Source organism: Siniperca chuatsi, linkage group LG16 (genome assembly GCF_020085105.1).
Source record: "Siniperca chuatsi isolate FFG_IHB_CAS linkage group LG16, ASM2008510v1, whole genome shotgun sequence".
NCBI lineage: Eukaryota > Metazoa > Chordata > Actinopteri > Centrarchiformes > Sinipercidae > Siniperca > Siniperca chuatsi.
Genome location: NC_058057.1, coordinates 351268 through 423356, shown reverse-complemented (window position 1 = coordinate 423356; position 72089 = coordinate 351268). Strand labels below are relative to the sequence as shown.

The window sequence follows — 72089 nt, the reverse complement described above, 5'->3', positions numbered from 1 at the left end:
CTGCTTCCAGACATGCGATACTTTTCTTCAGCTTTGAGACGGTAAGGTGACAAGATCCACACTCAGCCATCATGTAGTCCGTGAGATGCTTCAAAGCTTAAAGTCCACAGTAAAGTCCAGAAAAGTGCTACAAGCTTAAAATCGTTGTTAAAAGCAACCGGTTAGCCTAATCGGCGGGCTAAAAACAGACCTAGCGAAGCTAGCAGCAGTGGAGGTACTCTGGTAAACCACATCGAGTTGCAGCCAGCTTAAAATCACTTAAGATCCACACGTCCGATGACTGAAAACTTTTACCAAGTTAAAACATATAGGTAAAACAATGGCCAGCAAAACAGTGTAGCGTAGAAAACTTGGCTTAAAAACTGCCGTAATGACATCTGGAACACTCCGCATTCGGTATTGAAATATTCCAAGACGAATTTGTCTGAGTGTTCATCTCCTGATGACCACCTGATGGCTCAAACGGTAGAACCATCTGCCGGAAACAGAGATTTTCGTTTCCCAATGCTGCAGGTTACAATTTTTTCGGGGCAAGCATGGGTGGAAATTCCTGTTTAACCTGCACAAGCATTTGCGTTTGGATCTGAGTCAAATACAACACGTGTTTCTTGGGTGCGCCCCCCAGTGTTGTGTTTTGATAGCTCGTCACAGGCGTCTGGCTGATCATCTTCAACTGATTCATCATGTTGTTTCAGACCAGAAATATTCTACTTTTAATTATTTTTCACGCACCTCCTAACCTATTTTTCCATTAAGACGGTGTAGTCCCTCATTCGTCCAGGAGTGTTCTATCGTAGAAAAGGTTTCAGTCGTAGTCATCTGGACACTGTTTTCAGAATCAAGACGTTTCGGCTCCCATCCGGAAGTCATTCTCAATTGTGAAAAAATTGGACGGGAACTAGAAATTTAAGCTGTCACTGCTTCTGAGGTTGGGATGCAAGTGAACAAAGACACTACATCATAAGAAACCATAACGTCATCTGGGTCCAACTGGAGATGTTTCACTTTGTCCACAAATTTCTGTGTGTTTTCCACATGATGTACTGTGTTCCCCACCAACGGAGCCAAGATTGTAGTCAAATGTTTGGCTATGTTGTATGTGATGGAATCTGTGCTGCAAACGATGGGTCTGAGTGGAACATTCTCTTTGTGAATTTTGGGAAGGCCATAGATGCAGGGAATGGCTTCCCCTATTTTTCCATTGGCTAACCCTAACCCCGCCTGCTGTGCTCCCATTGGTTCACGCAAGCTCTGCCTACCCTCCAACATTATTCCAATTCATTCACACCTCACTCTGCACCAGACAGACAACAGAGAAGGACGTGTCTTTTTCTCCTGAAAGATTAGATTTTACAGATGGTTTGTAAATAATTTTTTATACATTTGATACTATTGATTTCACTTAAATAATTGAATTATTTAATCTATTATTTCATTTACTGTTTTTCTTTCATTCCCACACCTACTTTGTAGACAATTGGCGGACTTTTTGGGGAAGACCTGGTCTGATTAGGAGAGACGGCATTCATCCCTCTTTGGATGGAGTAGCTCTCATATCCAGAAATCTGGCCGAGTTTATTAGTGGACCTAAACCATGACAACACAGAGTTGAGACCAGGAGGCAGAGTTGTAGTCCTACACGCTTCTCTGCACTTCCAGTGCAGTTACCCACCCAAAACTCCTTACTGACGGTGTCTGCCCCCGACCACTTAAATTAATAAAACCAAAAGTTACAGAAGAGGAGTTATACATACAAACCTAAACAAAAACGTTGAAATAGCACAACAAAATAGGAGAATTAATGTCTGTTATCTAAAGCTGTAAACGATTTAATATCAGTATATCATATTGACTTATTTTGTCTTACTGAAACCTGGATGGGACATGAAGAATATGTTAGCCTAAATGATTAATACATAATACATAAATCATATTAATACTCACATTCCTTGAGGCACTGGCCGAGGAGGTGGAGATGCAGCCATCTTTTGGCTCAAGCCTATTAATCAACCCTAAACCTAAATTATAACTCATTCGAAAGCCTTGTTAGTCTTTCACACCCGACCTGGAAAACACAACAGCCAATTCTATTTGTTATAGTGAACCACGCTCCTGGTCCTTATTCTGAATTTTTATCTGAATTTTCAGAGTTTTTATCAAGTTTAGTCCTTAAAACAGATAAAGTAATTATTGTAGGTGATTTCAATATTCATGTGGATGTTGAAAATGATTAGTACTGCGTTTATCTCATTATTAGATTCGATTGGCTTTTGTCAGAGTGTACATGAAGCCACTCACTTTTTTAACCACACCCTCGATCTTGTTCTGGTATACAGCATTGAAATTGAACATTTAACAGTCTTTCCACAGAATCCTTCATTATCGGACCATTATTTAATAACTTTTGAATTACTGGACTACACGCCATTAGGCAAAAACTCCTACTTTAGATGTCTTTCTGATAGTGCTGTGGCTAAATTCAAGTAAGCGATCCCATCTGCATTTAATTCAATTATATGTCTCAATATAATAGAGGACTCCTGTGCTAATATCAGCCCCTTCCAAATTGCCCGTCTTGTTGACAGTGCTGCAGGCTCACTGCGAACTACACTTGATTTTATTGCCCCTCTAAGAAAGAAGCTAATAAAACAAAGAAGGTTAGCTCCATGGTATAACCCCCAAAACCGCAAATTAAAGCAAACATCACGGAAACAACGACCTAGAAGAATCTTGTTTAGTTTGGCAAGATAGTCTTAAAACATATAGGAAAGCCCTCCATAATGCCAGAGCAGCCTACTACTCATCATTAATGGAGGAAAATAAAAACAACCCCAGGTTTCTTATCAGCACTATAGCCAGGCTGACAGAGAATCACAGCTCTATTGAGCCATGTATTTCTATAGCCCTCAGTAGTAATGACTTCATGAGTTTCTTTAATAATAAAGCCAATAATGCCATCAGTTGGTACTGATTCATCTTCAAACACAGGAACCTTAGAAACAACTGTAAAACCTGATATATATTTTGACTGCTTTGCTCCTATCAACCTTCTTCAACTAACTTTGACGATTAATTCATCAAAGCCATCAACCTGTCTCTTAGACCCCATTCTAACTAGGCTGCTTAAAAATGTTTTACCCTTAGTTAGCACTTCTTTACTGGATATGATCTATCAAGTCTTTAGTAACAGGCTATGTGCCACAATCCTTTAAAGTAGCTGTAATTAAACTGCTTAAAAAGCCCACTCTTGATCCAGGGGTTTTAGCCAACTATAGACCTATATCTAACCTTCCCTTTCTTTTTAAGATCCTTGAGAAAGCAGTCGCCAATCAATTGTGTAACTTTCTAAATAACAATAGTTTATTTGAGGATTTTCAGTCAGGATTTCATCGTAGCACAGAGACAGCACTAGTGAAAATTACAAATGACCTTTTAATTGCATCAGACAATGGACTTGTCTCTGTACTTGTCTTGTTAGATCTTAGTGCTGTGTTCAACATCATTGATCATCACATCCTATTACAGAGACTGGAACATATAATTGGCATTAAAGGAGCCGCACTAAGCTGGTTTAAATCCTATCTTTCAGATCGATCTCAGTTTATACATGTTAACGGTGAGTGCTCCGTGCACGCCAAAGTTAGTCACGGAATTCCACAAGGTTCTGTGCTTGCACCGATTCTGTTCACCTTATATATGCTTCCTTTAGGCAATATTATTAGGAAACACTCCATAAACTTTCATTGCTATGCAGATGATACCCAGTTATATCTATCGATCAAGCCAGATGAAACTAACCAGTGTAGTGGCAATTCCATAAATGTTAATTGTTATGCAGATGATACCCAATTATATCTGGATGACCTGCAATTTTCTGATGTTAAACTCTGACAAAACTTAAGTTGTTGTACTTGGCCCCAAACACATCCGAGACACATTATCTAAAGATATAGTTGCTCTAGATGACTGCCTTCTTTCACCTACGTAACATTGCAAAAATCAGGCACATCCTGTCTCAATATGATTCCGAAAAACTAATGCATGCATTTGTTACTTCTAGGTTGGACTACTACAATTCCTTATCATCAGGCTGCCCGAATAAGTCCTTTAAGACTCTCCAGTTGATCCAGAATGCTGAGGTATGTGTATTGACAAGAACTAGAAAAAGAGATCATATTTCTCCAATATTAGCTTCTCTGCACTGGCTCCCTGTAAAATCCAGAATAGAATTTAAAATCCTTCTCCTGACCTACAAAGCTCTTAACGGTCATGCACCATCGTATCTTAAAGAGCTCATAACACCATATTACCCGACTAGAACACTGCCCTCCCAGAATGCAGGGTTACTTGTGGTTCCTAGAGTCTCCAAAAGTACATTGGGAGCCAGAGCCTTCAGTTATCAAGCCCCTTTCCTTTGGAATCAGATCCCAATTTGGGTTTGTGAGGCAGACACCATCTCCACATTTAAGAGTAAGCTTAAGACTTTCCTCTTTGATAAAGCTTATAGTTAGGTCTGACTGGGGTGAGTCCTGAACCATCCCTTAGTTATGCTGTTATAGGCCTAGACTGCTGGGAGACTCCCCATGATGCACCTCTTTCCTCTCTCCTCCTCTCCATCTGTAAGCATTTTTATCCCATTACTGCATGTTACTAACTCGACATCTTGTCTCTTCCGTAGTTTTGTGCTTTCTCATTTCTCTCTTGTCACTTTCAGCAGGTATTTCTGCCTCCGGAGCTGCAGAGACTGGATCTGTAGTTGTGGGCCACTTGCTTGCCCCATGTTCCTGCTCGATAACTGCTACTACAGTTGTTGTTATTAGCTGTTACTAATACTGTAATACTGTTGTAATACTAATAATATTCCTATAGCTATCATTCCAATTATTATTAATATAATGTTACCGCTACCATTACATTATTACTTTAAAAAAAATTAAAGGTGGTATTTGCATTGTCCTTCCCTCTATTCCCCCCAAAACCTCTCTCTCTCTCACTAAACTTCTTTCAATTTCTCCATGTCTCTCTCTCTCTCTCAAAACCTAACACGGCAGCAGCGGACGGCCCCCCACCATTGGGTCTGGTTCTGTCCAAGGTTTCTGCCTGTTAAAAGGAAGTTTTTTCTTGCCACTTTCGCCAAATGCTTGCTCATGGTGGTATTTGTTGGGTCTCTGTAAATACTATTATAAAGAGTACAGTCTAGACCTGCTCTATAGGAAAAGTGCAATAAGATAACTTCTGTTATGAATTGGCGCTATATAAATAAATTGAATTACTTCGCTCCCATTCGCTCCTGCTCACCATGCCTGCTTCACTCCCATTGGCTCCTGCTAACCATGCCTAGTCATTGGTCCACACATAGCGCCACCCACTTCTGGAGGGAGGGTCAAGAGGTCAAGGGGGTGGGGTCGCCACACGTCGATTAAAAAGTGACAGAAAGTGTTGCATATCACTTTCTACCATGCAGAGCCTCACGCTGCCTCTCGCACTTGTCTGCATCATCTCATTGAGGCTCATGAATTGTGTGGAGAGGCTTTCATAACAAACAGAGATACACTTGGACACGTGTTAAAGATAAATTACTTTCTGTGGCCAGGCTTGATCGTTTTTATCATTTTAACAAGTTGTTTGATCAGCCCTGTTGGCTTTTCTGATCACTTGCTTGTGACAGCTTCTGTCTTTATACAATGTGTAAAATTAAGTAGTGCCTATTGGTATTTCAACACGGCTTTACTGGAGGATAAAAACTTCAAAGAAGCTTTTATCTGCGTGGTGGAAAAACCGCCAAAGTATGAAATCTGATTTTGTGTCATTGCAACAGTGGTGAGATTTTGGAAAAATTCAAATAAAACAACTTTGTCAACAGTACACTCGGAATGTCACAAAAACCTTAACGAGCAGTAAAAGCTCTGGAGTCTGAAGTGGAGGAACTCCAGGACTTAGCTGAGATCACAGGAGACCAACGCTCAGGGGGCTCTGGTTAGGTCCCGCTTTCAAAATATAGCCCAGATGGATGTCCCATCACACTTTTTCTTTGACAGAAATGGACAGAAAAGGTTCTTTCACAGGTTAAAGTCTGACACTGGCAGGTGCTGACCAACCATACTGCAATTCGTAAGCATGCTGTGGGTTTTTACTGTAACCTGTTTAAATGTGAGCACAGAGAGGAACAGGCAGTGTCTCAGAGTTTCTATGAGGTCTCCCTCAGGTCGTACAGCAGAGTAATGTAACGCTGGAAGCAGCTCTCTCCTCTGATGAACTCCTTGCTGCACTGCAGAGCATGCAGAGTAGGAAAGCTCCTGGAATAGACGGCCTACCTGTAGACTTTTACAGGTTGGTGGTTGGGGGGGATCTGCTCACAGTACTGAGTGACAGTCTTGCTGGAGGGTGTCTGCCGCTGAGCTGCAGGAGGGCAGTCCTTACCTTACTGCCTAAGAAAGGTGACCCGCAGTTCATTAAAAACTTGAGACCTGTGTCACTGCTCTGCACCGAATAGAAGCTCCTCCTCAAAGTGTTGGCAACCAGACTGAGTAAAGTGATGGAACAAGTGATTAATTGTGATCAGACCTACTGTGGACGTGACAGGTTGATCTTTGATAACATTATTTTGATTTGAGAATTTTTGGAAATCTGCAAGCTGTTTGACATCAAAGCTGGTATAATTTCAGTTGATCAGGAAAAAGGTTTTGATTGTGTTGAGCATAAATATTTATGGCAAACGTTGAGTGCCTTTGGTTTTGGTCCAGGTTTTATTAACGAAGTTAAGGCTTTGTATTGTGACATTCAGAATGTGCTGAAGATTAACGGTGGTTTGAGCGCTTCTTTTCAGATCCAAAGGGGAATTAGACAAGGCTATGCCCTCTCTGGCATGTTGTATTCTTTAGCATTTGGGCCTTTGTTGCACAAACTTAGATCTGATCTTCAGGGTCTGACTATTCCAGGCTGTAATGCACCGTTAAAACTGTCAGCTTATCCAGATGATTATTAATTCGATAACAATGCCACTGATTCATGGAGGCATATTTGGTTATCAAGATACAAGTCTAAGCCATTTCTTTACATTGGTCTAAAAATGTGTTAGAAAAGATTCTTACTATATTTTTGGTTAAACAGATCTTTGATATTTGGTACTGGGTGTTGCGGCTGAGGAGCTGTCAGCAAATGTAACAACAGACAACAACTATTCATTTCATAAAACTGTATTACATATTTTTGCACTTTTTCAGGCCTGAGTCCATTAGTGTGGATTTTCATATAACCAACATTCAATTTCAATTCAATTTTATTTATATAGCTCCAATTCACAACAGAAGTAGAAGGAGACCCAACAAATCCCACCATGAGCAAGCGCTTGGCAACAGTGGCAAGAAAAAACTTCCTTTAAGAGGCAGAAACCTTGGACAGAACCAGACTCAATGGTGGGCGGCCATCCGCCACTGCCGATTAGAATCTAAATACAAGCACTCCACTTGTCTTTCACAATGTTCTGCTCACATCACAGTTGCTGTCAATCATCCTTACATTTATAACGATACCACTATTAAGCTTCTTTCCAAACTTCTAACTTCAGCTGCTTTTTAATTTTTGAGGTCCTTCATCTACCTGCCCTTGTGCCCTCGGGGCTGCTGCCTCTTGAAAGTATTTCTGCTTCTGGTTTTCCCCTAATGTGGACCACCTGCCCTTTATATCGTTCATTGTGCCTGAGAAAAAAATGGATGCTCAGAAAACTTTACTGACTAACACTTTAGAGTCTGCACTCATTTTTAAGTACATTCATACAGAGACAATCTGTCCAACACACTGGTTTGCACTTGGGTTGTGAAACCCATTTCTCTGTAACAACTCAACAAGTAAATGACCTGATTCTTTTCAACAGACACGGCAGTCTTACAATTATGAATGCAACTTTGGTGTGTACTTGCCAAATACTATCCTGAAAATCAGTTTCGCGACTCTTGTAAACCACTGATGCAAACAGGGCCACTATGTACAACAACAACAACAACAGACCTTTAGTATAACAATTAAAAGCATCTATTAAATATTGTCTCTCACCTTTGTGTCTGAGAATGTTCCCACAAAAAAAGATTGTGTGGCTACAGCTCTCATGTGTGAAGTTTCAGCTTTGAGAGCTGAGGGCTCAGAAGAAGCTTTAAAGCACCTTCTGTAGTTTCCAATCCAGTTCTGACAACAACAAAAATAATGAAATGGTATTACACCAATTAAACGGAATTTTAACAAAAAACTTTCCACGTTCCATTTTGTAATTTGTACCAGCAGTACAGCAGAATGATGTATTTATTTGACATGTTGATTGTTAGTGCAGCACTAAAGTAAACCTTAAATCTATGACGCAGGTTTCCAAACCAGTAGCTGATGCAGACAGACTGACAGACCTGCACCATTGGGTTTTATTTTTCAAGTTCATGGTTGAGGACAGCAATGAATGTTCATGCGTCAATGCTCACTTACAAAAATTCAACAGATACACCACAGCCCTGATATGAGGAATAAGTTATTGCTCATAATTCAGCAGTGTTCATCTTTTGCATTAATATAAATGTCATTGTGAGCTTCTAACTTACACTCACAGGTGACAGGTGTGCTAGTAGAGGAGCAGCCCAATTCTAACTTCTAACTTAACTTACCCTATGGTTCTTGATGCGCGAGCAAATGCAGCCAGGCTTTGTTCAAACCAACAGAACTGTATTTTACATTCTAGTCAAGATCCCAAGGTTTCCAAAGATACCAAACATGTCAGGCTGAATGTCACAACACTTTTTGTAATACCATCAACCTAACATCACTGAAAACCTGAAAGCAAACACGTTTTTCCAGTAACTTTACTTCAAGCTAGCACCGCAAAAGATCGGTAAAGAATGTAATATCTAGCAAATGCAATTGCAAAACGGTTATCTCATGTCAACACTCATGTTTTCTTAAAACTAGTTTTCTGTATTGTTTTCACATATTGACTAATCGTCTTACCTGAGGAAATGCACTGCAATATGGAAGACGCTTTGCACAAATAATTTGGTCGTGTTAACATGCTATATTTTTGCACGTTAACACAACAAAAAATTGATGCGTTAACAGGTCACGTATATTTTCTACGCCTTAAGACATCATGGTTTGCGTCTTAACACTCATATACCTGTCACAGCCAACGGGTTATTCCATTCTTGTCTAATGGGAGTGTTAGGAGGGAAGTCTGAGGCACAGCGATTTTTGTTTCCAGCTGAATAGTTCGTGGCGCACACAAACCAAAATATTAGGCTAAGCTATGGCTCACATTGTGTGTCTGCAGTTAACTTTTATCCCATTCAATTTCAACTTGAGTATCAATGAGTTACAAGCATTTCTAAATCTGTCTGCTTGTAATGTTGAGTCCTACCACTAGGCGTCACTATGCACATTCACATGTTTGTGCCATCAATGAATAAAGATGAGTTACCAGCAAGTATGAGCAACCATGTATAATGCTGAATGCCTTATCTTTAACATGGAATTCCGCTTTATATTGATGATCCTGTAATGTTTTGGTATGTACTTATCAGTGGGCTACACATGCATCACAATATTTCTTCAGAGGAAAAGAAAATTAGATGTTTTTAGAGATTCTACCATCCCATATTTCCTGGGGCTCATAGATGTTACAGATTAAATAAATGATCAGAATCATAATCAGCTTTTCTGATTCACTGTTCTGAAAACAGTGTCCAGATGACTACGACTGAAACCTTTTCTGCGATGGAACACTCCTGGACGAATGAGGGGCTACACTGTCTTGATATTTAAGAATATTATATATATATATATATATATATATATACACACAGCATGAGTATACTGTACACTGTACATGACAGACAGAGCACTGCTGCAGTCAACAATGTTATGCAGAGATTTTGTCTGAAATACTCTCAGCTCAATGTATACAGAACAAATGAGTTAGTAGTGGGCTATAGATGGCAATCCTTAGTCTTGAGGAGTGGACATGGAGATTGTTAAGGTGGCTCACTTCCTTCACTCACTTTCTCAGGGATACGCACACGTTTCAGTCCAGAGACTGATATGGAGGGGTGAAATTTGTCAGTGGCTAGTAGAGGGTATGATCACATATTGAAAGACATTTATGGCACATTGGAATATGAACATTAGAAATAGAAGTAATGACTCTGACCCAATATTTGAGTTCTTACTTTATCAGGGATTCTCAGTTATGCAGGAGCTGTGAAACTGAACATTTAATTCCCAATTCTTCTTCAGGTGAAATGGCCATTGTGATGTATTGGGATCTTTCAGCTTCTATGACTTCACGTCGCACGCGCACGCACACACACACAGTAGCTATGTTTACAATCGAATATTATAATAATAATAATAATTAATATATATTCACATTTTTAAAAAAGGTTAGTTAGCACGTGTTCAGAAGACATTTTGATCTTTAGGTCCAGAAAAACTGCTGTATGACCACTGCATGTATACTGTTAATACCACAAGATATTTGAGAACTTATAATACTTACTTTATAATTTACTTTATAAAACTTTACAATAATAATAAATGACGACGATGAAACAGCAGCTGTCCTTAAGCAAGGTTTGATTTACATATATCAGACTTTTGAAAAGTTCAACCATAGTGATTTTGAAAATTGAGTATTTATAATTTACAAAAATAAATAAATAGGAAACTCAAATACAAAATATTACACATGAATAAATACAATAAACATTATATAATGTCTCTAAGAGCCAAATACGTTGTTGAAATAACCAGAATGTAATTATTTCCTTTGTGTACATTGGGTGTCGCTGTGTTACTATCAAGGGCTCAGGTTTGAAGGTAGGAAGTCACTGTCATCGTCAGGTGTTTGACCTTGGAAAGGCAAAGGGTTTTTGGACGCTGTGACGCTAAAACCTTTGTTTGTCATGCTGTGAGCAGAGTGTTTGGTTTTTGATGAAACTGGAAAATGAACTTTGTTCACATTTAAGCACGGCGGAGGAAATAAAGAGTTTGCTATTCTGCAAGTATGTCGTGGCTGCTGCCGCAGTATGGGAGTCTCTGGGAGCCGTGTCAGACTGGAGCGGTGATCAATAGCTGAGCGTAAATCTAGGATAGAGACAGACGAGGTTACAATCAAGGTAAGAACTACAACACTTCAATAGTTCGCTTACGTGGTGAGGCCGTTTCGTGTGGAGCGTACGTGGGTATGAGGACGATCTGGCGCTGGTAGTGTGGATGAGCCTGGTAGATAAACGGTGGTGGTTGATGATGATGAAAATCAGGTGTGCCGGTAGTCAACCGCAGCCGAGTGATTTGGAAGCCAGCCCAGAACACAGACACACACACACACACACACTTACACAAACAACAAACGGACAGGAGACAGCCAGAAAACACAAGGGAAGGCAGATACACAAGAGCACAAAAGGATCAGGGGGCATAGTGGCTAACTATGACAGGACCCCCCCTCTAATTGGCGCCTTCTGGCGACCCTCCCGGTCCTTTCAGGGTGAGCCTGGTGGAACTCCCGAATAAGTCGTGGATCCAGGATGCAGGACTGACAGCTACAGGTTTGACTTGTGAAACATGGAAAGTGGGGTGGACCTTCATCGATTGAGGTAACTGGAGTCTTACAGCTGAGGGGTTAATCACACACTCGATGATGAAAGGTCCAATGTAGCGGGGGGATAATTTCTTGGACTCAGTGCGTAATGGAATGTTTCTGGAAGATATCCAAACTCTCTGACCTGGCTCTTATGCGGGTGCCGGGGTCCTACATCGATCTGTGATCTGCCGGTTCCATTCCTCCGACCGACACAGTGCTGCTCGGGTCTCTCTCCATATCTTGTGGCAGCGGCGAAGATGATGTTGGATCGATGGGACCGACAACTCCTTCTCCTGAGACAGGAACATGGGGGGCTGGTAACCTAGAGACGCCTCGAAAGGAGCGAGACCAGAGGCAGAGCTGGTTAGTGAGTTGTGGGCGTATTCTATCCAGGCGAGATGGGAGCTCCAGGTTGATGGGTTTGTGGCAGCCATGCAGCGCAAGGCGGCCTCAAGGTTCTGGTTGGCCCTCTCAGTCTGACCATTAGATTGGGGATGGAACCCCGAGAAGAGACTAGCGGTTGCCCCCAGTGCCAGGCAGAAGGCCTTCCACACTTGAGACACAAACTGGGGCCCCCGGTCGGAAACTATGTTTAGTGGTATAACATGGAGATGGAAGACATGGTGTACCAGGAGGTCGGCCGTCTCCTGGGCTGAGGGAAGTTTGGCGAGAGCTATAAAGTGGACTGCTTTAGAGAAACGGTCCACAATGGCGAGGATGATGGTATTGCCATGGGAATGGGGAAGACCGGTGACGAAATCCAGGGCGATGTGTGACCATGGACGACTGGGGATGGGAAGGGGGCGGGGCAAGCCTGCTGGTGGTTTGTGAGATGTCTTACCTCGGGCGCAGATACAACAGGCAGCGACGAAGGCCTGGGTGTCCGCCTCCATAGTGGTCCACCGGAAGTATCTTTTTAACAGGGAGAGAGTGCAAGCCATTCCGGGATGGCAGGCAAGCGCGAGTTGTGTCCCCACTGAAGTACCTGGGAACGGGCTGAGTCCGGGACAAACAATCGATTAGGGGGCCCGTTCCCGGGGTCAGGCTGGTCACGCTGGGCTGCTCTAACAATGGACTCTATCTCCCATGTGATGGCTGCCACAACGCAGGAGGACGGGAGAATGGTATCCGCACTTGGCGGGAGTTTAACCTTTTAGCGGTCTATGTATTCCAGATTATGATCCGTCCAAACAATGAATGGCTGCTCCGCCCCCTCCAACCACTGCCACCACTCCTCCAGGGCTAGCTTGACGCCGAGGAGCTCTCTATTCCCGACGTCATAATTCCGTTCGGCCGGGGATAGTTGTCAGGAAAAGAAAGCGCAAGGGTGTAGTTTCTGGTCTGAGGAGGAGCGTTGTGAGAGGACCGCTCCAACGCCAATGTCCGAGGCGTCCACCTCCACAGTGAATTGTCGAGAGGGGTCAGGTTGGATGAGGATTGGAGCTGATGTGAAGAGGGTCTTTAATTTGGTCCAGGCTGCATCTGCCTCCGGCGTCCAGGCTAAAGGGATCTTGGGAGAGGTCAGTTTGGTCAAAGGTGCCGCCACCCGGCTATAATCCCGGATGAACCGCCGGTAGAAGTTATCAAATCCCAAAAAGTGCTGTAACTGTTTCCGGGTGGCGGGTGTAGGCCACTCTGCCACAGCTTGTGTCTTGGCCTAGGGTCGGTCCTCATCTGCCTGCTCTCTAGGATGTATCTAGGAAGCTTACTGACTGGACGTGAAATTCACATTTCTCCGCCTTGACGAATAGCCGATTCTCCAATAGCCGTTGTAAGACTTGCCGGACGTGGAGGACGTGGCTAGGTTGATCCGGGGAGAAAATGAGTATACCATTCAGGTAAACGAAGACGAAATGATTGAGGAATTCCCGCAGCACATCGTTAACCAGAGCCTGGAAGACCGCCTGGGCGTTCGTGAGTCCGAAGGGCATCACTAAATACTCAAAGTGGCCCAGGGGGCTGTTGAATGCTGTCTTCCACTTGTCCCCCTCCCTGATGCGCACCAGGTGATAAGCGTACCTGAGGTCCAGTTTAGAGAACACCTTGGCTCCCTGAAGTGGCTCGAAAGCGGAGTTGATTAATGGCAGCGGATACTTATTCTGGATGGTGATTTGGTTTAGACCTCTGTAATCGATGCAGGGCCGTAACGTTCCGTCTTTCTTTGCCACGAAGAAGAACCCCGCCCCTGCTGGTGAGGAGGACGCCTGAATAAGACCAGCGCAAAGTGAATCCCTGATGTACTTCTCCATAGCCTCCCTCTCCGGTCGTGACAGGTTATACAGTCGGTTCGCTGGCAGTGGAGCCCCAGGGAGGAGGTTGATGGCGCAGTCATATGGGCGATGCGGTGGTAGAGACATCATTAGCCGAGGTCGTGGTACTTGGGGGGAACTCAAGACAGGTCCGGAGGATCCACTCTGGGCGAGGTGGAGCTCTGGCGGTGATCGGGCAGATTGCAAGCAAGTTGCAAGACAAAAAGGGCTCCAACCCCCTTGGCCCAGTCAATGTGGGGATTATGAAGATGCAGCCAGGGGAAGCCCAGGACCGGTGGTGTGTTAGGGGACGAAATGAGCTGGAATTTAATTCTCTCCCTGTGGTTCCCAGAGAGCACCAGGGATATCAGAGCTGTATGGTGGGTAACGCGAGCCAGAATCTTGCCATCCAGAGCCTCCGCGTTACGTGGGCTCTCCAGTGCTTCTGACCAGCCTGTCTGGCCAGCTCCGCGTCCAGGAAGTTACCCTCGGCACCGGAGTCTATTAGCGCCAGCAGGGGAAGGGACCCATCTTGGAATTAGAGAGTGGCGGGGACCTGTACTCTGGGTGGACCTGGGTTACGGGGGTTGTTGCGGCTCACCAGAACCCCCACTGCGACCGGTGAGCCTACTCTTTTGGCTTCCGGGGACATCTATCCAGGAGAACGGAACGGAATCAGAGGCGTGGGATTCCTGGAGGGGTGGGGTCGCCGGAGGGTCTGCAGGTGTGGATGGTGACGCTTACGGAGCCGTCGAGGAGAGTTGGGCGGTGAGTCGGAACACCTGCTGTGTAAGCTGGGTTAACATGGCCTGATTGCTGTCGGCGATAGCCTGTATTATCTGCTCATGCTGCCCCAGAAGAATCCCTTGGCTTGTTATTCCCTGGTGGAATGGGACTCCTTCCGAGTTAGTGCCTGCTGGGTCCATGTTGGCCAGATCGTGGCTAACTATGACATTTACATCGAGTTTTTCAGTTCATATTTCCAGATTCTTTTACACATGTACAAATCTAATATATACATTTAGAGATTTGTGTACACATTCACAAATCTCGGTAAACTTGCAAATCTCAATTCACATTTGCAGATTCCTGTAATGGTCACATACAGATTGAGATACACTTTCACAACTCTTCACATACATTTGCAAAAAATATTGCTAGAATAATACCCCCATAGATTTTCTGCTAGAAGTGATTTCCCCCTTATTTTTGGCTGGTTTTGACAGTAAAATAAATACAACTCTATGTGGGAGAAATTTGTTTTTGAACTGCTGTCTGTGCTAAAGCTGTTTCCCTTTCCTCTGTGGGGGGTATTCACACCTCTGTCACTTCTCTCTGTGTCTGTATCAATGGCCTCTGTAGCTCGGTTGGTACAGATGTTGCCTCTTATGCAAATGACTGGTGGTTTAATTTTAGCCTGGGAGAGGTTTGTTGTCTATTGGTGTCATCTAGTTTTTCAATCATAATATTTATGTAGGCATATATTTTTCTTCTAATATGATGATATGCTTTTCTTACTTGTTATCATATAACACTGTTTAATATTTAATGACTTAAATTCCATGGTCTCATGCTGCCATCTTGTGCCCTATATACTAATGTCAGGGCATGAAAAGCAGTGTTGGAAAAGGCCAAATGTCAGCTAAAAGAGATTATTTCACTGACTTTGTTCTGTTGGGCTTTCCTCACCCCATACTTGTCTTTGTCTCACTGTCTTCATGGAGTGTAGTGTCTTTAGTAGGCAAATGGATAATGGCTGTAACTACTTGCCAGACACAGTACGAGTTCAGAACTTGTAATGGCATAATGGTAGCTTCTGCTTTCTTACTACATAGCCTGTTTGCAGCATAACAAATGTTAAATGATGAATGTTAAAATAATCTTGAAGAAAATAATTTCCACCACTTTTAGATATAGTATAAATATTAGTATTTGTCAAATATTGATGTAATAACAAGCCATGGGTTACTAAATCCCTGAAAAATGTTATTCTGTCCTCGCCTGATGAGTCACTGCCAAACTAGACAGATAGCTGACTTAGTTGATCCAATAAAGACTTGAGGCTTGAATAAGTTTAAGTTCTTTAATTAGTTTCCTTGTTTTTCCAGCTTTCTTTATGTCTTATTGAATCCTTTCTTTGTAAAACTGAAACTAAATATATAGACAAAATATGTCTGATTACAATTAGTTGTCCATGTGGCTATTCGCTTCCTTTGTTGTTTGTTGTCCCGGTGGCCAAAAGCGGAACCCCTAAGGAGCTAAATGACTTCAAACCAGTGGCATTGACATCACTGGTCATGAAGTCCTTTGAAAGGCTGGTTAAAGGGGAACTGTTGGAAGTTGTGGGGGAGGCTCTGGACCCCATGCAGTTTGCATATAGGGCTGGGATTCGAGTAGAGGATGCCTCAGTCACATTACTCAACTTCCTGTGTAAAGACTTAGAAGGTCCTGCTACAAATGCCAGGCTTTTAGTTTTGGGTTTCTCATCTACATTTAATACTATCCAGCCACATGTTTTAGCTAGGAAATTGCTTATTTATTTATCTTGATGTAAATTTTGTGGGCGGGATTGCAGATTTTTTTACATGTAGGTCTCAGAGGGTGAGAGTGAATGGCTTTCTGTCATGATGGCTCTCCTCAGGGATGTGTCCTGTCCCCTTTGTTGTACATTCTTTACACAAATGACTGTAGAAGCCAACATAGGGATAGGCACATCCTGAAATTTGCTGATGATTCAGTTATCATCAGCCTGCTCCTTAAAGATGATTCTGAGCATTAAATTCCACAAAGACCAAGGATATGGTCATTGATTTTTAGCAGGAAATCATCCCACCCACCATCTTAGACCTTCATCAAAGGAACTGGCATTTGATTTGTAGAACATTCTAAATATCTTGGAACAGTCATTCATAATGGTCTAAACTTTGATGCAAATTCTTCTCAGGTCTCCAGGTCCACTTTGGGGCTATGAAAAAAAATATTACTCCTTTATAATAGGATGGTGAAGGATGCAAGAACATGCTGTTTCTCAGCACAACCCCAGATTCCTATTTAAGACTGTGGATCAGTTAGTTAACCCAGCCTCTCCTTGTGCCTCTGCTGATTGTGATGCTGATTGTGAAAAGTTTTTATTGCACTTTGCTGGAAAGGTGGAGTTAATAAAATCTGGTTTTTAGATGTGGATCACCCACTCAGGGATTCTTTGAGCAATTTTTCTGCTGTTACGCTGCCTGAACTCACAGACATCATGTCTCTTATGAGAGTATCCTCCAGCCCTCTGGACAAAATCCCAACTAGGTTTTTATTGGAAGTTATGGATTCTATTACGCCGCTTTTGCTATCTATCTTGAACAGCTCCCTGTCTACTGGTTGTGTCCCAGTTTACTTTTAAACTTCTTGTGTCCAACAGGTCCTAAAAAAACCTTGATCTTACCTTCCTGGACAACTATTGTTTGAGCTCTAAACTGCCTTTTATTTCCAAGGTTCTCGAAAAAAATTGTATCTAAGCAGCTTCTTACTGCTGTGGAAAATAATTGTACCTTTGAAAAGTTTCAGTCTGGTTTCCATCAGCACCACAGCACTGAGACAGCCCTTCTCAAAGTCACTAATGACTTTTTAATGAATGCAGACGCAGGCATGTGTTCAATTCTTGTGCTGCTGGACTTAAAGTGCTGCCTTTGACACGTTTGATCATGGCATTCTTTTCAGATCAGAATCAGAATCAGAAATACTTCATTGATCCCCAAGGGGAAGCTCTTTTGTTACAGCTGCTCACTATCATGTCAGTCCACACAGGAATAGATGTGCTAAGCAAATCAAAATATAATACACTATAATACAGGCAAGATAAATTAAGTACAAAGTGGATATACGTATAAAATTAACATAAGTGCAATGTGGATTTACCGGTTGATAAAAAGTATGTACGGTATAATAATACAATGTAATAATATAAGTAATAAGTAATAGTGCATGTACTGTCAGGTTAAGTGTAGCTTATTAAGATGATTATGAGTGGATATTGCACAGCAGTAATAGAAGTATGGATAAATATCAATAAATAGGACATTTTTAACTGAAAAGAGTATACTGCACAGCAGTATTAATCAGTCATGGAGTGGGTGGGAGACAGTGTCCAAGATGGTGTGTAGTTTGGCCAGCATCCTCCTCTCTGACACCACCGACAGAGAGTCCAGCTCCACCCCCACAATGTCAGTGGCCTTACTGATCAGTTTGTTGAGTCTACCCTCAACCTTCTGCCCCAGCATGCTACAGCATACAGGATAGCACTGGCTAACACAGACTCATAAAACATCCTCAGCATTGTCAGGCAGATGTTGAAGGACCTCAGCCTCCTCAGGAAATAGAGGCGGCTCTGACCTTCCTGTAAACAGCTTGAGTGTTCTTAGCCCAGTCCCATTGTCCATGTGTACTCCCAGGTACTTGTAATCCTCTACAATGTCCACACTGACCCCCTGGATGGAAACCGGGGTCACTGGTGCCTTGGCCCTTCGTAGGTCTACAACCAGCTCCTTAGACTTTGTTGCATTGAGCTGCAGATGGTTCTGCTCACACCATGAGACAAAGTTCCCTACCACAGCCCTGTACTCAGTCTCATCATCACCGCTGATACATCCCACCACAGCAGAGTCATCAGAAAACTTCTGAAGGTGGCAGGACTCTGTGTGGTAGCTGAAGTCTGTGGTGTAGATGGTGAAGAGGAAGGGAGAGAGGACAGTCCCCTGAGGGGCCCCAGTGTTGATGACCACGCTGTCCGACACACAGTGCTGCAGATGCTGCAGACGCACGTGCTGTGGTCTGTCTGGTAGTCAACAATCCAGGACACAAGGGGGGCATCCACTTGCATCACTGCCAGCTTCTCACCCAGCAGGGCTGGCCGGATGGTGTTGAAAGTACTGGAGAAGTCAAAAAACATGATCCTTACCGTGCCTGCCGGCTTGAGTAGTCAGAAAGTGAAAGTAGTCAGACTAGAAAGGCGTCTGTCTTGTTCTCTCCAGCCATTCCCCTTCACTCTGCACTCCCTCACCTGAGCACTAATGCAAAGCACCTGTCACCTCGTACACACCTGCAATCAATTAGCACTCCACTCACCTATAATACCCAGCTCCTCACCACAGTCTGTGTCCGGTCTCGTTCATGACTAAGGATAGGACGTTAGTTCCCCTAAAGTCATTAAACGTCTTGGACTCCCGTTTCCTGAACTGCTAGTCTCCAGTATCCAGTACCTCGTCTCCGGCTCCTTCGTGTTCCTGTTCTCCGTGTGTGTGTTACTCCAGCTCCAGTCCCCGTGTGTCTCCAGTCCTCCGTGAGTCTACCAGCCACCGGTACCCAGTGCCTCTTCTCTGGCTCCTTCGTGCCCCTGTACTCCGTGTGTGACACTTCAGCTCCAGTCCCCGAGTGTCTCAACGTTCACTTTCATCGTACTTGTGCTGCAATAAAATATATCATACACTTCCTTGTGTCTCCGGCCAGTTCTGTCCGTAACAGAAGACCGGACCCCACACTACTACTATGACCGATACCACTCCGGATTCTTTTCTCCACCTGTGCGCTCTGGCGAAGCGCTATCTCAGCAGCCTCCCAGCTCAGGAGTCCGGAGTCCGGCCCAAGCTCCTGGTCGTCCGCCCGAGGTCGCGTCTGTCTCCAGCCCGGCCCAAGCTCCTGGTCAGCCGCCCGGCGTGACCGGCTCAACCCTCCTCCAGTCTCCCGCCGTCTCCAAGCTCCTGGTCGTCCGCCCGAGGTCGCCTCTGTCTCCAGCCCGGCCCAAGCGCCTCGTCGTCCGCCCGAGTTGGCGACGGCCTCCCGCCGTCTCCAGGCTCCAGGTCGGCCACCCGACACACCGGACTCCGATCAGCTCCCCGGATTGGCTTGGCCCCTAGGGACAGGCCGCAGTGTCGGGGGAAGGGGGGGGTCTTTCGGCCCTCAGCTCCTGGTCGTCCGCCCGAGTCCGCGACGGCCTCCCGCCGTCTCCAAGCTCCTGGTCGTCCGCCCAAGGTCGCGTCTGTCTCCAGCCTGGCCCAAGCTTCTGGTCGTCCGCCCGAGTCCGCGACGGCCTCCCGCCGTCTCCATGCTCCTGGTCGTCCGCCCGAGGTCGCGTCTGTCTCCAGCCCGGCCCAAGCTCCTGGTCGTCCTCCCGAGGTCGCGTCTGTCTCCAGCCCGGCCCAAGCTCCTGGTCGGGGGGGGGTCTTTGGCCCTCGGGAGCTGGCCGTGGAGGGGGGGGTACTGTCACAGTCTGTCTTGTTCTCTCCAGCCATTCCCCTTCACTCTGCACTCCCTCACCTGAGCACTAATGCAAAGCACCTGTCACCTCATACACACCTGCAATCAATTAGCACTCCACTCACCTATAATACCCAGCTCCTCACCACTAGTCTGTGTCCGGTCTCATTCATGACTAAGGATAGGACGTTAGTTCCCCTAAAGTCATTAAACGTCTTGGACTCCCGTTTCCTGAACTAACTGCTAGTCTACAGTACCCAGTACCTCGTCTCCGGCTCCTTCGTGTTCCTGTTCTCCGTGTGTGTGTCACTCCAGCTCCAGTCCCCGTGTGTCTCCAGTCCTCCGTGAGTCTACCAGCCACCGGTACCCAGTGCCTCTTCTCTGGCTCCTTCGTGCCCCTGTACTCCGTGTGTGACACTTCAGCTCCAGTCCCCGAGTGTCTCAACGTTCACTTTCATCGTACTTGTGCTGCAATAAAATATATCATACACTTCCTTGTGTCTCCGGCCAGTTCTGTCCGTAACAGGTGCTATATAAGTACAGTTTATTTACCATTTACTGGGACGCAGCATCTTTGGCACAGGAATGAGGCAAGATGTCTTCCACAGAATATGGACCCTTTGAAGACGCAGGCTTAGGTTGAAGACATGTTGAAGGACTCCACATAGCTGGGGGGCACAGGCTTTTAGCACACCCTTTTACTGAAGCACTGGGTGGGCCAGATAGAATTTCCTATTGGACAAATAAGATGAGAACCATCATCTTATTATTATTGGGCCCCAACATATCACTAAACAAATACTGCCATCTTCTGGCTACCTGTCACAACATATCAAGCTTGTTGCAAGAAATCTTGTGTCTGTTGCTGTTTGATAACAAATTACTGTATGTTTTAAACAACATATAACTAAGCTTGTCCAATCATGTTTTTATCACCTCAGAATTATAAGATCTATTTTAAATCTTAGTGATGCAGAAACTGTTGTACATGCTTTTATCTCCTCATGCCTTGATTATTGTAACAGCCTGTTCATTTGTCTTAATCAAAAAACTCTGAAACAACTGCAGACTGCACAGAACTCAGCTGCTCGGCTTTTAACCAGGACCAAGAGGTACACGATCACATCACACCTATTTTAGCCTCTGGGACAAGCTTAGTGATAGCTGAGATTTGATGTTGCTCAAAACATAAATTTCTATCAAACAGGACACCAAGATTTCTTGCAACAGGCTTGATATGTTGTGACAGGTTACCAGTAGATGGCAGTATTTGTTTAGTGATGTGTTGGGGCCCAATAACAAGGATTTGTGATTATTGTCCTGCAGAGAACTCAGCGTACTAAGGTCAGTGGGCTTGACTGGTATTGGTCCCAGAATTGACCCTTGAGACACACCATAGTTGATATGGGAAATGAGGACCTTGTGCGGACGGCCCGGAGAACCAGATCAGGGCCCGGCAACAGGACAGGGAGCTGGCGATGGGATAACAGGACAGGAAGCCAGCAATGGAGAGACTGGTAGAGGAGCTGGCAGAACCAGTGATGTCCGGGAACCCGGAGCCTGCCACTCCGGCAGAGAAGGAGGGTACTGCTGCGATCCAGCAGATTATTCAGTGGCGTGCTGTGACCCATCAGACGGTTCTGCGGTGTACTGCGGTCCAACAGCGGAGCGTTTCCTGGAAGGGGCCAAGAAAGCAACTGAAGTGCCCCCTGGCTTGCAGGCTGAGATGCTGACTGGAGACTAGCATGTAGGAGGTAAGTATGTAGGGATATGAATTGGGGGCCAGCAGGCTGGGGTGCAGGCAGATGGCTGGCAGGCCGGGGTGCAGTCCGATGGCTACGAGGACCACCGAGAGCCAGGCGGGTGCCTAGGTATGGGTTCGGGACTGGGACCGGTTGAGGAGTTGCAGACTGGGGTGTCTGGGTGTGAACCCAGGGATGGCCTCCCTCAGCCCAGGCGATGTCAAGAATCTGGTTTCGACCTGACCTTTGATTGCCTCTCTGCGGGACTCGTCACGTATTTCCCCCCAGATGTCCCTTAGGCACACCAGATCTCTGACCATCTGGTCCGCTTCCTCGGACAACTCTGCTGGGTCGATGATTGGTTGGGTCATTCTGTCGTATGATGCGTAGTGGTATGTGGACCCAAATGCAGATGACCAGGAAGCGGTATGAGGTGAAGTAGCCAGATGGCTACAGTGTTTATTGGGGTTGATGGTTTACAGGCAGGCACAGGCAGACAGACTGTTAGGCAGACAGTGCAACAGACAGGCAAAAGGCAGGTTAGCGGCTGGTAGTGGTAGAAGCAGGGAAGTGAGCCCAAGGTGGCAAAACAGTTCAAATAGGGAGCAGGCAAGTTACAAAATCCAGGATCCAGCCAAGGTCCAAGGGAGACAAAGAATCCAAAAACAGAACTCACGGTAAAACTGCCGGGGAACTGGGCACTGGAACCAGGTACAACAAAAAGTGCACCAAACGGCGACACACACAAAGGTCAGGAACATTCACAAGGCAGGACTCACTCAAGGCAGGACTCACTCAAGGCAGGAATAACACCATGTGTAACAACAATGACCCAACACTGAACAAAGACAGAGACCCGGACTAAATACCCTAGGGGAGGTGAAACAACGAGACACAGTTGCAATCAATTAAGGAAGGGCCAACAATCAAAACTGGAGGAAAAACAAAGCCAGGAAGTATAACCACAAGACACACAAGGGAAGGAGAATACTACAAAATAAAACAGGAAATGAAAAACCTTAAACTACCACAGGAAAAGGATGACATGAAGTTATTAATGCTGACACAGAATTTCCGATCAGATAAGATCAGAACCAGTTTAGTGCAGTGCCAGATATGCCCACCCAGTGCCTCAGTCTATCTAGAAAAATGCAATGATCAATTGTGTCAAAGGCAGCACTTAAATCCAGCAGCACAAGAACTGAACACATGCCTGTGTCTTCATTCATTAAAAGATCATTAGTATCTTTGAGAAGGGCTGTCTCAGTGCTGTGGTGCTGACGAAAGCTAGATTGGAACTTTTCAAAGGTATTATTGTTTTCCACAGCAGCAAGAAGCTGCTTAGATACAAGTTTTTCAAGAATCTTGGAAATAAAAGGCAGTTTGGAGATTGGACGATAGTTATCCAGGAGGGTAGGATCAAGCCCAGGTTTTTTTAGGACTGGCTGGACACAAGCAGTTTTTGTAATTTGGGACGCAGCCAGTAGACAGCGAGCTGTTCAAAATAGTTAGCAAAAGGGACGTAATACAATCCATAACTTTCAATAAAAACCTAGTTGGGATTTTGTCCAGAGGGCTGGAGGATACTCTCATAAGAGACATGATGTCTGCGTGTTCAGGCAGAGTAACAGCAGAGAAATTGTTCAAAGAATCCCTGAGTGGGTGGTCCACATCTAAAAAGGCAGGATTGGGGATGATACCAGAGCTTATTAACTCCACCTTTCCAGCAGAGTGCAAAAGAAGCTTTTCACAATCAGCATCACAATCAGCAGGGGCTCAAGGAGAGGCTGGGTTAACTAACTGATCCACAGTCTTAAATAAGAATCTGGGGTTACATATATATGTCTGATAGACAACAAAATAATGACTATAGGATTCATTTTTGTGCAAATAATAGCTTATTGTCACTAGTGTAACTAAAAACCACATCCAAATTTCTCAATTGAAAGCCAGTATAAGAATTTGCCCCACAACAGACACAAACCCCAACCTTCTGAGGGAGGGTCCTGGGTGAAACCCACTCATCCACCATGACTTCCTGTCAACATAGACATCTTTTCGCCTTTTATACTACATCACTAGACTTCCTAAGGCCGTTCTGCCAAAGTACTTGCGTATGTGCGTCACACCAGAAAGCGCAATTTCAGGGTTTCATGACCTATACTGCAGCCAGACACCAGGGGGCGGCCAAGATGTTTTGGCTTCACTCTTTATATACAGTTCATGGTTGGTAGCCTATGTGCCTGTGCATACAATTTGGGGTTCAGTGTCTTGCCCAAGGACACTATGACATGTGGCCAGGAGGAGGTGGTGATCAAACTATCAACACTGTGATCGGTGGACAACCTGCTCTACCTCCTGAGCCACAGCCGCCCAATTATTTATGTGGATGTTGTGTCTGTGTTATTTTTTTAATTATTGTAGTAGTACATGGTGGTGATTGTTGGCATTATCATATTCATTATTATATTGTAACATTTCCATATTATTATCACTGATATTACTAATGATAAACAATAGTAGTGATAACTATGATAATAATAATAATAATAATAATTGTTATTATTATGTGACACATGGTGCCTACAACCAACCAACCTATTAGTGTATCAATGATGATGACAATATTATTGTTATATATTTTTAGATGTTTTATTTTTGTTATTGTTATTATTACTGTTGTTATTTTTTACAATATTAACAGTGTTATTATTATTATTATTATTATTGTTTTATTATAGGAGTACTTCAAGTACTTCCTCCATGGACTGGTGACATAACTGGGCATTACATAGCTTCACATAGCTTAACAGTGTACTTGGCTAAGCACATGACTGTTTAACTAATGTAACGCTACATGTATTGATTTATTTTCCTCTGAGTTTTACTGTTGTGATGTGCTTCCCCCTGTTTGGATTTGGTAGCCACATGCTAAGTTGATGTTAATTAATGTTATGCTTCACACAAACAGATTCTTTGCATGTTGACTAACTCTCTTTTAACCTGGCACTGTTTATCCTACACAGTTCACACATCCACATTTGACTTTTAACATAGTCACACTAGAGAGAGATAAACAATACTTTCTGTCACTTTTTGATTGATGGATGATGGATGGTGACCTTTGACCTTTGATTAACCCCCCGGGAACTCCCTCAGATTGTCCTTTGTAATACTATTGCCCTAAAGACAGTTTGAAATCGGCTATACATCCTGTGTCCCTAAAAGATCAATGTTTCAAGCTCTTTCTGAGGGCCCATTGTATGAAGACAGATCAAGAAATGTCTCTTTTATGGTCTTAAGGCATATTTAAAAAAGATTATACTTTAAAGTTTCACAATATCATAATAGGAAATTACAATAAGTGTCTTTAACACTGTGCCTGATGTCAAATGTCAAAGTACATTCGTATGTATCTGTGTGAAGCCTCGTGTTGGAGCTCTGGATAATAAACATCTCAAATGACAAGAAAGTAAATTAATTGTTAAACCTCAGAGGCTAATCTCTGCATCAAACACACACACACACACACACACACACACACACACACACACACACACAGGAATCAGAGAAGATCAAGAGGTTATGTGTTGACAGGCCGGAGTCGGCTCCCTTTAGCTGTCACCCCGCACCTGCAGTTAATTAGGGGTAATTTAGATAGAAATGGGAATGTTTGCATATGAGTGTTGGCAGACCGGAACCGGCATCCTGTCGATATAGACTGTTTGGTCATTGCATTGTTTTCACACACACAGGAACTTATAAAGATAAGGGTTACCTAGTGACTGTGGATAATAAAAACTTGGAGAATGGATCGCAGCGTCCTTGTGAAGATCAAGAAGATTGGAGGAAGTGTGAAATTTATGCATTTACATAGTATTGTGTACCTGGAGGAGCACTAGGTATATAACCAGTTGCATCCGATCTAGCAGGGATAATGTGTGTGTGTGTTTGGAGAGGTCTCTGTGTTGTGCCTCCATATCTATCTGAGAGAATAGAACTTCTGAACCTGACAGCGGAGAATGGCTCAAGCATCCGGTAAATTATCTATATCTTTAAAGCTAAATTTTATGCGTTTAAACCTTTAGGCAGAAACATAGGGAATTTTTCATTCTTTGCAGTGACTCTAAACGGAGGGGTGAACCTTCAAGCAGAGGAGTCTGGTAAGTACAGGTCTACATTATGTATTTGTAATACTAAAATATCTAAAACACTTTTATTTCCTACCGTGATTATAAATTATACCTTTCAGATTCAGCAACTGATACCTCAACATCCGAAACCTCGTCTGATACTGACTCCTCATCTGTGCTTTCAGAGGCAGTACCAGGTGAGTTGCTACATTTTTTACCAGTTTTTTAAAACCTAAAACTTACGCAGAATATTTATCAAAAACTTTTTCTCATGCTAGATCTGTGGGGCGAATTGGACCAATATTTCCAAGAAGGGTTATCGCCATCATCGCAGCCACAGGATGACGCAACGGGGCATACCTCAGACGGTCAAAACATTATACATTCTTTAGAGGCTGCCCAGTTAACCGGAAGAGATCCGGCTGATGTGATACCGCATCAGAATTTTGAAGATCAACCGCCATTTCACCGGGAGTCCGTCTCACCCGCTAATCAACCGCTGATGACCGCGGAGAGGCCTCAACCAGCGGACAGGGATCCAGGATTCTCATCGGGTCGCAACCGCAGGAGAACCAGTTCTGAGATTCCATACCCGAGATCCCGCGGGGCTTCCAGCGAAGGATTTCCATCGGCACGTTGTAAGTCTATTTGCTTTTTAAATTGTTTTACAGTACATTGTGAGACGATTCAATCATGCCGTATAAATGTAATAATTACCCAGAAGGGAGCAATGTACGTTCCTTTTCTCTCATTTTACATCATAAGCATACACGGAAGGTTTTGTATGTGTGAAATTAAATAGGCCATGCTTAAAAACGAACTTTCTACAAAAGCAGTGTTTCATAAGGTATATTTGACTGTGTGTCGTTACAAGCTATTAACTGTGACGGTTGAGTTATAGTGTTATCTTGGTGTTTTTTTAATTTACGAATAAGATGCTATAAATTCTGGGGTTTTTGCTTTTGTTATTCTCATCAGTCTCTCTTAAACAGCTGTTTTTGGTCCTTACTCTTGGCTTCACAGCATGTTGTGACTCTCTCGCTCACACACACACACACACACACACACACACACACACACACACACACACATGGTCTGGCTGTTTGTTTACATACCTTAAGGGGTTGCTGTGTTTATGAAGTTAATGTTTTCTTTTTTGTTTCTCTTTTTCTTTTTTGTCTCCAGCAAACAGACCCAGGTCCAGACCATCCAGGTGTCATCGCTGCTGCGGAGCTACACACCAGCAATTGGAGCTGATGTCTAGAGCCTTTTGGCTCCTCTGTCCGAAGTTAGGTGTACAAAGTGACAATTTGTAAACTGTTTCAGACTGTGATTTTTATCATCTGTATAATTGCAATGATGCTGATTTAAGGTTTTTAAAAGCGTTTGATTTGTATGAGGTCATGGATCAACACGCATTATTAGCTTTGTTAGAGAGTTTAACAGACACAGTAGCACAAAATCTCCAGAATGCGTCGGGTTTTCAAAACGATTTAACTGAACGTGATTTGAATGAAAACGACGCAGCCGCTACATCTAACAGCTCCGAACAGCCTGTAGATCCTCTCCTTGCTTTAAATCAAGCTCTCGCTAACCTTGAACAGTTAGAGAATGAATCATCACCAAATGAAACAATCAGAATAAATAATGTCCAACTCGAACAAAGTCCCACTTTATCAGACCCTCAGACGCCTCCAAACTACATCGATCTCAGCATACCCAGTCCTCCCGTGCAGCAGGGAGGTGCTCATATTTCCCCACAACCACGCGTTGTGCGGCGAAGCCGATTTGCAAATTATCAAATCAGACAGTTGTTAAACTTTCCACCCCCTCTTAACGCTGATGGAATAGTGGATTACAGCATTTTTTACAATACAGCTCTACAGCATGCCGATGCATTACTACAAAATGCATTAGCATACGTGACTCCTCGGGACGCGGTACAGTTAGAGCTGCGCGGGGAAAATCTCCCTAGTAACGTCTCGGTCGTCTTGTCTAATGACGAGCTCCCCAGCCTAGCCGACTTTGAAAGGCTCTTACTCCGTGTTGTGCAGTCTAACTGGGCCGTTATGGCCGATGGTCAGCTAGAACTTGTTGTAGAAGTGATCCAGAACCCTAGGGGTGGGGGGAAACGAGTTCTTGGGAAAATGCTAGACAGTGAAATCATTAAAAAAAAAAAACGTTTTCTGTACGTTGTCCACAACAGAGAGAATCAACTATGTTTTGCCATCTGTCTGGCTCATCTGTTAGATCCTGATATCAGCGATAGAGAAGCCCTCGAACGCGGTAGACAGATTCAAATTGATGTAGGATTAGACGAGCAGACAGCTGTATCCTTTAGCGACATCCCTAAATTTGAAACCGCGTTGGACTGTACAATTGTAGTGTTTTACAGAACCGAGGAAGACAGAGCTCTCCGCAAATTCTTGACAAATAGCCCAAGACGGAGTAAAACCCTGATTTTGTTTCTCTTCCAAAATCACTACTATGCGGTTAAAAATCTCAAAGCCTTTCTAGGTTCGCCTTATGTTTGTGAGCACTGCTTTACAGGTTTCAACACCGTGTTAGGCCATACTTGTGAAGCTCGTTGCACCGTATGCTTTGACCCCGGTTGCACACAGAGGCCGTGTGAACCTGTTGTGTGTGACCAATGCAACAGAACGTGTCGCTCGCCTTTCTGTTTGGCCAAACACAAAGAACCTACAGAGAGATCGAGAAGTCAAACATATGCCAGCGCTTGTGCTTTGTACAAAAAATGTACCAAATGTGCAATGCTGTACTACTGTGCTATAAACGGTAACGGTAAACAACACAAATGTCAGACTGCGAAATGTAAAATTTGCGACGAGAAATTGACCTCTGACTCTGAGACTGAGGTTCATCAGTGCTACATCCAACCGATACCCCCTGAAACAAAACACAATGAAAAAGTGGTGTTTTATGATTTTGAAACATACGTTGACAAGAACGGCGTTCACGTTCCGTTTTTAGTGTGTACACGAACCTTAGATGGTAAAACATGGAGCTCTCAGGGTGCAGATTGTGCCAAAGAGTTTCTACTGCATTTCAGACGTCCTTTGTACAAAAACGCTGTGTTTATTGCGCATAACGCCAAAGGGTTTGACAGTTACCTCGTTATCAAAGCCATGGTCGAACAGGGATTAAAGCCCTCTTTGATTAAGCAAGGATCAAAAGTAATTTGCATCACCGATAACGATTACAAACAAAGATACATCGACTCTCTATCCTTTTTAACCATGCGTTTAGCTAATTTCCCGAAAGCGCTCGGTTTCAATGATAAAGTAAAGGGTACTTTCCTCATGGTTTCAGCTCAGAGGCCCATTTGAGTTATACAGGCGAGTACCCTCCCCTCAGGCTTACGGTATTGAAACCATGACAACGGAGCAACTAACAGACTTTTACAGCTGGTATGCGACGGTGCGGCACGGCACATTCAACTTCATGAAAGAGGCTCGCCTCTATTGTCAAAATGATGTAGACATTCTCGCTGAGGGTTGCATGCTTTTCAGAAAACAGTACATTTCTGAAACCGCCGTTGACCCCTTCAGCCGTCATGCGACCATTGCGTCGGCATGCATGAAGGTGTTTCTGACAAACTTTCTACCACCTAAAACATTAGCGATCCCCTCTCCGGACGACTACAGGCGTCAGTTCAAGACATTTTCAAACGCCGGTATCCAGTGGTTAGAGTGGTTGTCACACACCCGCGGCATCCCTATCCAGCATGCTTTAAATAAGGGGGAAAAACAGCTGGGGCGCTTCTTTGTAGACGGGTATGCTGAGATCGCTGGGGTGAAATATGCCTATGAGTTTCTAGGATGTTTCTATCACGGCTGTTCAATTTGTTATCAAGCGCACGACACCTGTCCTCTGACGGGTCGCCCCTTCGGAGAGCTGCACACGCGCTGCGAGGAGAAATTACGTGAGTTAGAAGCCACGCACAAGGTAAAACTCATCATCATGCGTGAGCACACGTGGACGATGCTGAAAAAATCTCATCACGGGCTGAAGGAGTTTCTCAAACAATATAAGGCTCCACAACCGTTGTCACCCCGCGAAGCTTTGTACGGAGGGCGTACCTCTGCTATAAAGTTGAGACACACCGCTGCGTCGAACGAGACAATCTCTTATGTAGATGTGACATCTCTCTATCCGTACTGTAACACCAACTTCCCCTATCCTCTCGGGCACCCTGAAATAATCTATAAAGATTTCCAAGAACCTCAAAGCTACTTTGGGCTAATCAGGGCTAGGGTCTACCCGCCGAAAGAGTTGTACTTTCCAGTCCTGCCCTATAGAACGACGGGGGGTAAGCTTGTGTTTACCCTTTGCCGAGCATGCGCAGAGCTCAATCTGCAGGAGGGTCCGTGTCGGCATAGCGATGATGACAGGGCGTTGACAGGTGTCTGGGTCACTCCTGAATTTAACAAGGCTTTGGAGATGGGCTATCGGATAGCTGAAATAACTGAGGTATGGCACTTTGATAGACGCAGTGATTCTATTTTTGTTGACTATATGCACACTTTTCTGAAAGGTAAACAGGAAGCTTCGGGTTACCCTTCCGACGCTGCTGATCAGGAAAGCAGAGAAAAGTACATCAGCGATTATCGTGCAAACCAGGGGATTTTGCTGGAGGCGGATAAAATCAGACCAAACCCTGCTAAAAGACAAGTGTCTAAATTATGTCTGAACTCCTTTTGGGGTAAGTTTATGCAGAGAAGCAACCAAACACAAACCAAACTAGTCACAGACCCGGAAGAATTCTTTAACCTCATGTTTTCTGAAAAATATAAAGTCAACTACTTCTCCTTCGTCAGTGACAAAGTGGCTTTGGTTCAGTGGTCTTACGGAGACCGCTGTATCCCGCTACCAAACAAGGTAGATAATGTTTTTATAGCCGCTTTCACCACAGCCTACGGACGTCTGACTTTGTACAGATATTTGGAACAGTTGCAAGATAGAGTCCTTTACTGCGACACAGACAGCCTCATCTACGTCACAAAAGAGGAGAGACGCAGCTCAAGCTGGGTAATTACCTGGGAGATTTGACGGATGAGTTAGGGGGAGATAGCATTAAAGAATTTGTGGCGGCGGGTCCAAAAAGTTATGCTTACCAAACTCGAAACAACAAGGTTGTTTTACGCATAAAAGGCATTACGCAGACGCGCACCAATGCTGTGAAATTGTCAACTTTGATAGCGTTAAAGACCTGGTTCAGGATTATGTGCAAAACTCTGATGAGAGGGGAGTCCTTGAAATCCCTCAACACAATATTGTGCGAGATAAGAAAGGCTTCCTTCTAAAAAACACGTCATTCCAAAAAAAGTTCAGAGTTGTGTATGATAAAAGACTGCTGCTGAGTCTAGGACATACACTGCCTTTTGGTTATTGAGGAGAAAATGTTTTCACCCGAAGAAATTGATTTTGACCCCAGATTGAAAGTGCCTTTTTCTTGTCTGGTCACAGGACCGAGTGGCTGTGGCAAGACTTATTTTGTAAAGTCTGTTTTGGAAAACTGTAATCATGTGATGGATATACTGCCTGATAACATTGTATGGATTTTTACATCGTTTCAACCGTTGTATGCTGAACTGCAAAAGAAGAATAAAAAGATTAAATTTGTTGAAGGCCTGCCTCCTTCTTTTGATGATGAAAAACTGTTTCCCTCTGACCAAAATCATTTGATTATTTGACGATGTCATTTTTCAGGCCTCGGACCATCCCGATGTAGTCAAAATTTTTACACAATACAGGCATCACAAGAACATGTCCGTCATGATGCTGACTCAAAATCTTTTCCATCAAGGTAAGCACAGCCGCACCATCAGTTTAAACAGTAATTATCTGGTACTGTTTAAAAACCCTCGAGACAGATTACAGTTGAATATATTGGCTCAACAAATGTTTCCCGGACGAAAAGCCTTTTTATTAGAAAGTTTTGAAGATGCTACCAAAGATCCTCACGGGTATTTAATCATCGATCTCACACCCGGCTGCCCAGAACATTACAGACTAAGGACGGGAATACTCCCCCATCAGTGGCCCGTCGTCTATCTACCTAAATCCAAGTCCTGATCCAGTATGTCGGCGCGCTTAAAAAGAAATGCGCCTTTACTACGCGCTTTATGTCACGCCACGCCTCGGAAACGTAAAGATATTCTCAACCATTGTTCATCTGACTTTCTGCAGTCTCTGTGCGAGCTCTCCTTAAACCTCTTAAAAGGAAACATTCCCCTGACATCGGCTCAATATAAAAAACTCAGAAAACAAAAGAAAATTATCAAGTTGCTAGCCAATAAAAAAACCAGTCTAAAAACCAAACACCAGGCTCTGAGAAAACAGTCTGGAGGTTTTCTCTTACCTTTACTGTCAGCGGTGGTGCCGATATTTGGAGAGTTGCTGGGAGGGCTTATTAGAAGAAGATAAATCATGAGTCAAAAGATGTTTTTGATTTCGCCGCAACAGCTAAACCGTCTGAGTCAGTCGGTAGCTTCTGCTCCCAGCGCCGGGGAAACGATGAGACGTACGGCAGAAAATGATTTGGATGTAAAAATGAGGGATGTGTTAAATGAAAAGGGTTTGAATGCTCATGACAAAATAAAAAAATACAACGCTCTGCTGCAAAGATACCTAACATTACTCAAACAAGATGAGAAAGATGACCGTCGTATCACTTTGACTCTAGCCCAAGAATCGGGGGAACAAGAAAATCAGCGAGAAGACAAGCAAGTAACGCTGGATGAAACTGCTAGCGAGGTGCTGCAAAACCTGCCTGTTCGCTACCGTAACAATGCAGAGTACATTATGAAGAAATTAACCAAGAGCGGATGGGCTCCTTCAGGAGAGTTTGTCCATAAAGGAGAGATTGTGAAAGGCTCACACCTGCTAGACCTGATTAAAAATCTCTCCTTCACGCATAAAAAATCCAGAGAACCCAAGGGATGGATGGGGTTTCTAAATACTTTACGGGAGCTCAACATCCCTTCATCCTTGATGAGTAACCCCCATGCTCGCGAGCAATATCATAAACTTCAGAAGGGAGGACCGCTTTGGGACGACGACGATGAGGGGTCACCCCAAGTGTTGAAGAAGGGAATGAAAAAAAAACAGACGCCCTTGGCACCACGCTGGGACTATGAGATGGAAACATCACCTCCGCTGTTAAGATCAGGAAAACGAAAGAAACATATACCTTTATCACCTAGCTGGCTTTATTTGAATAAAAAATGATTCAAACGAATTTAACAGTCTCCAGATCCATCTTTATTTATATAAAGTTGTAACAATCTTTAAACATTTGTAAAGAACAGACGGTGTGGTGAAAAGATCCGGCTCTTTGCAACCTCATACAACTTTGATATTTTTTCACAAACTTTGATACCATAACATCATTCTTCATCACATCATCTTGATACAAAGACAGCACATTTTCAAAAGATAAACCGCAGGCTCTGTGGCATAAATAATAAACACAATGCTGACCGCACACCGTAGACAGAACGTGTTGAAGCTGACTGTTGTGGTATAAAATAGATTCGCAACGGTTTTCTAAAAATTGCAAGATGCTTTTAGGATAATGTGAAAAATCCGGGGAGAATCCGAAAGAATCAAAAAAGCTGCCTTTTTTGCCTTCCTCAAGAGTGAGGGCCAGCCAGTGCTCTCCTGGTTCGTGTGCAGGGTGTGTGTTGACTATAAAAAAGGCTGGAAATCTAAAGGACTGACGCAGTAAAGGTAACTGATCAGCGGCCCACACTCCGCAAAAAGCATCTCCTAGTAAATGACGTAGTAATCCGTCCAATTGGTGATTGTTCATATTGTCTCAGTAATAGTCCACAAGCACCTGTCGTTTGGAATTAATCTCCAAAATAGACTCGTAACAAGCATAAACGATGAGAGTGGTAGTATGGGGCAGCGGCTCTCTGAATCTCATTTCCAGTCTTAAACTTCCGTTGGAAACGCACGACAATGCATCAGCATCTTCGCAGGCGTTGAGATTAAAAACAAACAAAGAGTAGCCCTGCTGAAATTCCTCCCTGTCGATGCTTAGAGGTAAATCTTTCAAGTGTCTCCCCGTAGCGGTAAACATATTATAAAACTCTCTGACAGATAACCCCTGATTAAATTGAGGTTGGAAAGCTTTGGCGGGCACCTGTCTCCCGTCCTGACACAGAGCCATGTATTCAACGTTGTTGTGAATAAAATTGAAGGGTGACAGATCTCTTTTTCCTGTGAAGGCTTCATGGTTCACCATGGCTATCACTAGATATTTAGCATCGTCCCCAGGAAGAGGTTTTCCTGGTTACATATTCTGGAATTCTCTGGGATGGATTAGGTTTTTACGTTCACGCGTGATAATGGGTAAAGAGCGTTGCCCCTCATTAAAGCTGACGCGTGGCCTAAACGCACTGCGGGGGAAACGGTGACTTTCTTGACAAACAACGAGGCCCCCAGTATTTTTAAACGGAAAGTGCTGGCGGCGTTGCCCATGAGACAGAAGGCGTCATTAGCTCTGGTCAGCTTAATTCTCAAATCCACAGAGTTCAAGAGAAGCCTCTCGCAGAAAAATATGTCTGCGTGAAGAGGACCTAGTAGGTGAAGTTCTTTAGATTCTGAGGTAAACCGGGCTCTCTGATTTAATCCCCTGTTCGGCCCGTTATTTGGTACTATAGAGTCCATAGCACCGGCCGTGTCTTTGTAAAATAGCCCTGCAGTGAACTGACTTTTTAGCGTATCGTCTGAATAGTTGAGGAGGGTCTCTATCATCGCTCTGTAAGGGTGAGTTGCGCTGGATTGTGAAATTAACCTATCCCCCAGAATAACGTCGCATTGGTTAAAAATTGTGTTCAGAGGATAATTGATGAGGCCTACTACGCGGCGCCGGCGGCTAGGTTTGAGCCGTCAGCGTTGGTAATTTTCACACGAAGATGAATCAAAGTATCATTCAGATCCATGTATTTTTCCCCATCTCCGGGATAAAAATTCAATAGGACCTCCGTCGGTAATGGATGCCAAAGGCAGGACTTCTGTGTAGAGCTTTTCATCGATAGACAGTTGCGTCATAGGTGCTGAAAATAAATCCAGCTCACCCATAGTGCATTCGGCTGATTTGTGATGTAAAAGCGCCATATTTGTTTTCTAGAATATATCTCCGGAGCTCGCAACAGCGTGCTTTCCTTTGGACTTACTTCTCCCTACTGATTTTCTCTTTTTTGACCTACGCACTTTTACTCGCTGCCCCGGAGGTCTCTTCCTCAGTCGTCTGGCTAAAACCATCATACCGCCGGATCCTTCTTGAGCCCCGTTGTCCGATCGACCCCCTATTCTACTAACAGCGTGGCTTATCACCTCCGAGGCAATGTTTTTTGCGGCTGATTTAAGATGAGGCTTAGCAATGGCAAATCCTTTTTTCATCAACGGCGATACAAAACGAAATATTTTAGAAAAAATCGAACCGATTCCTCTCCCGTACATAACAGGCGCCCCGTAAAAACCAGGGAGAGCGCCTCCTACTTGATTCTCATAATAACTCACAAAACGGTGAGGATCGTGTCTCTGATGCATCATTTTGTTTTTGTCACAGAGGATTTTTTTTGGAAGGTCTAAAATGGAGTTTCACGATAGTCTTCCCAAAGGTAAAATTTATAGGTTTATTTTGATCCGTCTTTATCTCAATGTGGATGTTTTCGATGTGCTGCTTGACCACCGGTAGATAGCAGGGCGGATTAAAATACTGCGTGATGACGTCCCCGTACGTTCCTTCTATAGCGATCGTTCTCAAGAGCGGAGCGTAAGCGTCACCAACCAGCTGATGTCGTACCACATCACTATAACAATACATATGGTAAAATCCACCCTTTATATCAGCCGGATACGGAGACATCCTTTCATTAAAAATAACCCATTCTCCCGGGTTAACCCCCATGATGTAAGCCAGAGGGGGGTAAAATCGTAAATGATATTGACCTCCTGCCTGAAATTCAAATCTCTTTTGAATGGAGCTAAACCTTAAATAAATATCAGAGTTAATTTTTCTAAGAAAGGCGTTCAGCTCTGTCTTGAGCTGCTCCAGATCGTGATAATAACCTGCCCTAAAACCCTGACGGGTGAACACCTCACTCTTTGAAGCATCATTATCATCATCTTTTGGTTTATTCCTCCATTCAAAATAAGCATCCTCCCTAGAAATGTTAAACCAGGTGTGGGGGTATGAAATCTCTGTCAGAGCTACCTCCCACGGGCCTTCTAAATCAATATGCTGCGCTAAATCAACGTGGTAGCTGGAGCTCGTGTTATTTTTAAATACATTGCGACTGGCGTTGGAGGGTAGGACAACGTAGAACCCTTCTCCTGTGATTTGGTCCATGTTCTAATGATTCAGATTCGACGTACCTATTTGATTTTATACATTTTTCAGGTCGCTTGCCTTGACCCAGCTGTTGAATTTCTCAGGCCAGTTTTTCCAACGCACCAGCATTTGTTTTTTACCCCTGACAACACGCTCGTCCAGAATTTCTTCAACTTGAAACGCTTTGTCTTTACCGACCTTGACTTTTTGCAACTCTGCTTCGTAAAACGAGCCTTGGATAGGTTCTCCGTCATAATCTTTCAGTTTGTACACAGGGGGTTGGCGGGGTATACATTCGGTTACTGTGAACAATTCGTCGGTAAAACTCTGTTGATATTTTTTATCAAACACTCCTCTCAGTTTGGATATTCTCACCAAATCCCCTTCCGTAAAATGCATCTTTAATTTGTTTTTGTCGCGTATGGGAAATGTTCCATACAGGTTTTCAAACACTCGAGAGACGTTTTCTGACGTCGCCTGCATAGGCGTCATTTTTATACTTTTATGATAACTGTTATTGTAGCTGTCAAGCAATTCCTGTAAGACGTCCACGTACCTACAGGTGTTTGTAGCCGTAAAATACCTCCACATTCGTGTTTTCAACGTTCGGTTAAATCTTTCAATAACAGACGCTTTCAGTTCACTGGCTGTTGCAAAATGATTCATTCCTCGTTTCTTCATCAACCCCTCAAAGCTTTTGTTAAAGAACTCTTTGCCCGCGTCCGTTTGTAACTTTTCAGGGATCCGACTTTCTTTTAAGATAGAGTCAAAGGCCTTAGAGACCTCAGCCCCTGTTTTTGTCTTCAAAGCTCTGGCATAAGCCCGTTTTGAAAATACATCGATGACCGTGAGTAAATAATTGTACCCGTCATTGTGTTCAGTTAAGGCCTGCATATCACAAAGGTCTGCCTGGAACTGATTTAGAGGCCGTGGTACAAACACTCTATTTCTGACAAAATGTATCCTGGCCGGTTTATGCAGAGTATACGAGTCCTGTTCCGATAAAAAATCTTTGACCCGTTCTACGTTGACTTTTTTCCCCATTTCATCCTGCACGGCTCTGCGTAGTCGTTCCACTCCCCCAAAACTACCAGGATGTGAGGGCTTATAATACACTTTTTTCATGACACGTTTTTCAGCCATGTTTCTGGTTGCCCTCTCTAGGGTTTTTGAAAACAAACAATGAGACACAAGCTTCTTTAAATCGTTTTTTATTGATTATAAACACACAGCATTTCTCAAAGTACAGGAGGTTAACTTCAACACATTGATTCCATACATTTGGTAAATATCATCGTGTAATGTTCTCAATTCATTCCAGGTATTCAGATACATGTTGTTTTGTACACAATAACTCATAACGTCTACAAATAAAGTGTAAAGAGTAAACAGATGAGACATTTTCATGCAAGAATCTTTAGTCATCTCTTTTATAATTTTACAAAAGGTATCAGATACAGAGCATTTGTTTACCGTTAGCAATGTGTCACTTACTATCTGTTCCCAATTTTCAACATTTGAACAACATCCAAAATCTTTTCTAGTCTTGCGACTTCGTCTCTAAAGTAAAAACATTGTCATCCGCAACATGGGTGACTCTGTTTTTAATCACCTGATCTAAAACAATGATTAACTGGTTAACGATTACACGTTCCTCTACATAATTTAGAAATTTTCTGCAAAAGTTTACCCATTTTTTTTTATTTATTTATTTTTAATTACTCAATCCCCTTCCAAAAGTCCGCCACATTGTTCATCAGTTCAATCTTTTCTCGTCTTGACCGATCAGAGCGTCGTACATCTTCTCCAATTTCTCTCCGATGCGTCTTGTCTTTTTGAGGTTATGAAGAAAGGCCTCGGAAGCGCCATGGACTCTGTATGCAGACACATGGATATGGCATGCCTGAAGCGCCCGTTGAATGGCTTTGATGAAACGATCCGTCCAAAGCCGCTTCGTCAACTCGTTATAGTGCCGATGGAAGAAATAATCTGGCATCTCAAACAGACATTCGTGTTGTAGCTGGCTCGGGTGATCAATTTGACAGCCGTTACAGATTTCAGATCTGTACACGGTCAGAACCTTGCTCAACAGGCGAACCACCACGGCTCTCACCGTGTTCAGAAATAGGTCAGAGAGCACCCCGTCATGCTTGTCCTCTTCCTTAGGAGAGGGGGGTGGTGAGGCGCTTGGAGTTGAGGATACCGAAGAAGAAGAAGAGGGCCAGTCAGGGGAGGGAGATGGTGATGGAGGAGGCAGAATCCAGTCAGGGGTCCCCGGCGGTGAAGGTGGGGGTGTCGTATCAAGGGTGGGGCTCCCAACACGCGGTGGTGCTGTTGCTGTAGGGGTCCTGAAGGTATCCGGGCTCCCAGGTCGCAGGATACAAGGGAGAGACATGGCTTTTCTCAGAATCGGAGGTGATTCTATGCTTTCTGGTTGCGGTAGAAGAGGAACAGACATGATTTGAAGAGGAACAGACATGATTTGAAGTTGCAGGGGGGTATCCGTTTTAAGCGGAATGAATTACGGGGCGGAGTCAGAGGAGGAGTCGGGGGCGGTGTCTTCTGTGAACAGAGTCTTTCTTATCATCAGAATGTCTCTCGATGTCTGACTTCTTAGGAAGAGATCCTTCAGTTTTTCTGCTTTTTCAATCATCATTTTCATCCACACCTTGAGGGGTAGACGTAATGACGTCTGGAACACACCGCATTCGGTATTGAAATATTCCAAGACAAATTCGTCCGAGTGTTCATCTCCTTCGACCGCCTGACGGCTTGTGCGGTAGAACCATCTGCCGGAACCCGAGCTTTTCGTCTCCCAAATGCTGCAGGTTACAATTTTTTTCGGGGCGAGTGCCGGTGGAAATTCCTGTTTAACCCGCACAAACGTTTGCGTCTGTTTGTCTTTCGTCGCAGGTTCCTTTCCTTCATTTGTTCTGAGGTTGTTTGACACCACCAGATTCAACACAGACCAGTCCACTGATGTAAGCGCTGCTTTTGGAGTGAGGGGTCCAAACGTTTCTCCTTTCTCCAGCTGGTAAAAACAAAGTTCGTTGACTTCATAATTGAACGCATATCCCCACACGCCTCCATTTTCTAAATCCCATTCCTCCTGAAGCGTGCTGGGGGGAGGTGTCTGGATCCGAGCCAAATACAACACCTGTTTCTTGGGTGCGCCCCCTAGTGTCGCATTTTGATAATGCGTCACAGGCGTCTGGCTGATCATCTTCAACTGTTTCATCTTGTTTGTTGGTTCAGACCAGAAATATTCTGCTTTTATTTTATTTTTTTCGCCGCAAGCTCCTCCTAACCTATTTTCCCATTGGCTAACCCTCCCTTTGGTTCACATAAACTCCGCCTACCCTCCCACATCTTTCCAATTCATTCACACCTCACTCTGCACCGGACAGACAACAGAGAAGGACGTGTCTTTTGCTCCTGAAAGATTAGATTTTACAGATGGTAAATTTGTCAATTATTTTTATACTTTTGATACTATTGATTTCACTTAAATGATTGAATTATTTAATCATATTATTTAATTTACAGGGTTTTTCATTCCCACGCCTACTTTACTCCCATTCGCTCCTGCTCACCACGCATGCTTCACGCTCATTGGCTCCTGCTAACCACGCCTGCCTCACGCTCATTGGTCCACGCATAAGGCCACACACTTCCGGCATGACGCACTTCGGCGTGACGCACTTCCGGAGGAGTTCCCGGGGGTTAATCAAAGGTCAAAGGTCACCATCCATCATCCATCAATCAAAAAGTGACAGAAAGTATTGTTTATCTCTCTCTCACACTCTTTATCAACCATGGCCTAGCTGCCATTTTGAATTTGCTTTCTTTGTCTAACCGCTGCTCAGCCGCCATTTTGAATTGCAGTTCTATGTTTGACGCCATTTTGCACCCAAGCAGCCATTTTGGATCCCATACACACACACTCACACACACACACACACACACACACTGGTGGTTATAGTTATTAATTTAATTATTAATCAGAGTTCCAAATTGATAGTTTAGTGTATTTTATGAAACTCAACCAATTAATTGGCTATCATTTCTCTTCTTTAAGAGGAGTGGTGCCCCCTAGGACTTTATTCATTAAAGTTATTATTTATGAATATCTTTGATAATTCTGATAGCCATAATTGCACCTACACAGTTTGGTGCCCCTTTAACCATTGTAAATCCCAACAGTAATTTAATTAAACACAGTTTTAAGAAAACGTACTATGTGCACACAGTATAAACTGAAATAATAAGTTGGGGTGACAAGATCATGAAATAATGCAGGACACAGTTGATATTGTTCTTTAGTGGTGCAAATTCCCAAATTCCCTATGACAAAACAATACTTCCCAGATTTTCTTGTATCATCAGCTATTTCACTGTGTCATAGTGAAACATTCATTCTGTGTGGGAAGTGTGGAAACAAAGAGTGTTCATTATTAACTAAATAAGACATTATAAAATAAATAATCACATTAATAAGTACAAGCTAAATAAATAACTATGAAAATTAAATAATCCATTTCAATGTTTAAAACTGAGCTTGTTAATGAAATGAGTTTAGTGTATTACATTCCAGCAGTTTTTATTAAACAAAGTCCGTGTTTATTTCACCACCATTCGACACCATTTTTACCACTTTTATTTTTTATTGTCAATCAAGACACAAAGGGGAGAGTCAGTTATGTGATTGGCTGTCCACTCATTCAGACAAAGCAACAGCCAATGAAGACAAATGTCTTGATTGACAGACAAAGATTTTGTGATGAAAAGAAGGGTGAAATAATATAATATTATGGTGCTGAGTTTATAGTTATTTTACATATTTGTATCTGTATTTATTCATATGATTTCATAATGTCTTTAATAATGAACAATTTGGGTCTCCATAGAAGAGCAGGACACATACACCACCTCGGCTGCCCCCCCCCCGCAGTTAATGTGCTAGTCAGCCCCGGCTCTGTCTGTGAGACAGCCGGCGACTGTTCTCTGACTTTCAGCCTTTAACCACGTGCACGTCAAGCTCTTGAAATGGGATGGACTGTGGTTTATTTGTGCCTTCGCAGCAAGGCACGCCGTTTGGTGTGCGCGGGTATAAATTCATGTCGGAATCCTGGGAAATATTTAATGTATTTAACAGGATACTAATTTAACGTTTGAACTAACAAGTCTTCCTGAGTCAAGCTTCAGGCTTTTGGGTGGAGAAAAGGACAAGAACAGGTAGGCTGATTTGCAGGTCAAACCTTTTTTACCTACAGATGTAGAATCATTAATTACAAATGTACTGTAGGAAATCATCATTAACTACCTTATAGCCTCTTTACTCAGTACTGAAAGGTGTGGTTACCTTATAAAAAGCTGAAAATATTATGCTCTACCAAAAGAATGAACAGTTATACCATACAAAATCTTTGATAGAATAAGTACAGGACTTTTAATGGAACATTTTTACATGGTGGTATTGATACTTCTACTGAAGAGAAAGATTTTAATACTCCTTCCACCATTTAAGTACACCATGCATATAAAAATCGTCTATAGTAAAGTTTTAGTGATACACACTGTAAGTAGCATTGAGTATAATAAATCCTCATAGATTTTATGGTCACTTTTGTAATTCTTCATATAGATTTTATTAGGGCTGAACAAACGATTATTTTTTATTAATCTGTTGGCTATTTTTCTGATTTGAAAGTCTTTGAAATGACAGAAAATAAAAATGGTCAGCACAGTTTCCCAGAGCCCAAAGGGTCGTCTTCAGTTTACTGAGATATAAAACAGCCGATCCTCACACTGGAGAAGCTGAAGAGATAAAAGTAGTAAAAAAGGCAGTGGAATGAGATAAAGATGTACTACATTAACTAAATGCCTGCCTGAATAAGTAGGTCTTCAATTTTTTTTTTTTAAAAGTCAGCAAAGCTTGCATATCTAATTAATAACTGAGCGTAGTAGCTAAAAGCAGCTTCCCCGCTTGTTTTGTGGGCGACTTGAGGAACAGTTAAAATACCAGCATCAGAGGACCTAAGAGTTCTTGTTGGTTGATAAGGTGTTAAAAAGTCTGAAATGTAAGAAGGTGCTATATCATTAAGAGCTTTGCATGTGAGTAAAAGGACCTTAAAATCAATTCCAAAAGAAGTAGGGAGCCAGTGCAGGGTAGCTAAAACAGGAGTAATGTGCTCTCTTTCCTAGTCTGATGATGTAACTTAATGGAAGCATATATAAGGAAATTAGCAGGGAACCAAGACAGCTTCCTTGTGCAATACCAAACGGTATGTTTCACAGATACATGATCACCCAGACTAACAGAGAACTTTGTGTAGGTTCAAGACCAGTTTAAAGCACTGCCGGAGAGACTGACCCATCTTTCAAGACGATTAATTAAAATAGTATGGTCGATGGTGTCAAATGCTGAGCTTAGATCTAAAAGGATGAGGATTGACACTGGATTGAAATTTGTAGCATGTCTGAGATCATTTATTATCTTGACTAGAGCCATTTCTGTACTGTGTACTGTGTTTGATCTAAAACCAGATTGGAACGTCTCTAAAATACTGTTTTCATTGGGAAAGGTATTAAGTTTAAAAACTGCTTTCTCAAGAACTTTGCTCATAATGGATAGGTTGGATATAGGCCTGTAATTACTAAGGTTCTTTTCATCTAGATTTGGCTTCTTTAATAGAGGCTTCACTACTGCGGTCTTGAAGGCAGTAGGAAAGCTACCTGTTTCTAGTGAAGTGTTGATAATATCATATAATAATAATAATAATAATAATAATAATAATAATAATAATATCATAATAATAAAACTTTATTTATAGAGCACTTATCAAAACAAATTACAAAGTGCTTCACAACAAGAGAAATAAAATACCACAGTGAATGACGAGATATAAAGAAATAAAAGCAATAAAATAAACAGTAAAATAAACAGCCAGTTCAGGTAAAATCAGGATCTGCTTTCAGATAAAAATGTGTTTTGAGACGAGACTTAAACGAAGACTCTGACTCAGACAACCTAATATTTTCAGGCAAGTTGTTTCAGAGCCTCTGGGCCCTGATAGCAAAAGCTCTGTCCCCCTTAGTTTTCATCCTGGACTCAGGAACAGACAGGAGACCCCTGCCCGAAGATCTCAAACTATGTGAAGGTTCATAAGGGATTACAAGATCTAAAATATTGTCTGGAGCCATGGAGAGCCTTCATCAACAAGATCTTAAAATCAATCCTAAAACCAACAGGGAGCCAATGTAAAGAGGCTGAAACAGGTGTGATGTGGTCGTACTTCTTGGTCCTGGTTAACAGCCTAGCAGCTGAGTTCTGTACAGTCTGCAGTCGTTTCAAAGTGTTTTGATTAAGACAAGTGAACAGGCTGTTACAATAATTGAGGCATGAGGAGATAAAAGCATGTACAACAGTTTCTGCTTCACTAAGATTTAAAATAGATCGGATTTTTGCATATACAGTTTTGAGGAAATAGTTAGGGACTGGATCAAGAGCGCAAGTGGAGGAGGATGTTTGAGCTACACTCTCCTGCTGGTTGGTATGCGAAATACAAGTAAAACATTTAAGAGTTGGAGGGCTGTGTCACCAAGCTTATTAGCTGTACCTGACCTAATCGAGGAAACCCAGTCTTTAAAAGGTTTCAAACTCCTCACATCTTTGAGCAGAAACCTGCTCATAGCCTGAGGGAACCTGGCTTTTATACTAGACTTACTTTCATGAGTATTTTAAAATGTTTTTTGATTTATGTCATATTTCTAATGTGTGTAAGTGCTGCTGTCTTACACACATGAAAATACCAACAGAAAACTATGTTTTGAATAAAGTCGAGTGTCAAACTGAATTAAGTCACTATGGCAACATGTAAAAAAGATATGAAGTGCTGTATGATATCATTATACTGAGAATTCTTTTTCTGTATGTGAGCTCAGCTCTTTTGCTTTCTCTGATCACTTTTAGTCTTTTTGCCCATCCACAATGTCTGGACATTAGTCCAGTGTCTAAACAGGCCTAACAAGCACAGTCATGTCCATCCATCACCTGTGTAGGTCTCAGGACTACAATGAACATTCAGTCTGCCATCAACAAAGAGGTCTTCATTCCTCGTGATGAGCGGATGCTGGTGGCAGTGGAGGTGCGAAGGAGGAAAAGGAAGAGGATGTCCTTCCTGCCTACTGGAGCCAAAGGAGACTACGCCACATTCATCTGCATTTCAGGTTCAATCGGACTTTTAGACTTTATCTGGTGAAAATTAGATAAGCATTCATACTTTAGAATTCTGTAATTTACAGACATGCAGCACTAATAATGAAAGGAGGTCCAACCCTCAGCTCAGTAACAGAAGCTCTGATTGGCCAGTTATCCATTTCATCTAGTAAGAAAGAGCTTCTCTTGTCAGCTGACAGCCTGTGTAATTCAGTGCACTGACTGCATGTCCTTCATTTAAAGAGAGCTGTCTAACCTTAGTGTGGATAAAAAAGACACAATGAAAAGTAAAGCAGCAGCTCATTTATATGTTGAAGAGAGAATAGTGAAATAGAATTATTCATGTTCACAGATAATGATCATTTTATAACTTTTCTTAACATTTCTTTTTTAATGGTATCAAATATACATTTGATTAATTACTTCATAGAATGATTTTTAAATTAGTTATGATTAAAACAATCAAAGTCTAGACTAGTTCCATCAACACTGAGCCAAAATAGACTTTCATAGGCATCGGTCATTGCACTGTTTTTGCTCCCTTTGAATTATTTAATTTACTTTGGAGACTGTCCTCCCAAGAAAAATGACATTAGACACAGCATTAGTCGTTCAAATGCCTAAATATGTTTACGTTTAACTGGCAAGGCCCTGTAGCGGCCATGTGAATCATGACCCTTCAGGAGCAAAGGTGGAAGTAGTGTGATGTTGGTATAGAGTCACAAAACCTCTGAGGGATGGACGCGTCAGGGAAGCGCGTGACTTTGACACTCAAGACCACTGTTTGCTTCTGGTTTCAGTCAACATTCCTTTAACCATGACCATGATAGCTTCCTAACCTTAACCAAATGCTTTTAGCTTCCTAAACTTAACCACATGTAACCATAGCTGTGTAAACAGTTATATGAATCATTTTGTAATAGGCACTGACAAACGAGGTCACCCTGCTCGCAGGGACACTGGACCAGAAAAAAAAGAAAAAGATAGTGATGGTAGAGACACAGACAGGGAACTGTTACGGTACAGACTGGCAGGTGACACCGGGTTGACCAAGAGTGCACTTTATTGGAGTACAACCAGATAGAGAGTGGGTATGGAGAGAGTGAACCGTTGAGGAAGGGGGTGAAGGTCGCTGGAGAGGGAGGATCGTTGGACGAGGAAGATCGCTGGAGAAGGAAGATGGTTGGAGAAGGACGATCGCTAGGATAAAGCAGACACAGGGTTATTATACCAAGTGACATGTAGAGTCCTAAGTGTGAACGTGGTTGGACACATACTGAGGTGAGTGGTGTGCTTCTGCACTGGCTGTGATTGGAGCTAATGGGGAGCAGGAGTGTAACTGGGAGCAGGTGTGGCTGATTACAGGCTGGTGAGGCCTGGCATATCTGTGACAGGAACAAGGGGACAGAGAAGGGTTTGACATGGCCACTGAGCATCACTGTGAGCCATTTCAGTTTCAAAGCTTTGCTCATGGGTAGTTTGATGGCAGTAGATGAGCGAGAACAGCTCACCTTCCTTGTATACCATGTAGAATAAAAGACGTAAAAAGCTTGTTAGGATGCAATGTAAAGCTTCATCTGTATAAAGCAGAATTCACTACAGAATCCTCACCTCATGTGCCCAGTGCATTCTACAGTGTGTACTAATTAGCAACAAACAGAACAAATAGCAAAAGCAAAGTAATTAAACATTTTCCAAAGCAATTTCCTTTTCAAATTTGAAATTGGCAGTAGTGTCTGAATGGTGAAGTGTCTTCATTTTGTGTTATTATTCATTATTTTGCATGAAAAGGGTATTTGTAGTGTGAACACTTTTTTGATTCCAATTCTAAATGATTGTGAGATGCACAGATATTTAAGATTTTTTCATCTCCAATATAAAGCTTTGTGTTAGTTCAGGCAGAGAACTGAAGTCAGGCTCACATCAGCTGTCTCATTCATGCTCACGGTCTTTGGCTCATCGATGCATCATCTGTTCAGGTACAAGCTAAATCGTAACATTCAATCACATTCATACAAGTGGGCTCTCACTACCAGAGGTGGAGACTCAGAATCCTTTTTCTGATTCAAATTGTTTCGTTCAGCTCAGTTCAAAGAGTCACTGACATTGTAGTTTTTTTTTCGAAGCCAAGCAGTCGCATCACTCTTCAAATGCACTTCAGTACGTACAACAGTGAGTGAACACATCACCGTTCCACACTGTTTTTGAGCACTCTTCAATATTGTTCAATATGGAGGCCAGTGTTGAAGCAATAACCCCTCCCCCTGCCTCACACTGTTTGCACATTTGATGAAGGTGATGTTACTCATATTTGGAGTCAGGACCCCAAACAGAAGATTAGGGTTAAACAGGAAGTAAGATACTGGGTAGCTCCACTGCTAAAAGCTGCTGATTCAGTCTGTGACAATGATGAGTCAGTATAGTCAGTTCAGTTTGAAGATTCTGTGTTGAAGATTTGTTCATTCACGTACTGAACACTTTCTAACACTCTGCCAACGGTTTGTTGAGCAGCTCTCTCCACCGCCCCAGCCTTCTCCTTATGTGATAGAAGCTTTTGGTATTGTTGGCTTGGATTCTCTGAGAGCTCCTTCCCAAATCTGACTGTATAATCATTTACTATAAATGATCAGTTACTTGACATAAGTGTCTCTGACTAAAATGATTAATTATTTGAGGTAACACAAGTCTAGTTGTCAAGATTTCTCAGTACATGATAGAAAAGGTTTCAGTCGTAGTCGTCTGGACACTGTTTTCAGAATCAAGACGTTTCGGCTCCCATCCGGAAGTCATTCTCAACTGTGAAGAAAAGGGATGGGAATTAGAAATTTAAGCTACTCTGTGTTACATAAGCCCTGCCCTCAGGGAGGAATCTGCCTGAGTATCTGTTAATAGCTAGTTTCAACTGTAACTGACCTAATAGTTTCCAAGATGGCCCAGTAATCAGTAATCAGGCCTATTGTTTTCTGGCTGCATCTACTTCATCACTGTTAAGTACCTGATTAGCATGTGATTGGCGTGACCAAGGTGATAATACACTCTGATAGACTTTGGGCAGATTGAATCTCAGACCAACTCTTCTCTCTACTTAGAATCTTCACCTCGCTGTCTTCAAATGTGTGGTTTGTAGCTTTTAGATGCAAATGCATTGAAACCGGTTGTTCCATTGTAATACTATTATTGAAAGCTTTCAATAGGGATATCATTTTTCATATACGATCTGTTTACCTAGTGACCAACACAAGACCACACCAGCTCCTCATTACAAAGGTGAAGCAGTTTGGTGGCTCCTCCTCCTTCACCAGGAGGTCCCAGTGGACGGTGGAGCAGCTCCGACAGGTCAACGGCATCAACCCCAACAAGGTCAGCAGCATTCTGTTCTTACCAGTAGTTATATATTGTGTGCTAACTTTGTTCTCCTGCACCCTGCTCTTCTAGGACAGCCCAGAGTTTGACCTGGTGTTTGACAATGCTGTGGACCAGTGGGTGGCCAGCTCACCAGCAGAGAAGTGTATCTTTGTCCATATCCTGTACCATGCCTGCCAGACCTACTGGGAGGGGAAAGCAGGGAGTCTGGGAAAGGCTGTGAAGCTGGGCAAGGTGGGCCGCAAGGAGAGAGCTAGTCAGTGCGCTCACCACGAGGTTGGAGCTGGTCCCACTGACTCCCCACCAAAATCTGCATCCAGAACTCTGCAGGCCCGACGGAAGAGCTATGTTCCTCCTAGACAGGCAGAGTTCATCAACTGCCAGTCCAAACTCACTGGAGGTATTGTCACACAATTATTGGGGTTTATGATACTCTGGAAATCATTTAGTTCATATGAGAATGACCACAGTTGTAATGTGTTGTCCTTGTTCGTTCAGACGCCTGCACCATGAATCTGGTCATCTATCGCTGCAAAGCCTTCTTGAATCGTATGAAGAATATGATGGTTGCAAAGCAAAGTCGCTCACCTGGTCGAGGTAAGGGAGTGATTAAAGGGGCACTTAAATCCTGCGTTTACTGATTATACAAGTTTACTAGTCATGGTTAGTGCTACTCAGCCAGTGAAAACAGCCGTATAATGTCTTCTGTGGCTCTGGAGGAGCTTTGTCGAGTCTGAGAAAATAACCCCAATGATGTCATGGTGACGTCATAATGAGTATCTCCAATTGTGGAATTGTGGAAACTACTAAACTCTAAGAGAAGGAATAATTAAGACTATGGCTAACAAAATAGCTCTTTATCAGAATGTATCTTCTTAACTATTTCGTTGTGTACAGGATAAACACTGCTGCTCTCATCAGCATGCTGTTTGATCCATAACCTTTTTGATTCATTCAGTTCACTTGGTTTTGTTTGTTTGTTTGTGTGTTGCATTGTGGCTACACCTGTCTAGTGCAGTATCAGACTACACAATGCTTTTGCTTTCTTTTGAGACGGTCACTGTGTCAGATTCGTCAGATAGAGTCATTGGACCCCGACCAATCAGAGCTTGCCGTCTTTTATGATCTGTGTGATGTACAGAGGTGATTGGTGAAGTACTAGGGGTTACCTTAACTGTTTCACCTGGCAGCACCAACAGCGAAAGTTTCCATATGTCATTAGGGTTTTATGAATGAAAGTGAAGCTGGAACCATTCATGGTCACTGGGTGGTGAAGGTGGGCTCTGTCTATTTCCTTCCCAGTCAGTAGAAAAAGGGTGAGTGTGAGCAGCGGACAGATGTGTGCAGAGGGTGAAGTCACACCCACAAGTGTGATTAAAGGATAGGTTCACTGTTTTCAAGTACAATACAATTCTCACATGCCCATATGTACATTGAAAGAGTTTTTGGTTGCGGTAATTGTTCCTCCTGTCCATACTGGCTGTGAAGGGATCCCTTCCTAAACGATTCTAATGGAACTGATGAAGGACAAAATCCACAGTCCTCTTTCTGTGCCAATATACATTCTAAAGTTCAGCTGAAGCTAACATGAGGCTTCAGCAGCCAACACACAATCACTGTAGTACAACTGTACGCATAAAATGAACTAAAATAGACCTGAAGCATAAAAATACACTTTTGGTCACGTTTAAGCACGTGAAGCATGACTGAACTGTGAGCCTTTATGCAGTCTGTGTAGACAGCTGATTGATTAAAATAGAAACGATCTGTTCTGTCAGATGCGTGAGATTGAAAAACGTGGCTGAAAAGCCTCAACAAGTGTTGGGGGGCATCATTCTGTCAGGGCACTCAGAATTCCTAGCTACACCCCTAAATGGATATTTAGCAGAGAGAGAGGAGGTACCAGAGTGCTTTAGCATCTCCAAAAACTCCTGCAAAGAAGATGCTCAGTTAAGTCAAGGGTCAAACATGACTAACACTTTTCTTCACTAAACAGGAAGACTTCCTGGCACAGGTTTCCTCCCTACCTTCACTGTACACCACCATGACTCCCCAGGTCATATCATCCTGGGCTTGTGTCTCTCTGGGTCATTTTCCCTTTTGTCTATTGTTCTCACTGTGCTGCACCTCTCTGTTGCAGCAGAAAGGCCTCTCTGTGATGTGGCGGCCAGATGAGAGCAGACTTTGTTTATTTTCGGGGAGGTTGGTACAATAGCTGGTCTTTAGGAAGCCCGGGCTGTGAGACTGACAGGGAGCACGGTGCACCATTGAACCCGCTAACTGGGGCAGTGTAATGGGTTGGAGACGTGCCAGGCTGCAGCAAGGCACCAAGTTACAGTTCAACAACACTTCATGCTTAACCTCAGTCGACCTGTGACATGTGGTGCTATTAACGGTGATAGTAAGTATGATGCTTCAGTGAATCAGATCGGGAAATTTTCTTTAGTGGTCAGGGTTCTTGCTCACAGGCACTTCAGCAGGGTCATACTTGTTATATGGGTGGTATTACAGTTAAATATACAGAAAACTCAAAATTGTGAATTTGTTAATTGTGTTGGTAGACTTGCCATTGCTCTAAAAATGTCATGCATTTTTCACACGAGGAAAACAAAAGCTTGAATTTCAGCAGAACAGAGCTGGTGAACCGTTTTGTTTTGTTTCTTTGCCTTTTCCATGTCAAGTGCACACGGGACAATTTGTGTTCCTGTAGGATTTCGGGGGCTGCCTAGAGATGTGACTCAACACTGGGTGGCAGTGTGGAGTCTCTACTCAGAGGGTGGATATGTGCCCCTTTGTGACTGTCAAGACTAAAAACATCTGTGTATGTTGGAGACTGTCGTTATGTATGGGGTAACTAGTCTTTGTAGGTAGGTTTCAATGAAAACAGCAAACACCTCGGAAATATATTTGCACCAGCAAGTTGTCAGCTAAAGTGAAACAAGTTGATAATTCACAATTACCAGTTGTAATACCCTGAGATCATGCAAGGTGATGTCAGTAACTATCAGACTGTATGCTCAAAAACCCAACTGGCCGGTCTGTGATGGATCACACTTGGAAATCATCTCCTGTCTGTCTGTGCATCCATCTGTCAACACTTTGGCCACCAGTTGTTGATATACTGTATGCTTCTCTGGACCGGATTGTCACAACATTTAGTATGCATATTCAGGGTTCCCACACGACTTGAGTGACGTTAACACCATTGTCAGTCAGAATGCTAACTGTGGATATTGATGGTCCCCAGAGGATGAATGCTAATGTATTTGCAGATTGCCTGACCTCTCCTCAGGCACCACTTCCAGGACAAAGTTTCCTTTGGTGCTAGGAGGAAAATGTATATATCTTTTGTTCTATACAGTATTTTATTGATTTCTTACTTTCAATACACTGACTGCTCGCTTGAATACATTTCTCTTTACTTGCTTTTTCTTCTTTTGTGTGTATGAACAGGTCAGCGTGTCACAGGTAGCAGTATGGGTAATGTAGTCCAGAGGGTGAATGTGGCCCTGGGGGAGCGTGGAGACAGACTGACTCGTGCTGAGGACAAGACTGTGGAGCTGATGCACAAAGCCCAGCAGTTTGCAGACACTGCTCACAAGGTCACATAAACATAGAGCTATTTCTACAACATACCTTTTCTAAAAGATAAATAATTGATAATATATGTAATAAAGATAATAGAGTTCAGATTTGAATATGTATTTGTAATGGTTTTTATTACAACAAACATATTTGATGCTGTTTTATTTCCCATGTAGCTGGCCTTGAAGTATTCAAAGTAGAGTCTGTCAGAGGAGGAATGGAATTCTTCGGGATGTAACATGGACACTAACACTGTCTGATGCAGTCTGGGCCCAGCAGATCCTCATGAAGCCCATCTGTGAGAAGACAACTGGAGAAGGCTCTGGACTGTCACTAAACTGCTTCTTTGATTACTGAGTGCAGCAGAGAACTAAATACTCTGTCTTTGTGATTTTAACCTTTGCTTTTCCTGTTCTGTCCCAAGGTCTGAGGATCATCTGCACTGTGTTCAGTGTGAATGTTTTGCTGATGAATAGATTGAAACACACATTTATTTTGAAGCCACTGCAGACCTTCCTGTGAAAGTCATTGAACTGTTTTTACCAGCACTAAGATCGGTGTGACAGGTAGTACTGCTCATGGAGGATGGTATTTTTTTGGTAATGTATCTGCACATGGTTTGGACTTAATTGGATTTAATTGCACTAAATGTTTGATTTGATGTTACTCTACACTTTGTTATCACCACTTGTTGGCATCATTCTGTGTTCCTGATATATGTGTGTGTGTGTGCGTGTGTGTGTGTGTGTGTGCAGTGTCATGTTGTCAAATCTGTGTTCTCCTCTGTGTTCATATTAATGTGTCCCAAACACTCATCAAACTGTCCCTTTATATTTTGTCTGCTGTACTGTGTCTTCTGGTCTGTGTATGTCATCATGTTACATTTGTATTAGAGTTCTTGTCTTGAGAGTTGAATGAAGGTGGATCACGTGGTTCAGGAGTTCCATAGTGAGCAATGTGAGTGAAGCTGGTCTGTGTAAAAAAAGTCAGGGTGACTTTAGAAGGTTGAAATGTTGACTTTAGTTGAAGCCCTTCATGTAACTTGGCGTAAGACTGATGTAAACAGTGAGTGGAGTATTTGTTCCTGTAAGCTTGACCCAATTTGGACTGGAGTACTTTGATACATTACAGGAATCGAGGGAATTAATTTTAACCCAACTTTTCTTTTCTGTTTTGTTTATTGCTTTTGGCTACAGTTTAATGTATGTGATGTAAATGTCTCTGATGTATTAACTTAGTGGCAATGCTCCCACTCTTCACTTTTAACCAATTAAATAAGCCTGGACCTGTATGTGGAGCTGTGCTTTGTTTTTTACACTCATGAAGGATATCGGCTGTTGAGCTTTTGACCACCAGATGGTGCTCACTGAGCAGAAAAGACACTTGACACAAATGCAGTTGAAATGTAACTGATGAATTTTCAAATAGATTTGTTTTAACCAATAAATGTCAGGTTTTGACACATACGTTTCCAGGTGACAGAGGAAGGCATGACACAGGACCAGCACTGAAGTCAGGCTAAATTGGAAGGGGAGTAAACAAACTTTTTCAACTTCAATTTCTAATCTGTTTATATACATGCAGACCTCACTTTGTATAATATGATTTTTTTTAACTTAATTCATCATATTAAAATTTAAGTTAAATTGCAGATTTCTTCAATGTGGAGAACACAGGATTTTTCAAAATTAAATGTCCATGCCAGTGGACATGGAGTGACATAATGACAAAAGGCGACTGATTCAAATCAATTCAATTCAATTTTATTTATACAGCGCCATTTCATAACAGAAGTTATCTCATTGCACTTTTCCTATAGAACAGGTCTAGACCGTACTCTTTATAATATTAATTACAGAGACCCAACAAATCCCAACAGTACTGATGACAACAATAGTTTGATGGTTTATGAAGTTAGCACAGTCATATCATTAAACATGTTACAACATAACATAATATGCTTTTACAGTATAAAGCTAGAGGTTATTGGTTATTATCATATACCATTTACAATAAATATTACATTTGAGATGAAGTCAGTCAGCCTCTGAACCCGTAGTGAGTGTTATGTTGTTATGTGTCAGCTGAGATATTTGACCTGATGGCAGACATGACCAACATATCTGCTTTATGGGGTTCAACAAAGTCTGGTAGGAAGATATCAAAACACTATTTGGCAGTAAAATAGCAGTAAAATGAAATACAAGTATAACAAACATATAGCAACCATCTCATGGCTTCTAAATGTGATGAATTTGCGGACCACTTCAAAGAGAAGACAGCCAACATCAGGTCTAGTATATTTCAACTCCAAAATACCAAACTAGCTGAAGAAACACCGCCCACTGTACATTGTGAAGCCATAGACAGTTTTGGCCTGGTTGATCCTGAAATGCTCAGGGAAGTGGTGACAACACTGAAGTCTTCCACATGCACCCCTGACCCAAAACCAAAAAAATGTAATTAATTCAGTGTCCGAGGAGGTCCTTCCAATTTTTATCACTCGATGCAACGAGGTGTATTCCCCACAGCATTTAAGACTACACTCATGCAGCCTCTTTTAAAAAAAGTACAGTTGATCCCTCAATACCCAGCAATTACAGACCAATCTCCAACCTTCCATTTTTAAGTAAAATTGTCTAAAATCTTGTGTATATTCAATTATTCAACTACGCACATGAGCAAAGCAGCAGATGTTCAAGCAAGTGACGTCCTAACTGAAGACCTGCCTTGATGAGAGCACTGACAGATTACATTTTCATTTAGACCCCAAAAGAGTGTGGTGACATGTAAATGCAAAGACTGGGGGTGCTGTTTCGCTTATTGCATTTGAATATTGTAACTTTGAAAATTTAATGTCAAACAGCTTTTCCAATTTTATTTTAATATTGTCATAAAACGCTCATACAAGTATGTGAAAATGAAAATTGGATTATTTCTTTTTTTTTTCTCAGATAACACATACACATATAATGGAAGATTATAATGCTTGTGGAATTACATTTTCATTTTCAAGTTTACATAATCATTTGAATATAGTCCAGCATACGCTTCCATACTCAACTTTATGTGGCAGAGTCTCCTGATCACACAGGACCAATTGATTCCCTTTTTAAATTAATTTTAGATATTAATGTATGGATGTCACAAAGCTTTTTACAGCTCAACCAGGACAAAACTGGAACTTTAGTCATAGGGTCTAAAGCACAGAGAGAGAGAAACTGGTCGCAAAATTAAATTCTGTTGGACTTACCCCAAGCCAACAATCTAAAAATCTTGCCGTGGTCTTTTACTCAGAACTGAACTTTAAAGCTCACGTGGGGTTTGTCACCAAATCGGCTTTTTATCACCTTAAAAATATCATGAAAGTGCAACCATTCATCTGAGTGACACAGAGAAACTAATGCACGTTTTTATATTGAGCCGGTTGGACTACTGTAACGCTCTTCTGTCTGGTCCACCCAAAAAAACGTATAAATCAGCTACAACTGATTCAGAACTCTGCAGCCCGAGTGCTGACCAAGACCAGAAGGAGAGATCACATTACACCTGTTTTAAAGTACATTGGTTGCCGTTAGTTTCCGCATTGATTTTAAAATTATTTTACTTGTTTTTAAAGCACTTTGCTGTCTGGCACCGGCATGTCTGTCTCACATGCTTACAGCATATGAACCGGTACGGCCCCTCAGTGCCTCTGGCACGAGTCTGTGAGTTGTTCCCAAGTGCAGGACTAAAACTTTTGGTGAGGCAGCTTTTAGCTTTTATGCCCCGAGCCACTGGAACAGTCTCCCAGAGGATCTGAGAGAAAACTGAAAACCTACCTCTTCAGCCAGGCTTTTGATTAAGACTGGTTTGTAGACATTATTTACTTCATTTTATTTGCTTATTTTATTGTATTTTATGTTTTTATTATTGTTTTTATCCCTCTTATTGATTTAATTTGTTTTTATTTTGCTGTCTTTTTAAATATTTTATCCAGTTTTCAGTCTAGCTTTTATCAAACTCTATTTTATTATTATTATTGTTATTATTATAGCTTTGAATCTTTTTCTCATTTTAATAATTTTATCTTTGTTCTGTCTTTTAATCTATTTTATTTCACTCCATTACAGTCTAAACTTATTATCGTGATATTGATATTGTCATATGTGAAGCACTTTGAACTGTACTAACCTGTATCAAAGGTAAATGAAGTTTGATTGATTGAACAGCCTGCCCTGCAAGTGCAGTTTTCTCTATCTCTCCCCTCTACCTGGCTTCTTGTCTAGAAGTGGAGCACCTGAGAGGAGTTCATGATCAAGGAGAGGTGAAAAGGAAGGGGAGGAGCGGCGTGTGGGAGTTGACTTACACACACTTACTTGCTGCACTGCAGAGAACACAGCCCTCCTGGGATTTTTCTCCAGTTGTTTTTCCCCAGCATGTTTTACAGTGATTTCCCCACCTTTTGTTCTTTTTGGCTGGGATCTCCATCTTTTGAACTTTGAGTATCGTCATTTTTTTCTGGAATAAAGCTTGTGGTTTTTTTTCTCTCCTGTAACTGGTCTTGGCATCCTTTATGTTTCGGTCTCCAGTTGAGCTTTTGTTTGTTTAGGGAGGCCGTAACAACAACATATAACAAAATTTATGTGAACAACACACTGTAGGCCTACCTATGTGTGTAATTAATTTTTACAGGAAAGAGTTGCAATAGTCTAGGCGCGAGATGACAAGAGCGCTGCCTCCTGGGTGAGGAATCGACGTATCCTCCTGATGTTGTGGAGCGGGTCATGGACAGGAGACTCCTTTCCTGGAAGGAAGACAGTTGTTGAGTGTCATCTGCATAGCTGTGGCAGGAAAAGCCATGTGAGTGAATAACAGAGCCAAGTGACTTGGTGTAAAGAGAAAAGATGAGGGGACCCAGAACCGAACCCTGAGGGACCCTAGTAGTGAGGCTACAAGGTTCAGACACAGATTCTCTCCACGTTACCCTATAAGTGCAGTGGTTACACTGCAGTTTCTGAAGGATTGCATGCAACAAGTAGCTAAAATTGTCTGTCCAGAAAAACAGAGCTTGTTTGGTAATGTGTCTCTCTCTGAGAACACAGTGTCAGAGCGGATTAGTGATTTATCAAATTACATTTTTGATCAGTTATGCAACAAGGCTAAAGTTTTCAGTGCATACTCTGCGGCACTGGACAAAAGCACTGATATAAATGATGATGCACAGCTGGTCATTTTTGTCAGGGGTGTTAATGACTGTTTCGAAGTGACTAAAGAGTTGCTTAGTTTGAGTCCAATGCATGGCCGTACCACCGCCAACGATATTTCAGAAACGATTGAGCGTGCTGGGCTTCCATGGAATAGACTGCATTACACACCAACAGGCATGGTGCAGCAAATGCTTGAAATGTGCAAATGCCATGTCTGCTTTGGTGAAATGCATAAATTACATTAGGTCCAGGGGCTTACAGCACCACCAGTTTCGTGCCTTTTTGGAGGAGATTAAGTCGAAATATGGAGATGTACTTTACTGAGGTGCGCTGGCTCAGCAAGGGAAATGTCCTGAAGAGGTTTTTTGAGTTGAGAGCAGAGGTGAAGAGATACATGGAAGATGGCAGAATGGATGTTCCTGAGCTTGCTGATCCAAAATGGGTGATGGACCTTGCATTCCTGGTGGACATAACACTGGAACTGAACATCCTTAACCTGAAGCTCCAAGGCCCAGGCCAGCTCATAATAGCAGCTTATGACAGTATGAAAGCATTCACCATAAAGCTGAGATTGTGAAAAAACCTAGCTTTCTGCAAAAAACCTCTGCCATTTCCCATCATGAAGGTCTCTTGTGGAGAAGGACACAGCATTCAGTGGTGATGAATATGCTGCTGCCATTAAGAAGCTACAACAGGAATCTGATCAGTGTTTTGCTGACTTTAGGGACACAGTGCCACTTTCCAGCTGTTTGCAGACCCCATCTCTGCTCATGTGGACAGTGCTCCAAGCATGTTGCAGATGGAGCTGATTGACTTGCAGTGCAATAGTGAGCTCAAAGCTAAATTCAGAGAGGCACAGGGAAAAGCAGACCATCCTTCCCAGAGCTTTCCAAAATGCTCAATCGGATCATGTGCCTTTTTGGAAGCACATATCTTTGTGAAAAACTTTTCTCCACTATGAACTTTAATAAATCAAAGTACAGGTCACCCTGTGACCTCAGTTCCCTGTGTACAACTGTGTACAGCCCTGCACAGTTTTACTCTTTCACTGCTTCCAGATTCCCCCTTGTACTCTGTTCATGCTGTACCAATGGAAAAATACACAGGCATGGCAATGTACAGTTTCGCAATTCCCCATAGCTACCCTTTGCCTTGATTTGACCCTCTAAAATAAAGTTTGACCTGCACCAGGATTTTGTTTTGTGTTGCCCCAGCCAATCAGCAGCCAATCAGTGATCCATTCTGCCAAAGTAATTTTCAGTCAACATGGAAGCTGTGGTAGTGGCTGCTAGGTATGCTAATTTAGGTGTTGTTTTTTCTTCAGCTTACAACAACCTGTACATCTCTGTTTGAGATAGTAGACTAACTTTAAATTAATAATGCTGGCATAATAGAAACTTCTAACGGAAACTATTTGGTCCATCCAAAATGTGTATCCTTATTACTATGCATGGATAGTGGATTGACTCCATCTTTTTTGAGTATAACAAAGTGTTTTATGTATGCAGCAGCAGCTGAGGTCAGGGCTCACAGTAGGACCATATGGTGTTTACTGTCAACTTCAGCCTCACTCAGCCTCACCCAGCATCACCCTGAGTGACCAACACATCACCCAGACTTAATAATGATAACTTTATTTATATAGCATCTTTGAAAACAGTTACAACGTGCATTACAATAAAAACATGTAATAAAAGCAATAAGATCCAGAACTTAAAATATAAACATGATAAAATGATTAAAATAATTGCAACAAATACCATCAGATTAAGAAAAAGCCATTCAATAAAAGTGAGTCTTAAGAAGAGATTTAAAGGACAATACTGTGCTTGCCTGCCTGAGATCTCCAGGCAGGGAGTTCCACAGCTGAGGGGCCCGGACAGCAAAGGCCCGGTCACCTTGATTTGGCCCAGGGGTAGCATGTATATGGTAAAGAGGAGGGGACTCAAAATAGATCCTTAGGTGACCCGACAGAATAGAGGAGCACGAGAGGAGCAGGCATGTCCAAGCACTACAGAGAAGGACCTGTTTGACAGATAGAAGATGAACCAATCCAGAGCCACATCACTGATACCAACATGGTCTTCAGACGGCTGATTAAGATATCATGGTCCACTGTGTCAAAGGCTGAGCTGAGGTCAAGGAGAATTAAAATGGAGTACAGGTCAGTGTCGGCTGTAAGACGTAGGTCATTGGAGACTTTGACCAGAGCAGTCTCAGTTCTGTGTCTGGAGCGGAAACCAGACTGAAATTTTTCAAAGATTTGATTGCTATTCATAAAAGAAATCAGTTGAGTGGAGACAACTTTTTTGTTCCAGGGTTGACTTTAGGTTTTTAAGAGAAGCAAGGGAGGCACTGTGTTTATCCTTTTTCCACTTCCTGCATTGTCTCTTTAAGTTTGTTATTTCTTCATTTAACCATGGCAGAGAAGAAGGTTTCAGATTTTTACATCTGACTGGAGCTACAGAACTTTCCTCTTTGATAAAGCTTATAGTAAGGGCTGGCTTGGGTGAGTCCTGAACCATGATGCACCTCTTTCCTCTCTCTTCCTCTCCATCTGTATGCCTCAAAGATTCGTAGTCACTGACAGTGTAGTTTGTTTCATTTTTTCCTAAGCTAAGCGAACAAATATTGCTGTAAAAAATCTGATCCTGTTCATAACTGATCAGAGCGCATTATTTGTTCATATCTGAATACTGCATTTGTGTTGTTACATCACTTAATACAATCACTATTACATTTTGTACATTTATTTGAGTTTGACAGATGTAAGGTAGTATTATGTATCAGGGGAGGATTACATCTTATTACATACAGTATGCACACAAGCGTCAGTCAAAGTACCAAGTAACTTGTTCCCACATAGCTCTCAAAGAAGACAATGCACAGATCACATGAAAAGGAGAGTTTCAATTTGACAGCTCTTTGAAAGATGCTGCGGTTCAGCAGTCATCTGCTTCGATGCTGCTGTTACACTTTGGTAAATTATTATTTGTCAACCATCCCTGGACTTCTTTTGCAATCTGTTTCAAGGGCTAGGTCCAGGTGTTTGGCACTGGGATGTTTGAGGTGAATAACAATGTGTTAAGCAGCTTTACAGGGCACATCCCCAATCTAACAGGAGCTGATTTTTGAAACTGGTGAGTGTAAGTATCCGAGTGTGTTTGTATATGTGTTTGTGTGTGTGTGTGTGTGTGTGTGTGTGTGTGTGTGTGTGTGTGTGTGTGTGTGTGTCAGAGGGGGGTTATTTGGGGAATGGTGGTTCATGGACAGGACAAGGTACAGAGAGAAACAGGCTGTTGAGAAATGGACAGTTTGGACAAGGCCATATGGGCTCGAGGTCTGGCTCTCAGCTTCATTACCTGGCAAACCATGCATCTGCTCCACAACCAATTATATGCAAGCTATTTGGCAGGTACTGCCAAGTGAACTAGGGCACGGCTATTTGGTTTAGAATTCTTTGAAAAAGAACACACTGGTTAAACAGTGACGATATTGCACTGGATGTACAAAATATTGAGGAGGTTTTCATTTCCTTCCATTATCTCTACTAATGAGGCGAATTTGATTTAGTTGTCGAATGAGATAAAACGATAAGTGGAACAAAAAGCAGGGAAACTGCTGAGAGTATAAATGAACCTTCACAGACATTATAAAGGCAGATATTGTAATATTCTTTGGTTCAGATACTGTGTTGCAGGTAAAGTGTTGCTGTATCCAACTTTTCTCACTACAGTACATCTGTGTTGTTCCACCTTTCCAATTTGTTTGTATTCCTGCTACATCAGCACCAGTCAATCTCCTCTGTGTATACACAGCATCAGTGTCAAAGTTAGACACCCCCTTCTCTGTAAAGTTATTTGCTTCTATAACCACTCTGTCTCTGAGAAGCAAAGGAGGACGCAGAGTGCTGCAGTCATTGTATTTATGGCCACATGGTGCTCTGCACTCTGTATATTTTCCTGCTTTTTTGTCCTCTGCTAATCACATGCCTGAGTATTAGTTTGGAGGGTGGAATAATATCCTTTGCGATCAAATGTGTTCCATAGTGTTGCTCTATCTGTTCCCTTTTAATTGGCCCATACACTTTGGCAAATTAATATCCCTATATTTGAGAAAAATAGGCCTACAATTTTCAAGAATCTAAAAGCATGCAATATCAAACAGCTTTTGCTAAAGCTAGAATTCTGATTCAAAGCTACTTAAGCTAGATTATTGTGTCATTAATTATTCACTTTGCAATTGTCCCCAGATTCCATGTTACATTCTGTTTGAATATGGATTGTTAATAATTCAACAGGTTAAGCTGTAAATTATGTTAGTGTATGGTGTTTTAAAATCTTGTTCCATGTGCCCCCTTTTAACTTTGAGTACCTGCCCCTCGAAAGGTCTCTGCACGGCCCTGATCTCAAGCATAGAGTCTCAAGGATTGTGATAGCTGTTGAACATCTGAGCACCAGCGGTTATTCATGTAGAAACAGATGCCTCCTCCCTTCTGTTTGCCCACTTGGCTGGTGCCCAAGTGACCCTCGAAATTGATTTTTTATAAATATCAGATCACTGTCTACCAAAGCTGCACTGATAAAAGATTTGATTCTTGAGCATAGCCTGGATATGATGATTTATGTGAAACATGGCTGAAACCAAATGTTTCCCTACCATTAAATGAAGCTTTCCCACCTGAGTATGCCAATGCCCATGTTACTCAAGCTACTTAACAAGGTGGAGGTGTTGCCTTAATCTACTGTATAAGTCTAACTTCCAATGTTGACATTAAATTCAACTAATTTAAGGCTCTTGTATTAAAACCATCTCCATCAACTATGAATTGCTTTGTCCAGGGCAGCAGTTCCCAAAGTGGGGGTCGCGGAGTGGGGGGCGGGGGGGTCGCAAGATCCCAGTAAGATTAACTGACACTGCACTTACTGAAGTGGTAAATGATCTTTTGTTTACCATGGATTCGGATTCCACCTCAGTGCTTCTCTTACTGGATCTCAGTGCAGCTTTTGACACCATAGATCACTGCATACCCCTCGACCGACTGGATTGTCTCTGGCCTGGCTCTCACATTGTTAAAGTCTTACCTATCTGAAAGAACACTTAGAGCCCTGCTTGTCTGTTATGTTTGATCCTACTCTCTTTTGATCAGCACATTAAAGAAATCACCAAGACAGGCTTTTTCCACCTACGCAACATTCAGCTAAAATTAGGTCTTTTCTGTCCTCGGCTGATGCAGAGATCCTAATTCACACCTTTGTTTCATGTCTGTCCCCAGAGTTAAACAGAAGTCAGCTGGCTGCAGGGACTTTTCCTATCGTGCCCCCTTCCTCTGAAATAACCTCCCTGTTGACATTAGACAGTGTGACTCTGTTGGGGCCTTTAAATCCAAACTCATCTTTTCACCTTAACCTTCAGTTAACTGCTTATTTACTGATTATCTTGTACCAGTTACCATTATCCTTCCTGCGGGTCATCTCAGTCTCAATTAATCTATTAAGCCGAGTACTTATAGTCCATGTTTGTCCTGCTGACGAGAATATTGTAAACTGAAAACCACTGCACCTCACCTCTCTGAGTCTCACAAGCACAGCTAGGTGCCTCTCTCTCTCTCTCTCTCTCTCTCTTCTTTGTTCTCTCTTTTCACGCAGGCTTCTCTGTGCTGCACCATCGGCCGTCCTGGGACGTCTCTCTCTCTGTCCTGGCTGTCGGTGCCTCTCTCCAGATGTTTTGGATCATCCTGCAGGAGATCCAGCCTCTCCTCTTCTCTCTCTCTCTCCCTCTGTGTGTCTGTTCATTTCTCCTCTCTGTGTGAATAGTGAGCTTGAGTTTTGCCTCTTGTGTGTTTGTGTAGTCTGTCCTCTTCCAGGCCTCCATGGTGGAGAGGAGGTCATGTGGCTCAGGTCTGTTTGGTGACACCTGAAGTTTCTCGACATCCCCCTGGATCCATATTCTTCATATGTTACAATCTGTCTATAATTTCGTCAACATGATTGTCCATACTGTAATGTTATTATATTGGTCTATTCTGTCCACTCTACATCTATTTCCTGTCTGTCCGTCCTGGGAGAAGGATCCCTCGTCTGCTGCTCTTCCTGAGCTTTCTTCCAGTTTTTGTCGCATGTGCATGTGTGTATGGTATGTGGACCCAAATGCAGATGACCAGGAAGCGGTATGAGGTGAAGTAGCCAGATGGCTACAGTGTTTATCGGGGGTGATGTGGTTTACAGGCAGGTACAGGCAGGTACAGGCAGACAGACCGTTAGGCAGACAGGTAACGAACAAGCAACAGGAAAATGGGTTACCAGCTGGCAGTGGTGGAAACAGGGAAGTGAGTCCAATGTGGCTAAACAGTCCAATAGGGAGCAGGCAAAGTACAAAATCAAGAATCCAACCAAAGTCCACAGGAGACAAAGAATCGAAAGCAGAACACACGGTAAGACTGCCGGGGAACTGGGCACAGGAATCAGGTACAACAAAAGTGCACCAAACGGCGACACACACAAATGTCAGGAACACTCACAAGCCAGAAACAAAACTCACGATAGGAGCCACACCAGACAGGAATCACACCAGACAGGAATCACACCAGACAGGAATCACACCAGACAGGAATCACACCAGACAGGAGCAACACCATGAAATCGCAACAATGACTCAACACTGAACAAAGACAGAGACACAGACTAAATACCCTAGGGGAGGTGAGACAACGAGACACAGGTGTAAACAATCAAGGAAGGGCCAACAATCATAACTGGAGGGAAAGCAAACAAAGACAGGAAGTAAAACTACAAGACACTTAAGAGAAGGAACACACTACAAAATAATACAGGAAGTGACAAAACCTTAAACGACCACAGTTTTTCCCTGTTAAAGGGGTTTTGGGGAGTTTTTCCTGATCCTAATCGAGGGTCTAAGGACAGAGGGTGTCGTCTGTACAGATTGTGAAGCCCCTTGAGGCAAGTTTGTGATTTCTGATATTGGACTACATAAATAAAATTTACTTGACTTGGACAAATCCAACTTAACATTAGTAACAGTACTTCTCTGCAGACTTACCAATTCCAATCTATCGTTCTTCACCAAGCACACAGAGTAATCCAAGTGTAGCAACAATAAACATAAACAGACACAAAGACAGAGAAGCACCAAGTTGCCATATTTTGACACCATCTTTGAAAGTGTTGCAGTGCAAAACCCTGTTTCCAGTCAAGGCGCAGGGTTGCTAGCTTCTCACTCGGGTTGATTCCGTCATTACAGCTACCTCGGCCTGTTTCCATTACTAGCACCGGGTCGCCAGTTACTTATCTGGCCATTCTCCCTCATTCAGCACTAGCAAATGATTTCCCAGTTAACATATTTAGGTCATCTCCTTTTTTTAAGCAATCTCATGCTGTTTCTGTTATGGACACGGGTTGCGGGTCACGGGTTGTTATTCATTTGGCTATTTTCACCTCACCACTGTAACTTTCTACCGTTGTCGGCACCGGGTTGAAAGATAATGATTCGGCTAATCTCCAGTCACTTCGGTAGCGTCCTGCTGTTTCCATTAGCAGCACCAGGTTGCCTGTTACCCATTCACCTATTCTAGCCTCAATTCAGTAACCTCACGCTGTTTCTGCTACAACCACAGGGTTTGCCAGTTATTTATTTGCCGATTCTCGCCTCTCCTCAGGCACCATTTGCTAGTCACTAATTTGACTAATCTCATCTCACTTCAGTAGCTTCCTGCAACTTCCTTTACCAGCACCGGGTTGTCAGTTACTCATTTGGATATTCTTGCCTCACTTCAATAACTTCCTGCTCTTTATTGCAACGGTCCGCCAGTTATCAATTCAGCTAATCTCATCTCACTTCAGTAGATTCCTGCTGTTTCTCCTAGTTTTTGCCGGTTGCCAGTTGCCAGTTACTCATTTGGCTTTTTTGCCCTCACCCCAGTAAATTCCTGCCATTTTCATTCGTGATACTGGTGGCCAATTACCCATTTGCCTATTCTCTTCTCACTTCAGTAATCTCATGCTGTTTGTGTTACCGACACTGGGTGGCCTGTTACTCAAATGGCTTATCTCGCCTCACTCCCTCATTTGAGTTTACCGTGGCATGCATTAAATTCATCCATTTTGCCATTTCTGCATTTTAGACCTTTACCTTATTTCAGAAACGTGCCTTGTTTTCTTGCAAAACAATCAAGTCAACCAGATTGGCAATCTACTTCCAGTTTGTTTTTCAGACTACTGTAACCGGCAGGTTAAATGTACACACCCACTTCAGTGCCTCATGTGCGCAGTGCAGCCAGTTCAATTAATTGGTGCATCAAGACAGGAAATAAATGCCTCAGAGAAGCTCTGATCTTCCTCTTCTGTTACTGCTGTGGTGTACATGCTCATTTCCTGGTCGAGTTATGTTGCTTAAGTTGTAGCAAGATGCTTCTGCTTCGTTTATTCATTTAGGTTGCAAAGTTATAAATACATTTCAGACCAATGTTCCCATGTGCTGCGGCGCGATTCGCAAGGTCCCTCCCCATCTGACCATCTGATCAGGAGTCCGGCCACACAGACACCAATTCTTGTTGCTCTCACCATGTCCAGAGTCTGTCCAAATTCATTCTGCATTCACTCCTTCCTTATTGAAGCCGATCGATAATTATAGTGCTGAAGGAGTGTGATCTATTGTATTCAAGGTAATCTCTGTCTACCTTCTCACTTGTTGTGGCTGCTCTGGATAAGGACAGTGCCGACTGCAGACAAACAGACCTCCATGCAAACAACATGAATAAGAGAGGGAGATGTAAGCTTGAGTTGAGCTGCTTACTGATCCTTCCAGGCTGATAATGGTCTTGACATCCCAGTCTGCTGCTGCACTTAACAGTCAGACAACATCAGCATCAGCTTTGCTAATATGTTAATGAATCTGCTCAACTTGGTGGAAGGAAACCAGGTGTAATATATCCTGGAAAAGACTAGTATTTATAAATCCTCTTATTATAAACAGCAGAAATAGGTTAGGATCCTTTGAATACAAGCTCACAATTACATTAGCATGTGACAATCATAAATCAGTCATTCCTGACCCAAGGGGTACCTCTGCAGTTACCAGGGGGTAAGTGGAAAGATTGTGGAGTAGATCAGCTAATTTGGAAAAAAACAAACAAATAAATTATGATTTGGTTGTATGCAACTAATTTACAACACCAAATATGTTTTGGAGGAATTGTAATGCCGCCCAGATTAATTCAGTTCAATTCAAATTTATTTATATAGTGCCAATTCATAACGGAAGTTATCTCATTGCATTTTTCCTATATAGCAGGTCTAGATGTACTCTGTAGAATATTATTTACAGAGACCCAACAAATCCCACCATGAGCAAGCGTTTGGCGACAGTGGCCATGTTATGTTTGTTATCAACATAATGAGGAAACATTGTTAAGTAATGTATCTACAAATGTTGATATTGAATATGTCAGAAAAATATTCACTGACAACATACTTCATTTGTCAGAGAGCCAACACAGACACCACCAGCTCCACCCACTGCAATCAGCAGATCGCACTCACCTGAGTATTGATTACACACCTGCCACTAATCATCTACTCCACACTATATAGTCTCACTCCCCCGGTTCACTCACTGTCTGGTCTCAAACCTCTTACGAGAATTCAACCCGACCACAGTATCTCTTGACAACCCCTTTGGACTTCTCCGTTGTGTGTTTCGTCAGCTCCCGGCTCTCCTGTCTCCCGTCTCCCTCCCGGATTCGAACAAGGTTGTAGGCACTCCGCAAATCCAGCTTGGTGAAGATGCGAGCCCCATGGAGTTCCTCAAGGGTGGCAGGGACCAGAGGAAGCGGATAGGGGAGCTTGACAGTTTGGCTGTTGAGGGTTCGGTAGTCGATGCAAGGCCGCAAACCACCGTCCTTCTTTCCCACGAAGAAGAAGCTCGAGGCCGCAGGTGAGGTAGAAGGTCGAATGAACTTCTGTTGGAGAGCCTCCTTGATGTAATCCTCCATAGCCGTGCGCTCCAGGATGGACAAAGGATACACACGTCCTTTAGGCGGTGTAGCCCCAGGCAGCAGGTCAATGGCACAGTCCCATGGCCGATGTGGTGGTAAGAGGGTGGCTGCCTGTTTGCTGAAGACATCCTGGAACGCCACATAGTCAGATGGGACGTCGAGATCTGGCGGTGGATCCGGACTCTCCACACGAGTGGCATGTACCTGGACAGGAGAGTGACTGACTGGAGGTTTTGGAATCGAGGAGATGCACTGTTGAAGGCAGGCTGGACTCCATCGCAGAATCTGACTGGACTCCCATCTGACTTCCGGAGAGTGTTGAGCGAGCCATGGGCGTCCCAGGATGACGTCGACGGTGGGGTCCTCCAGTACCAGGAAGGAGATCTGCTCACTGTGCAGGCAACTGACACGTAGGATGATGGGTGGTGTTTGATACTTCCCTCTACCATGTTCCGCGGTTTTCCCTGGATGGTTTCCACCTTGAGTTCAGCATGAGGCAGAAAGGGTAACTCTAGTCGTTTTAATAACGACGGGGAGATGAAGTTGCCAGAGGAGCCCGAGTCGAGGAGGGCTCGTACTACAACGACAGACTGAGGGGTGAGTAATTGAATTTCTAGAAGAGTTAATTTAGAAATTGCAGGAGAACTGGGAATGGTACTCACCGCAGGACGTGGAGGACGGATTGGGCATGTCCTGATCTGATGCCCAGAGGCCCCGCAATACAGGCACCGGCCCTGGTTCCTGGGGAGAGAGTCGGTGAGAATCAACCTGCATGGGCTCTGGTACTGGAGGACAGGCGTCGGGTGAGAGCGGCAAATGAGCGGTTTCTTCTGGCTGGCATGCGGTAAGTAGCTGTGCGATTTTCACTGTTTTCTGCATGAAGTTCTCAAGTCCAATACTGTTTTCGAAGATTACCATCTTCTTACGGAGTTGGGAATTCAAACCCTGGCGATAGGCTGTCATCAGTGCAGCCTCATTCCATCCACTAGCAGCTGCTAGCGTACGGAACTGTAGTGTGTAATCACTCGCCGAAGAATTTCCCTGACGTAAGCGGAAGAGCTGGTCGGAGACCGCCAGGTCCCCGGTGGCGAGACCGAATACTTCCTGGAAGTGGGACGAGAAGTTGGAGAAGGAGTTAATCATGGGAGATTGTGAGCTCCAAAGAGTCTGAGCCCAGAGCAACGCTCTTCCAGAGAGGAGGGAAATGAGGAATGCCACTTTAGCTCGTTCGGTGTTGAATTTATGAGAATGCATCTCGATGTATAGAGAAACTTGAAGCAAAAAACCGCTACATCCTACCGCCTCACCCGAATAGCTGGGAGGAAGGGCCATGGGACTGGCAGAGGCAGATTGGGGTTGAGGATCCGGAGACAGAGCCGCACGAAGGGCACTGACCAATCCTTTGTATGGATTCTCCGTCGGGGGAAGCGGAGCACTCCATCTCCAGATGGTTTTAAAGGTCTGGTCTTCTGTCAGCAGGTAGACACGGGACACGGAGGTTAGTACTGTGACGAGGGAGTTTATTAGAACAGCCAGACAGAGAAAAGCAATGACGCGAGATATGAGGGGCAAAGCTAGGAAAGTCTATGGATCTTATCTTGATGTTGAGCTGGTAGTAAGATCCACTGGAGGAGACGGGAGACAGGAGAGCCGGGAGCTGACGAAACACACAACGGAGAAGTCCAAAGTCCAAAGGGGTTGTCAAGAGATACTGTGGTCGGGTTGAATTCTCGTAAGAGGTTTGAGACCAGACAGTGAGTGAACCGGGGGAGTGAGACTATATAGTGTAGAGTAGATGATTAGTGGCAGGTGTGTAATCAGTCCTCAGGTGAGTGCGATCTGCTGATTGCAGTGGGTGGAGCTGGTGGTGTCTGTGTTGGCTCTCTGACATCATTTGTTTTTCTGCAATATGCACATTATGAAATATTTTTATGGCTGTGTTTAGGGACTCACACCACTTTTAATGTTAGGGAAAGATGGTGGTCAGACGAAGTCTGCAGTGACTTGAAGCAGGAGTCAGGATGTGTTCACTTTATGACAATTTAACTGAAACCACCTAACCTAAGTGTTTTTGTTGCCTAAACCTAACCACACACAGGACTCAGGATGTTACCCTCAGGCTCTAGTGTCAAAGTCCTGTGCTTTGTATTCCCAAAATCTAGCCGAGCCACCTATTTGTCCACATAAACACACAAATTGATTACACATTAGTGTGATCTTTAGTGACTGCACAGGACACACCAACCTGAGTTGTAACACCTAGAAATCCCACCTGCTGCGAAAACTAGTTATCAAGCATTTAAATAAGTTGTAAGATGAGCAGAGAAAGATGCCTTATGTTAATTCCAGGATTGTTATGTCTTGTATTTAAAAAAACAAACACAATAACAACTCTGTCTTAATTGCCTCAGAAAAGAATTGCAGTTTGAGGTTTGCTCTGGTTGGCAGATTGGAGATGTGCTCTGGTCTTGGTTTTATCTTTACAAACATTTGGATGAAGAATAACACCAGCCTGCTTTGTGATGGAGTCAATTTGGCCAAGCTGCTAGTGCTACCAAAAATAGACCAACCACATGTGGAGATACAGGGAGCACACACACACACACACACACACACACACACAAAATACACTGTATATTTTCCTGAGCTGACAACAGGGCGCAGTGCTTGGCTCTGTGGTTTTGGGTCAGCAACAGTTTACCCTGAGGCCAAGACCTCAGGAAGGGACAATAAACCTGTGCTTGACTGTGCCATGCCTATCTCCACCCGCAGAGCCAGACTACGAGGCCATGAGACCGCTAACATTCATCACAACATCCCACTGCCAACAGGAGGAGAGGAACCAGAAAATTCTACATTTTATTGCAGGGTCCCCACTCTTTAATAAATATCTTTACTCAACATTTTCAGTAACTTTATGTGCCTGAGATTAATTGCACACTGCAAAGAAATGAAATAGAAGGAAGAGATGAAGATAAGAAGAAAGAGAGAGGAGACAAAAAGGGGGAAAAGAGTAAAGAGCGGAGGAGGAGTAAGCAACAAAGGGAGAAGAGAGGAAGAGAAGGATACAGAGAAGGAACAACGGGGAAAAAGACTAAACAGAGGGAAGAGAGAAAAGAGAAAGAAGAGACAGTCACAGGAGAAACAAAGGAATACAAAAGGGAAAAGAGGAAATAAAGAATAAAGAGCGAGGGAAAAGAGGAGAAAGAAAGACATGAACAAAGAAATAAGAAACGGATGTGACAGACAAGTAAAAGAAGAGAAAAAGAACAGAAGAATGCTCTGCCTTCAAGCTTTCGTGGAAAACTTCGACCTATTATGGAACCAATGTGAAATTTTTAGATCTGATGGACTTCGCTATCGCAACAATTAAAAAACAAAAATGATTGCTAAAGACAGTACAAGGCATTTTTTGCACCGCATGCATCATTGTGGTGGAACATAAAATAGTAGTTACCTGGATGTAACTCCAGTTCTATGAGTGTGTGTGTAGCCCTCTAACAGGCTTCACTATTGGTTTACCCATATGAAGCTCCGCCTTGGCACCTGAGAAAAAAATCACCACCCAATTAGGGGGTAGCACCCTCCCCCTTTAAAGCCCTAGGCCATGCATTGCTCGCAACAACAACCAGGACCAGCTGGGCTTGTGATTAGAGGGCTATGCACATACTCATAGAACTGGATTCACATACAGGTAACTACTATTGGTTAAAGCCTAAGGCAAAGACCGAGGGATGAGATGTACTTCCAGCTGGGCTCCACTCCTCCTCGAGTGGACCCCCTCTTGACATCCTATCCACCCCATGTTGAGGGATCCTGGAACGTGACAGGCCTTCAGGGAACAGAGATGGCGATCTGCCCAGGTCAGGGTGGATACCACCACCCTGTGCAGAGCTGTTGAGGTAGGCCACCACAGAGGTGTTGTCTGACCTCACAATGACATGCTTTCCGCTCAGCTGTGGGGTGAAGTGGTGCAGCACCTTCTGGACTGCTGTGAGCTTAAGCAGGGATGTGGCAGGGGGGAGCTCAGCCACATGCCTCCCACGCTGGACTGGTCGAGGGTGCTGCCCCAACTGACCAGGGAGGCATCCATGATGATGATGATCTGGATCAGCTGTAAAATCGCCTCCACACGCTCCTCTGACAGTCGCACAGTCATGGTGTGGGAGTCCAAGAGCAGCCTGAGGCATGGCATCTGCTACAGAGAATATCGAATTAGAGGCGGCAGCACTGATAGCTCTGTGCCCCCATCGCAAGGCGCAGGTACTTCCTGTGGAGTGGCAGAATGTGGATGTGGAAGTATGCACTGGTCAGGTCTATGGATATCATCCATTTGCCTGGCTGGATACACTCCATAAGCTGTTTGACCGTCAGCATGTGAAAAAGCCTCTCTGCAATGTAGCCGTTCAGGACGGGCATGCCCCCCAATTTCTTAGACACCAGGAATATTGAGAGTAGAAGCCCATCCGTGCCTCTGAGTGTAGGACCACTGATATGGCTCCCTTTTTGGACGATCACGGCTATTTTCTCCTCCAAGGCTGGATGGGAGGCTGAATTTTGCAGCTGAAAGGAAACGGTTAGGCTCCAATGCTACAAATAAGCAACATTTATTACATGTACCATTATCAGTAAAGGAGGCAGAGGAATAGCTAAACATTTGACACACCGAACAAGAGAGAGCAGGAGGGTGAGAGGGAGAGAGAGAAGCCATTGCTAGCTGTTAAGCTAAAGAGTAGTAGCTCTCAGTAGCTAGCAAAACTGATTAGTGTGTAAACTGTGGGATTAGCGAGAAAGTTGTTAAAAGGAGAGCGCTATGAGTGCTTGAGCAGAACTAGTGTACGTTTAAATGTATAGCAGATAGTTAGTCAGTATAATGAAAAATCGAACAAAATTAACTGTGATGAGCTAGAGCAGCAGAAATACGCTACTAGTAACACACAAACACCGGTGACTGGAAATGAGACAATACGCTTAATACAGCACATAGTCATAATTTGACACACTGAGCAGGAGACCTTTTAGAGAAACTTGATAGGACTCCTAGTGGAAAATCTCAGCGACACCGGATGGTGACAATGTTTCGCTGAGTGCTGTGAAAGTACTCAAGGTGGCTGAGTAGAAAAGAGAGGCAAGCAATGCATGCATTGGGGCTTGGCCGGAGAGTGCAAAGATCTTTTCTCAGGTGCCAATGAGAAGCCTAGTATGGGTAAACCAATAGTGAAGCCCGTTAGAGGGCGGAGCACATATGAAATAGAACAAAAGTCATCCATTGACACTTTTCTACCGCAAAAAACATACAGAGAATGGCTGAAACGTGCGGACTACAGACAAGACAAATCACCTTGACAGAAGCTGTTGCATCCAGATCTATTGCAAGT

General features: G+C 43.1%; 2 protein-coding genes across 3 annotated transcripts; both read left to right on the top strand.

The window, feature by feature from the left end:
- Positions 1-24616: 24616 nt before the first annotated feature.
- Positions 24617-28664, top strand: LOC122862882. The gene is made up of 5 exons (XM_044168726.1): positions 24617-25883; positions 25967-26008; positions 26098-26175; positions 26257-26616; positions 27164-28664. The coding sequence occupies exons 1-5, from the start codon at positions 25868-25870 to the stop codon at positions 27292-27294; spliced, it is 627 nt and encodes a 208-aa protein (XP_044024661.1). The 5' UTR covers positions 24617-25867; the 3' UTR covers positions 27295-28664.
- Positions 28665-41394: 12730 nt separating this feature from the next.
- Positions 41395-52801, top strand: stxbp6l (syntaxin binding protein 6 (amisyn), like). Of its 2 annotated transcripts, none has more exons than XM_044168725.1 (7): positions 41395-41579; positions 44406-44573; positions 47792-47898; positions 47998-48325; positions 48424-48522; positions 51379-51527; positions 51687-52801. In XM_044168725.1, the coding sequence occupies exons 2-7, from the start codon at positions 44420-44422 to the stop codon at positions 51708-51710; spliced, it is 861 nt and encodes a 286-aa protein (XP_044024660.1). In that variant the 5' UTR covers positions 41395-41579; positions 44406-44419; the 3' UTR covers positions 51711-52801. The 2 variants fall into 2 exon arrangements, with proteins under 2 accessions (XP_044024660.1, XP_044024659.1); XM_044168724.1 differs by having other exon boundaries at positions 41396-41579; positions 47792-47922.
- The last annotated feature ends 19288 nt before the right edge of the window (positions 52802-72089 follow it).

What these genes read in the sequence shown, in the direction of transcription:
- LOC122862882 (XM_044168726.1), top strand. An exon ending in CCTTCAAGCAGAGGAGTCTG is followed by an intron (nt 26,009 to 26,097) that starts GTAAGTACAGGT and finishes TATACCTTTCAG; the next exon opens with ATTCAGCAACTGATACCTCA. An exon ending in AGGATTTCCATCGGCACGTT is followed by an intron (nt 26,617 to 27,163) that starts GTAAGTCTATTT and finishes TTTTGTCTCCAG; the next exon opens with CAAACAGACCCAGGTCCAGA.
- stxbp6l (XM_044168724.1), top strand. Translation starts at nt 44,420, where the DNA reads ATGAACATTCAGTCTGCCATCAACAAAGAGGTCTTCATTCCTCGTGAT. An exon ending in CACATTCATCTGCATTTCAG is followed by an intron (nt 44,574 to 47,791) that starts GTTCAATCGGAC and finishes CTGTTTACCTAG; the next exon opens with TGACCAACACAAGACCACAC. An exon ending in TTGCAGACACTGCTCACAAG is followed by an intron (nt 51,528 to 51,686) that starts GTCACATAAACA and finishes TTTCCCATGTAG; the next exon opens with CTGGCCTTGAAGTATTCAAA.